The sequence below is a fragment of the Arvicanthis niloticus genome, chromosome 7 (genome assembly GCF_011762505.2).
Source record: "Arvicanthis niloticus isolate mArvNil1 chromosome 7, mArvNil1.pat.X, whole genome shotgun sequence".
NCBI lineage: Eukaryota > Metazoa > Chordata > Mammalia > Rodentia > Muridae > Arvicanthis > Arvicanthis niloticus.
In genome coordinates this window covers 39,976,584-40,047,934 of record NC_047664.1, presented here as the reverse complement: position 1 = coordinate 40,047,934, position 71,351 = coordinate 39,976,584, and the positions used below count along the sequence as shown (strand labels likewise).

At 50.3% G+C, this 71,351-nt stretch overlaps 1 protein-coding gene and 3 long non-coding RNA genes across 4 annotated transcripts; 2 read left to right on the top strand and 2 right to left on the bottom strand.

The window, feature by feature from the left end:
* Window positions 1-24,422: 24,422 nt before the first annotated feature.
* Window positions 24,423-26,999, bottom strand: Adra2c (adrenoceptor alpha 2C). Its single transcript, XM_034508879.2, has one exon. The coding sequence runs from the start codon at window positions 26,294-26,296 to the stop codon at window positions 24,923-24,925; it is 1,374 nt and encodes a 457-aa protein (XP_034364770.1). The 5' UTR covers window positions 26,297-26,999; the 3' UTR covers window positions 24,423-24,922.
* Window positions 27,000-27,118: 119 nt separating this feature from the next.
* LOC117712952 (uncharacterized) lies at window positions 27,119-43,735 on the top strand. Its single transcript, XR_013111805.1, has 5 exons — window positions 27,119-27,238; window positions 33,265-33,376; window positions 38,761-38,918; window positions 39,898-40,018; window positions 40,869-43,735. It is a non-coding gene; the product is annotated as an uncharacterized LOC117712952 (long non-coding RNA).
* LOC143443082 (uncharacterized) lies at window positions 38,196-49,396 on the bottom strand. The gene is made up of 2 exons (XR_013111806.1): window positions 48,883-49,396; window positions 38,196-40,104 (listed from the first exon to the last, which is right to left on the bottom strand). It is a non-coding gene; the product is annotated as an uncharacterized LOC143443082 (long non-coding RNA).
* On the top strand, window positions 44,415-48,924 carry LOC143443083 (uncharacterized). The gene is made up of 3 exons (XR_013111807.1): window positions 44,415-44,503; window positions 46,363-46,439; window positions 48,394-48,924. It is a non-coding gene; the product is annotated as an uncharacterized LOC143443083 (long non-coding RNA).
* Window positions 49,397-71,351: the final 21,955 nt, after the last annotated feature.

Sequence of the window (71,351 nt, the reverse complement as noted above, 5' to 3'; positions counted from 1 at the left end):
TCTGCCAACAGCCACACTGAGTTCACAGATCCAATTAGCTACTGCCTGAGTGACTTGCTGGGCACATGGAGCTGGCTGGACTTCCGACTTCAGCAGCCCCAGGCTGTGGCTCAGGGTTTAGACAGCCCTGCTGTACCCCAATGCTTCCACTCTGCCTTTAAGCCTCCAGGGCTAGCCTCCTGCCTCATCCACCTCCTTTATCTGTAAAAGGGCAGTTCCTCCAGCTGTCCAGCCTTCTACCACATCCAACCCTCATCCCTGCCCTCCCTTTCTACAGAATTAGAACAATTCACCCTGTGGTCTCTTCTCTTGTCTGGCACCTTGGCCTCTGGGGCTCAATCCATGTTCTTGGCTGCTAGACTCCAGCATCCACATCCTCACCCTGCGTGCACTGGTCAGGGCCACTTCCACTGCTGCCCTACAGCTGGCAGCAGAGCCACTCATAAGAACATCCTTGAAAGGCGTGGGGCTCTTGGCTCTTGCTGCTTCATCTCTGATGCTTCAGCCTTGCAGAACCCCATCTCAGGGCTTTAAGGATGCAGGACCCACTCTGCCCTAGCAATCTCTTGAGAACTCTGAAGTACATTAGCATATGAAAGCTCACCAAAGCCTGTCAATTAAATGCAAGCTATATAATTTGGTCTCATCTGGAATTTTTCAGATTATCAAATGCAGATGCATAGTTGGCCATCTTGAAGAGCATTGTGTGCAAGCCTAGACTGCATGTTATTTTGCAGTCTGAGCTGGGGTGACCCACAGAGTATACTGGGCATCCACCTTAACAGCAAGTGGCAAACACTCTCATAGTGTACACACACACACACACACACACACACACACACACACACATTTACTGCAAGGACTAATGACAGTGCTTTGTCATTAATGTTTTTCCCTGAGCCTGGTGAAGGCCTAGCAGAAATTAGAAAGTGTTGATCTTTACAGCCACTCTGTGGTAGCTGTCACTTTCCTTGTCCAGTTGAGAAAACAGAGGCACAGGCTGCTATGTAACACACAAAGCTGGGTGTATCTGTCAGCTGTGGCTAAGTCACAAACATCCCCCAAACAATCCAGTACAGCTTCTACCTGAGACACCTGTATGCGTCTCCACTCCAGCTCCTAGGCTGGCCAGGCAGCCACTGTGCAAGCTGTTGCCAGAGATGAGCAGTGCAGGGCACTTGCCAAGTGAGACTCATCGCACCACCTACTTTCACTGGTGAGTCAGCGAGTTCTGCTCCCAAGTTCAGTTGGACAGTTCTCTTTGACCAGTAACACAAGCAACCATGTGGAATGCTGGTCATGCAACGGCAGTGCCAGCTGCTGTCCTCATGTGCCCAGTGCTCATGAAATTGTTTGATCCTTCTCATTCAGGGAAACTTGAATGTCCATCCAGAATGGCCAACCTGGGCCACACCTTTGTGGGAGGTGTCCTGAGCCCCTCACAATTCCCTCAGAGCTCCGCATAGAGTCCCTTCACTTGCTACAGTTACAGGAGTCCCTATGTGACTGTGAGCACTGTAGCGGGCACAGAGTGCACCCAGCCCTCTCAGCAGAAGGGCCCTCTCTACCCTGCACTCCCATGCCTCTCATTTTATCCATCATCTTCTGACTTCTTCACAGATGAGGATGAGGGTCTGTCCAGCTTCCCTGACTTTCTGCTGTGTGTCCTGGACAAGGATTCTTTATGGTTATTAGAGCTTGCTGTGGAAAAACATTCACAAGGGGCCAGTTTTCCCAGGTCCAGTGGCCTGAGAACACAGTAAACACTTCCTGGGTACTCAGCACTACTCCACATAAGAAACACTGGCAAATAGTAGATCCCAAGGCATAGTCAGGAGCACAGTGCCATGATAACCTGTGGCAGTCGGTGTCATAAGGGCAGTGGCCATGCCTGGGGCTGAAAGGTGGCAGGAGAAGTCTTAGGATCAACAGTCATGGGGGAACTTCAACCTTGCCTTGTTCCCAGTGCTGGGGACAGAATCTGCCATTCTACCATGAAGCATGGCATGAGCCACAGGCATTTCCTAAGTATTTGTCACTGGGCTGAGGAAGTTGCTGGTTCCTGATTTGCTGAGAGGTTTTGTTTGTTTGTTTTCCCAGAAATGGAAAGTCCAGGGTTCTTTCTGCATCTTGAGAGGATTGTGTGGTTTTTGCAATGTTGTCTGACTATGTGGCGTCTGGCACTGGTTAATTTTGGAGGTTAAGCCGACCTTGCCTTGCTGATGATCTCTCATGCTTGAATTAATGGCGGGGTCTGGCCTCTGTTTGCCTTTTCTCACACTGCCTTCATCTTACATCTGGTGGAGTACGATTCCCAGGCTCTCCTTTTATGAGATACAAGTCTGGTAGGATAAGTGCTCATTTTTGTTTACCATCCAAACATGGCTAAATCCACCAGGGCCTGTGATTTTCTTTGTGGGAAGGTGTTTGACTGAAAGTCCAGCTTCTCTGACTTGGGACCCTTCTGGATCTCCACTTCCTCTTAAGTTTTTGAAGAACTTCCCCAGGCCATCTAAGAAGTAAATGCAATGCGAAGCTGTTTGTTTTCTAGTTTGTTGTTTCCTGTGTTTCCTTCTTCCTGATTCCTGTGACTTCAGCTTGTTCTATCCCACATTCTTAAGATAAAATCTCCTTTCCTGACCAGGTTCTTTCCCCTCTCCAGTCCAGATGCACGGTGCTGAATCTCCTTGCAATTTCTTCCCTAGCAATGGCTCTGAAATGTGTTACTCACTTGAAATCCTTTATGACATTCTTTTTGCTTCCTGCTCTCCCTGTGGTCATCTAGAAGCAGGTTATTTAGTTTCTAAACATTTTGAGAGTTTTTTTTTCTCCCAGATATAATTCTAGGAGAATTTCTGACTTGGTCATGCTGTTTTTGACTTGGTCGCGCTGTGATAAAGAAGTGCTCTCTACATGTTCTGTATTGCTTTGAAGTTAGTGTCTAGAGGTGTGACTCAGCAGCAGAACCAATAAGGGAATGGTGTTCAGCAGTAGAGAGCCAGCCTAGAACACACGGGGGAGGGGAAGGGGAAGCTGGGGCGTGGCTCAGCATTAGAGCATCTGCCTAGGACCCACCAATGGAGAGCTGGGGGCGTGGCCCGGCAGTAGAGCACCAGCCCAGAACTCACCAATGGAGAGCTGTGGGCGTGGCCCAGCAGTAGAGCACCAGCCTAGATTCCGCTAGTGAGTGTCTAGGGGCAGGGGCATGCCTCAGCAGTAGAGTACTTGACTAACAATGTGACACAAAGGTTTCTGTCCCCAGCACCACAAAGCAAATACAATCAATACATCTGTTCTACACTCAGAATATGCTGAATAGACACCGTTTGTTGCGCACTTAAAAAGAATATGTACTTCGCCATGCTGGTTGAAGCTCTGAGGGTGTCAATGAGGCCACGCAGATTGCTTCTGCCACTCAGATCCTGTCCCGACTCACCTCTGTCTACTGCCATTCCTTATCATGCAAGAGGTATTGAAACCTAGATGGCTCTTGTGTTTTCTAAACCTCCATTTGGTTCTGTCACTTTTTTTTTCAGTATTTATTTCCGAGCTCTGTTGTTCTGCCCATGCACATTTGAGATTGTTATGTCTTCTAGCTGAATTGATCCTTAGAGCGCTATGAAATGATTCACGGCCGTGATTCATCTTTTTCACCCCTAATAGCATCCTTTCCTCTGGAGCTTTAAAAATGGTTAAAATCACCCAAGGATTTGCACTGACTTGCTGAAGCTCTGGAGACTTCACAGTACAGAGTCAGCTGTCAGGAACCACCTCACGGCGCAGAACCAGCTACCAGGGACCACCTCATAGCGCAGAACCAGCTACCAGGGACCACCTCATAGCGCAGAACCAGCTACCAGGGACCACCTCATAGCGCAGAACCAGCTACCAGGGACCACCTCATAGCGCAGAACCAGCTACCAGGGACCACCTCATAGCGCAGAACCAGCTACCAGGGACCACCTCATAGCGCAGAACCAGCTACCAGGGACCACCTCATAGCGCAGAGCCAGATACCAGGGACAATTCAGTACAGAACCAGATGCCAGAAACACCTCACAGTGCATTGCAGAGCCAGATGCCAGGGACCACCTCACAGTCAAGGGCCAGCTCCTGGTGACTTCACAATGCAAATCCAACTGTCAGAGACTGCCTAACAGTGTAGAGTTGATGCTAGGAACCACCTCATAATTCATGTCCAGCTGCCAGAGACTACCTCACAGTGTAGGGTGGGATGCCAGGAACCACTTTATAGTGCAGGGCAAGCTCCCAGGGACCAACTCTCAGTGCAGGTCCAGCTCCAAGGGATTACCTCTCAGTGCAGGGCAAGCTCCCAGGAACCTCTCAGTGCAGAGCCAGTGGAAAATGAGAGAGTAGGCCCTTCATTCACGTTCCCAGAGAAGACAAGGACTTACTCATACCCCTTCACTCAGATGAGGGCAGAGAATGAATACCATCGAGCCCCACACAGCCTCGCTTATGTGCATCTGTGCCCTTCTGTGAGCTGGTGGGCAGTGGTCCAAATGAGAGGTCACATAGCCAATTGGTTATTTTTTTGACTAGCACTGCAGAGATTTGCCCTCTGATGTTGCACAAAATAGTGCATATAGCCTGGTAGCACAGGAGCATTGCCCAATAGGGATGAGGAGGGACTAGACTGGGGCAAAGGATGGTTCCAGGATGCCTGACATGCCTTTCCTGAGGCTTGGGGATAGAAGGTACTAGTGTGGAGATGAAACAGAAACCCAGAGGTGCCCTTCTATTTGCCAGGCCCCAACCTAGCCAGAGATACCTGGCTTTACCTGTGGGAGTAGGAGGGTCCAGGGAAACATATACCCTATAGGCCAGAGCCCCTGCTGGAGACAAACTCCTGGTACATTTGGTGAAATGCACCAAAGCTCTGTGCCTACCAGTCTGAATGGCAGGCCCACTGAAAGGGAGCCTAGCAGTGTCATGTGTCTGGAACAAGAAGGAACACAGAAGGAGTCACCCAGGCAGGACACTTGACTGAGTGGCAGTGAAAGGCAGGGCATTCCAAGCAGAGGGTGTTATGTGTGTGTGTCAAGGCCTGAAGGTGATGGCTGCTGGGAAGAATCTAAGAAGAGTGAAAGCTTTAAGATGCCATAGTTCTTTCCCTCCTAGCCATACCCACAATGCCCATATTAGCCCTGCCTGAGACGAGCATTTATGCCAATGCTTTCCTCTCTGTCCCTGGCAGACATTACTAGTTGACTATAGTTGTTGATCATGAACACAGCCCCTGTGTTTCTCAGAGTAGTACTGGGAACTAATTAAACATCCCTATCCTCTCTCACCACAACAGCCCAAGGAATTAATCTTCATCTGATTTTGCATCTGATTTTGCCTTTACGTAGACAGGAACCAAATTTTATCCAGGTCTGTTATCTGCTTTCTCCAGTTGACCAGGAGCAAAGGCAGATTGTGAGATCACTTGCTTGTAGCCATCTTCAATGTAACTCAGAAGAATGGCTGAGGAGGACAGAGTGGGGGCTGAAGGCAGAAAGAGGGGCACAGAACCACTGTGTCTATGCGCCCACTGCCCACACTCAGGAGGGCCCAGCTGCAGCTCACATCAGCTGGTAGAGACAAAATTAGTTTGGGTCCTTTGGAGAAATGGATCAGATCTCCCCCACTCTCAAGGCCCTATTTTTGCCACCACAATCACTCTGCAGCTGGCCAGAAGGGTCTTCTTGTGAGTCTCTCAAGAAACAGAGAAACTTAAAATGCTTCTTTATCTTGCTTAGATGTGTAACTCAAGAAGGCTCTTTACTGACTTTCTAAGCCCAGGCTTACTCATGCACTCACCAGCCTGCCCATGGCACACACAAATGCATAGTCCCCAGAATGCAGTGCTCACAGCAATGTAGATGGTATATAGGGCCCTGGTTTGGAAGACCCTAAGCATTTCCATTGTTGCTGGAATTGAGGGCTGTTTCCAATTCACCAGTTCATACCAACCTGGGATTTGCAGTAAAGTGAGTGTGTAGAAGTGTGGAGGATTTCAGAAATGTATACACTATGTCTATTGGCTGGGAAGAGAGGTCTTCCTAATGGGTCTGGATGCTTACTTGACTTGGGCAACTCCCTGAGGTTTAAACAAGGCCTACTGATTGCAGAGGTGGTGTTGTCCCCTGAAGATCAGCGGAAAATGAGCCTTCAGCACCACCAGTATGGACAGCTCCCATCATCTTTCCATCCTGTTTCCCACACTTGCAGGTGTCTCCCATTGAGCACCACCTCAATACCCACCCACCTCCATCTCCATAAAGACCCACTGTCCACACCTCTTGGTAATAAGGATGCCTTGGCTGAAATGGGGAGACAGAGTTAGCAGGTTATCTGGACTCTGGGCCCCTAGAAGAGGTGTCAGGAAGCTGGATGGAGGTGCAAGATCAGGGGTGTTCCCAGAGGTAGGGGGTTTTGTGTGGTGTGCATAGGGTCTTGGGCAGAGGACCACTGGCCGCTGGTCTGGAATCAAGTGGTAACAGAAATCAAACAGGGTTTGGGTGGAGTCTCAGGAATGAGGATCCAGAAAGGAGAAATGATGGTGGGGGCCAATAAGAAGGTGATCCATGTCCATCATAAGAGTGGCTGAACACATGGAGAAATGAGTGGAGTGGCCCCTGACTAGGGGAGATTATTTTTTCCCCTGAAAGAGCCAGGAGGACAGAGGAGAGATGGCAGCCAGCATACAGTGTGTCACACAGTAATATCTAGGATCAGGAAGGAAAGCTCTGAAAAATCAGAAGGACACAGACTGGGGAAGAGGAAGCAAGAACTAGGTTAGCAAGGGGGCTCAGCATATCTGGTAAAACCCTAGTGAGGGGCCCTGGGTCTGGACATCTGTGGCTGCTATGATCTAGGAAACCACAGCAGAAGCTTGTCTGTGTCATTATTGGGCTTTTCTAAAGGACTAGAGCCAGGTTTATATGTAAAGCGATACAGGTTGGAGAGTTAGGAATGATGGTCACAGTCAGAAAGTTGTGAGGCAGAGAGAGAGAGGAAGAGAGGGAGAGAGGGAGAGAGAGAGAGGAAGAAGAAGAAGAAGAAGAAGAAGAAGAAGAAGAGGAGGAGGAGGAGGAGGAGGAGGAGGAGGAGGAGGAGGAGGAGGAGGAGGAGGAGGAGGAGGAGGAGGAGTCAGACACGGAGAGAAAAGAGACAGAGAGACAGAGACAGACAGATAGACACAGGGAGAGAATATCACGGTGGGGTGTAGCCAGGAAGGAAGGGGAAAGTATAGGTTCTACTTCCTGTAGTTTCATTTTCCTGGGAAACAGGTAAAAAGTCAAGGCCTTCAGGGCTGAGATACAGAGAAACTGAGGTGAGAAAAAAGAGTGAGGTACTCTCTGTAGATGGGCAGAGTATCCTGTCAGAAATGTGTGTGTGTGTGTGTGTGTGTGTGTGTGTACATGCATGTGCTTATGTGCACGCAAGCATGCATGTATTTTCATAGGTGTTAAGTGGATCCAATTAGCAGGGATGTGCATATGGAGATAAAGAAAGAAGATGGAAGGACCCAGATCTAGTACTTGGTGTCACATAGCTACAACCCTGCAGTACCCATGGGGCAGTTAGGTTCCCAGGTACAGTGGTCCTTGGCCTACAGGTGGTGGCCATTGGGGCTGCAGTGGCTAGGATGAGGTAGTGAGAACCTGCCCCCACTAGGAAGATGCTATTCCTGAATAAGGTGCCAAGGAGCAGTAGCAGATGGTGGTCTTGCCTCTTCCCTGTACCGCTGTCTCCCTCTCTAGCCATGGGCTAACCCTGAGCAGCTCCACGAGGCTAAGCTGGTCTGGTCCAGTTAAAATGTGGTGCCCAGAATCATAAAAGCTGACTGAAGTCTGGAACCAGCCAGTGCAACTTCAGGACCAGCAAGTCTCCTGTCTGCTGGCAAGGAATGGGAAATATATCTATCTGCTATTTTCTTCCCAGGCAAGGTACCAGGTGCAGGGACCCAGTAGTGAGGTAAGATCCCGACTGCAGAAGGTCATCTTACAGGAGAGCTCTTGTGCCCATTTTCATTTCAATCTCCTTACCTGTCATTCAGAACCATTTGGACTTAAGTACAGATCTGGGAACTGCCACTCCCTACATGGTGATCAGAGTCAACATCCATCTTCCAGAGACTTTGCACTGCATCCAGCTGCTTGGATGCAAGTTAGGAAAAGGTTGAGGGTGCAGTGTGCCCAAGGCCAGGCATTTGCCAGGAGCCTGGGAGAGGCTACCAGGATTCCTGGGCACTTTCTACACTGGAGATGCTACTGGTGGTGTCATGGAGGTCCTGGGTCAGGTGACTGGAGCTGGATGGAAGGACAAGCCTCCATAATGCTCAGCCTGAGAACTGAGAGTAGAACATATGTAACCATGGCATAGACAGTTACTGGAAAGACTGAAGCTCTCAGGGGATACGACTATAAGGATGGAAGGTTAGGGAGGCAACAGTAGGAAGCAGTCTGTGCCCCCAAGGGGAAGCACAGGACCTGGAGCCACAGTGGGCATGAGAGCCTGATGAGGTCCAAGAGAGACAGCAGCCCTATGGGCAGGCTGGGACTAAGGGGTCCTTCTGGGCCCTACCCTGAAACATCTGTAAGTCTGGGGTACAAGAGGTAGGATGAAGCCAACAAGAACGCTTAGAGCATAGTGGGAGGAGCCTGCGCTCACAGGGAGCTGGGTCAGTGTTACAGGCCACTGTATTGCGTCACTACAGACTGGTTTCCTGCGCTCTCTCTGTTTCTCTGTCTCTCTCTGTCTCTCTCTCTCCACTTCATAGGAGTAGTCTGGAATCCAGGCAGGACAGGGTAGGCCTGCTTACTCAGAGCCTCCAGAGGGACCTCTTTCTCCTACCTCCTGCTCCCAGCTCCCTGCATCCTCATCTTACAGCCTCTGCTTCGGTCTCCACATGGCCATCTCTCTGCTGCTTGTGTCTGTCTACCCTGCCCCTTCCTCCTGAATACCAGTCTCTGGAGTTTGGGCAACCCTGATCTAGTGGATTGTCATGTACACACTACCTCTGCAGAGATGCTACTCTCAGATAGGGGCGCAAGGACAGAGGAGCTGCCATTCAGCTCACAACGGGGACAGAAGTAAACTGAAGTGGCCTAGCAGGCTGAGAGGACAGGACAGATGGAGACCAGGTTGCTCCTCCAGAACCCCTTCTCATCGATCAAACTGCCGGGATCTCCTCAGGGTCCTCATTGTTCCTCACCAGCCCTGGGAGCATGGCAGCCACATGGCAAGCTGGAGAGCCCAGGCCTGTCATGGATCTGACAATAAAGCCCCAGTGTGTTAAGGGCACATTGGAAACTCCCAGGTGCCCTGTTCTGTGAGACAGGACAAGTACAAGATGCATCTACTCTAGGTAAGGCCATAGTACCACCTACAAGGCTGTAAAGTACCTCCCCTGAGCCCCAGAAGGACAGTGTGGACCAGTGGGATCTGGACAAAGCCACCCATTTTTCCATTTCCACCCTCATCCCATGTGGCCTCTCTTGGGCACTGCAAAGCCCACATTTGACTATGTTTCTCTAGTTTAGAGGACTCCCCCTTCCTAGCCCTCCTGCTGCAGCTCTGGGTGCCGGGACTATGGCTGAGCCACCTCCATTGCTAATTTACCTGAACACTATAGTCTTCCCACACTATACCCATAGCCAGCATCTCCATGGTCTTCTTTCTCTGCCCTCCCTCTCCTCTCTCCAGTTCTACTAGCTCCTGCCACTTGGAAGTCTCCGTGAGCCCCATGCAGAGCTCAAGCTGCCTCTTTTTAGTGCTTCTCATCATCAGGCACACTGTGTCCATCTTGCTCCTAGCGTGACCTCAGGGCAGGACTCCTGGAGAGAGCCTGTGAGGTGAAACTGTGACGCTGACAGAATGTGTCCACACAAACTCTATGCACAGGTATTTCCAGCCCATAACCTCCAAAACTCAGTGACTCTGGCATCCTTTATTAGAGAAGCTGGTAAGTGGAGGGAGCACTGAGATGCAAAGATAAGAAGAGAACGCATCGCCAGTCTTACATAGAGGCTGATGGGAAAAGACAACAGAACATTCTGGAAATGGCAAGCTATAGAGACAGTAAAAAGGTGAGTGGATGAATAAATAAACAGGCAGCCCACAGAGGGCAATGACACTGTTCCGTATGACACTGGGAAAGGTAGTCTCATGTCACTTCATCTGTCCAACCCCACAGTGAGCTCAACATAAGAACAAGATCCTCATGGAAAAGATACCACGGACTTTCTAGGTAATTGTATGTCACTATGGCTCACAGCTCACATACCCTAGAGACCCAGTGGTCAACAGTCTTTCAGAGAACCCCTCAGGGACACCACATGCTATTCGCTTCTTTCTTTCTATAAACATAAACACACAAGTTTAAAAGAAATGCAGAGGCCAGCTGTTGAAGGCAGGAGGCTTCTGCTGCTTTGAGCATAATCCATTTGGGGATAGCCAGGCTGAAGGTGGCTGAGGTGACATTGTCAGAATGGGCTGGTGGCCCCAACTGCATCATCTCCACTGGTTCAGCCTTCCTGCTGGTGGGTCAGAAATCCAGGTGTCCTCTGAGTGTGGGAAGGCTGTGCCCTAGCATGGATGGCATACACTCTTGGAGACTGGCCAAGCCACTTGATCTGCATCCTCTATACATACTTTCGGGAGCCCCAGCCTGTCCCAGTGGTTCTTCTACCTACTATGTGTGGGTGAGGGAGCCTCTGCATGGCACTATGCTTCCCTCCTCTGTATTGGGCAGCAAAGCGATCCTAAGGTTGTTCCTGATCCTCTTTCTGGCCCTAACTGTCCCCCACCAACTCTTTCTCTGCTTAGACTTCAGAAATTCACTTTCCAGACAGGCAGCTGGCACACTGGAGTGCCTCAGTGGAAAGGAACCAGGCATGGATGACGAATGCCACAACTGGACGTTCACCCTGAACGCAGACTGACTGGAAATTCCACGCCAGCCTGTCTGGGTGGACATGCTCCAGGACACATGAGCAGAGGGGTCCAGGACACCTGGGTGGAGGGGATCCAATTCCCCTGGGGGAAGATGGGGTAGAGTTACTCTAGGACATCTATGTGGATTCTGTCTAGGACATCTGGGTGAAGATGACTCTAGGCTATCTTCAGTTACCCTGAACACTAGTCCTCAATTCTGCAAGCCTCTTTGAGACTGGGGTGCTCGGCCTGGGTTCCAGGACCTCTATTCTTCCTCTAGAAAGAAACTGGGCACCCCTGAGACAGTATCAACCAGGTGGCCCACAGGACTCCATGATCCTTGTCACCTTCCTGCCAGTTCTGTGCTCCCCTCAGCTGTTCACCTAAGGCTGCATGGAATATGGCTCTTTTTCCCTTCCTCCTCCCAGAATCCTGTCACTAGAGCACAGACAGAGGTGCCTGCAGATGCAGTCCATCTGTAGCACCTAGCACAATTCACGGCATCATAGGAGATGACTAAGAATGAAATCAGCTCCATTCAAGGGTCAGCACCATTAGGGTCCGTGAGGATGTTCATTCTAGCTGGGGCCTGAGACAGACATCAGAGCAAGGCCCAGAAGGTAAGGCTGACCCAGTCAGGCCCAAGTAGCTGGGCATCAAACCCTAGTCTTCCTCTTTCTCTGGGACTGGCTTTTCCATTTCTGCAGTAGGGTTTGCCTATCCTTGACTGTGATACTTACTGCCTTCTGTAGCGGCTACAGACCTTTCTAGAACAGCTCAAAATGCTAGGACAGCAACAAGACAGTCATAGAGACAGCATCTCAGTCTCCAGAACCTTCTGGGTCTGCATGCCCTCAAGAGTAGCTCCATGGAAGGGCTCACAGGACCTGGGTCTCATCCCTGAATGAATGCAGATCCCAAGGCTGGCTGGAGCTCCTCAGCACCTCGGACCATCCCCTACAGCACCCTTTGCCAGGCTTTGCTAGAAATCTCAAAGGTCAGCTGTTCTTGTATTTCCAGAGCCTATTGATTTTGTCTGGGCTGGCAAAGCATCAGCAATGCTCTTACCGTTCACTTCTGTGGCTGCAACGGGAGCCGAGAGGAGACAGTTTCTGTCCCCATCCATGGGGTCTGTAAGCAAACCTTAGGGCCAGTGCAGCCATGGGGGCTTGCCACATACATCTGCCCTCGACTCCACCCCTCTCAAGTTTGCCTCCTATACCCAGTGATAGTGCTATCTCCCTTGCTTTGCAGGGCCTGAGCATGGTAGCACCTGCCCTGTGCCTGCTCCATCTATCCCCTTTCCACTCCCAGGGCCCTGAGCACAACTCAGCCTCCTGCAATAAGAGATGGTTTGTGGTAACCCGGGGGCTGCCCAGCTGTAGAGCTGGGCTACGGAGGTAGAACTGGAGAAGAGAAGATCAAAGGCTGGTTGGTACTCCTACAACCCCAAAGAGTACCATGGGTTCGCTTACTTATTCCCACACATGACATAGTAGGCCAAGCAGCCAGTTCTCCACAACTCTGGGATCATTTCTATGTCAGAGGAGAGTCAAGCCTGTACCTCCAGGGCCCAGGTTAGGGATCATGGCCCTTCACTGTGAGGTGGTCTCTTGGGCCCTCTGGGTGATTCTGGGTGGGTCCTCACCTACCCCAGTCCAGGCCATGCATGCAGCACTGATCTATTGGTTCTCACAGTCCTACTGGCTCAGGCTGAGGCTTGGTGGCCTAGGAGAACATGGGAGAGTCAGGTGGGTGGGGAAGGTTCTAGTTTCACTGCCCAATTGGACAAATCTCTTAGTCCACAAACTGTCCCTGGCTTCCAAACCCCATCCTTCTGTAAAGTGTGGAGGTTGTTTGCCTCCCATAAATGACCCAGAGCTGATCTAGGCGACTTCCAAGCCCTCCAAGCCCTGAGACTCTGCTCACTTTGATCTGTCATTGTTCTGACCACCATCTGAGTCACCCCGGGGCAGGTGGCTTCCTGTGTGTGTGTGGGGGGGGGGTAAGGCACACATCATGACATCCCTGGCTCTGGAGCTTCATCCTCAGGCCCAATTTGCCCTCCATTCCAGATGTGGTCTGAGGCCCCTCCTCCCCCATCCTGCCCTCCTTGATGGAGGTCACACTTGCATCTTAGACTTGTCACAACTACTCCAAAGTAGGGAGTTGCTTGACTGCTACAGCAGGCAGAAGGGTCTGTTCTCCAAGAGGCAGCCTCTGTCACCAGCATGGGACCTAGCATAGCAAACCAGACCTAACTGAGCAAATGGAAACAGTTCTAGTCATTCTCCTCTTCAGTCTTTGAAGCAAGCCCTGCAAAGGAGTGGGGATGTGCAGAGAAGTGCTGAGCACTCCCTCCCCAGGGCCATGCGAGAGAGCCTGGGTGCCCATTAATGAGAGCCCTGAAGGAAGAAGATGGGACAGAGACCAGCACAGATGTCAGCTTCTTTAAAACCCCCACTTAGGGGCCTGGACAGGTGGCTCAGTGGTTAAAGGGGCAAACTGTTCTGCAGAGGACTCAAGTCAGGGTCCCAGAACCCACACTGGGTGGCTTACAACTGCCTGTAACTCCAGTTCCAGGAATATCTGATGCCCCCTTCTGGCCCCTGTGGTCAGTACATGCTCAGGCACAAACCCATACACATGTGCACACACCTAGACATAATTTTTTTTAAATCTTTTTTTTTTTTTTTAAATCTCTTTTTAGCTCAATGCAACAAAAAAGCCTGTGTCTGGCACCTCAGTCCCATCAGATCTGAGAGCTAGTGAGATTTAACTTTGCAAATCAACAAACCACCACCCGCCTCCCGGTGCGCACCTTCTCACACCGAGTTCAAAATGAAAGCTGTTCATTAGAGTGACAGGTTTACTGGTGTGTGGTGGGGACTGAGTGGGGCTGTTTCCCCCTGAGGAGGAGAAATCATGGATCTGAGGAGCAAGAACTCTTGCAGGGGACGACATTTTAGTGGCAACAGCTATGGGACAAGTTTTATTTGGGGATTTTTCCTCCCTGTGTCAGGAGCACAGGAGACACAGCTCCAGTGAGCGTGGCTGCTATGCTTTAATGGCTCCATCAGGACACAGCATTTGAAATTACTCCCATTGCTTAGAGCTTAGGATTGTTGCAGGGAGCCAGGTGTCTCTGGGAGCTGGGTGTTTGCAGCCTAGCTTGAGGGCTGTGCATGTGGCCAAGAGGGTTAGATTGTGGACAGTGAGGGGTCTCTGACAGGCCATGTGGTCAGGAGACCTGTCCAGAGCCAAGCAGAGCCCCAGTCTAACAGAGAACAGAAATGAGCAGAGGGTCCATCCTTGAAGAAAAGCCAGTTGAGAAGGAACAGGACTGGGTGTGGGGCCTCAGTGGCCTGGACAGAGGACAGACAGCACTGCTTAGAAGCCACCCAGCATGGGCTGAGGAGTAACCTTCTGAGCCCTTTGAAGCCATTGAGCAGATCTGGTTGCTATATATCTCTACTCAAAATCAAACCTACAGATCAGCTTGACGGCTTTGTCTCTCCATATGACGGAATGAAACAGGGTTGCAGAGGGACAGATGTGCTCTGGCCTGAACAGTGCTGAGTGCAGGCAGCAGGAAGAGAGTTCCCTGGAGAGCAGTGATACCAGAGGCCACAAGAAACATGGACCCTGGCAGAAACGAACCTACGGCTTCCTGCAAGTCAGGGCTCCAGAAAAGAGTCCCAGTGGGACTGTAGATTGCTCATGCTCTGGACCCCAGGACCTGATTTTCTGATGCAGAGCTACCTCCTTCCCATCTTGGGTCCCAGGTGGGAAAAGTATCTTCCTGCTTCCTAGCCTACCAGCTCTGGTGTGATCAGACCTGGCTTTCCTTTCCTTGAATGCTGGGCTGTACTATCAAGCTACAGCTGGTCAACTGCCAGAAGTAGGCAGTAGGGGGCACAGGCATGCCTGACACGGTACCTCTCCCACCCCAGCTTTCCTATCTTGGGCTGTGGCATGTTGGGACCTGACATGATAGTTGAGAATCTTGGGTTGGTGACATTATTCAGTGATGCATATAATTTCTCCACCCTCACAAAGACATCCAACAAGCAGCAAATTCCCAGGAGCCAACAATCAGGTTCAGAAGCACGAGAGAAAACTGAAAAGGCTGTCACTCAGCCACACACACTGGCGGCTTACAAGTTCAGCTTGCAGAGTCCTCACCAGAGAACACTGGACTCAGAAAAGAGACAGGACAGAAGGAAATATCTGTTGGCTTCCAGAGTGACACCTGCTGGGTCATTCCTTCAGGCTGAAACTGGGCTGATAAGTGTTCTTTTCTGAGAGAATTTATTGATGTTTTTAGAAAGGGGACAGAGAGGGATAGAGGGAGAGAGAGAGAGAGAGAGAGAGAGAGAGAGAGAGAGAGAGAGAGAGAACTTCCTGCCTTTGCTGGTTTCATAACTGCCTTCAGCTCAGAAATGTTCATGTCAAACAACACATTTGGGGTGACATATTGGGGTTTCCTTCCACTCTCTCCTCCCCCAACCCCAAATACACATACAAGGTCTCTAATGAGCACTGCTGCCTGTGGCTGACACTGATGCCTTCAGTCCAGCCTGAAAATAAGCCACTGGTTCACTGCATGGCCAGATCCTGGTAGAGGAAACCCAGCATACTGCCCAGAGGACAGGCAGACACCCTCTTTCTCGGTCCTCCAGACTCAGGACACTCTCTTGTCTAGAAAGGCCACAGAGGCCCCAGTTACTGTGAATTGACTGAGACCTTCATGCAGAATTCCGTATTCCTCAGTCATGTGCAGATTGGCAGGAGAGACAGGGTGGTTCTACTCAGGAGCAGCTACATCAGCCTGCCCCATGTGGCTGAGTCCAGGGTCCTTTTACCCATAGAGCTGGGTCCTGGGGACCAAATTCTCATTTCAACCTTCACGGCTGGTAAGGAAAGGAGATGTCAGAGGAGTGCCTGCTCTGTCCCTGCTACTCAAGACAGCACTGCTGGAAGGACCTGTTCGGATGGGGGCAGGGAGGGGGTGGGAATCTGCTGAGGTTGCAGAGTGGTGGAGCAGGACTAGATGCCCCCACTCTCAATCCTCTGTTCCTTTGCCCCAGGATCGGGTTGTATTATTCTAGGTTTCATGGTGGGTGTGGACCCTTAGAGATTGCAGAGCTCCTGGGACCATGGGACAGCATTCTCAGGAGGCAGAAAGGAAGCTCGTGGTGTTGCAGCTCTCCCAGCCCTGAGCGCTCTCCTCTCTAGCACGCTGATGGCAGATAACAGAGCCCCTGGACTGGCTAGTAGTTTTCCATCATTACACAGCAGATGACAGACCTCTGAGGAGACCAGGTCAGGTTGAGAGGATCCCTCCTCAGTTCTAAGCAAGGAGACTGAGGCACTTTTCCAGAACCTTCTGAGTTGGATACTGTCCAGATTCTCCCACCATCCATAAGACCAGTGGGCAGGCCAACCATCCACTGTCTCTGAGAGCTTATTGAGACTCTGATAAGGAGCCTTAGCCAAGGCACACTTTATAGCTGATAAAACTTCCCCCCACTCCTAGGACACGCCCACTCTCCCTGTTAGATCTCCAGAGTACCCTCATTTACAGATGGAGACATTCAGTAATGCTGAGGGGCATATGGCGGCTGTACTTTCTGCTTGTTTGCTGTGAACCCCAAACTGCTGTAAAGACTAAGATCTCCTAAGCAAAATGCCATGTAACAAAGTCGGAGATGATGCAGCCCTCAGGCCAGGCTCTTGCTTTTTCTTCATGTGTGTATCTCAAGCCTACTACTCTCAGCACTGAACCATAGCCCCTCATCTGGACGCACCAGTGTTTGTTGACTTATCAATCTACAAATGTGGGGCTCTTTCCAGGTTTTTTTCTATTATTAATGAGGCTCTTATAAACATCAAACAAGCAAAAAGCACACCAGAAAGCCCCAAGGGTCACACATGTGGGGAGCCATAAAGTGCCTCCCACATGGCTGAGCAGGCACAAAAGCCAAATGGTTCTTCAGGGCCTCCTCATTGTTTCCCTCACTTAGGAACTGTCTCTGGGACACAGTACCCAAGCCTGGCCCTGCTATCACAGAACATAGGACATAAGATAGGCACATGTAAGGAGTGGCCTCTGAAAAAGCCAGGAGATAGATCTCAGTCTTAGTCTTGTGGACTCATCCACAGTATCAGGACTTGTGCTATTTCATGGAGTCATGAGATGGAGCCATCTTATGTCCCAGCTCCCTCCCCAACTACGGCCAGGGTTAAGGATTTTAGCTATAGGCTGTCTATCAAAGGATTACTCCCAGGGTGTCAGCCTGCCTCACATTTATGTTTGGTAAAGCATTGCCCCCCCCCCCCAAATTCTGATGCAGCATAGTAGAGAGGTGTGATGTTCATTGCCCTAATTTTCAAGTCATACAAAATCCTGTCATTCAACAGCTGGGTGACCTGAGCAAGCCATATATCCACCCTGGTTGAGCCTCCTCTTGGGAGGAGGAATTAGTTCATGCTGGATGACCCCAGTGAGTGGCCAGTACCCTGGGCTCATCCCCTGTCACAGCAACACAACAAGCCCTGCCTGCCAACCTTGAGATGTCTGTCCCCTGTCCATGTCTAGAGCCCATCCCTGCTCTGGACTGGCGACTTGGACTTGTTTCCTGGCTGTGACGGGGATATACTGGGACAGATGAACAAACATTGGAAGAGTTAAAGAAGGGTGCATGACAGTATCTTTGGACAAATGCTTCTAACTGCAGAGGTGTCATTGGGCAAAGGCAATACCAGGCCCCAGCTGGGTTCTGTGGGCTGAAAGTGTAACCAAAAGACTACAGCAAGGGCCAATGGGTGATCCAGAGAGCTACACATTAACTTTCTGAAGAGTCCAGTGAGCCACTTCTATTTTGCCTCAGGAGGCTATGTCACCATGGCCCAAGGTGTCTCATCTCCCATGCCCAGATGTCTCCAATAGTGGACAGGAACCCCTCCCACTGTTCATCTTCAGGGGCCTGGGCTGGCTGGTCCTGGTCTCTTTGTTGGCTGTGGGCTCCCAGGTGATGTGACAGAAACAGTTCCATGGAAGACCAGCAAAAGGGATAATAATGACATACAGGCAATTCAGACAGACTTCCTATTGTCCTAAAACACACCAGCTTCTTTGGAAAACCCAAGGGTGAGATATGGGATGCATTGCCCCTCCCTCTTGGAATAGATCCCTTACCCAGGGCGCACTCCTGTGAAGTTGGCTGTTTCAACAGGTGACAAACTCCCATGATGGGAGAGACTCAGGCTAGGAGCAACCTTGGCATGGAGACATCCAAGGAACCTCAGACAAGCTTCTCTAAGCATCAGTTCCCCCACGTGATGGGATGCTCCAAGATGTATTGATCCACATATACAGGTACCTGGGGACATCCCAAGGTGCTGGAGGCTGCCTGAGGGTGGAGCAGACGCTTGAGAGAGTGTTCCCTCTATGGGTAATAGCTCTCCCAGGCCCGAAGTCTGCCCTCCACAGCTCCTCTGAGTGAGTCGGAAGATGATTCTGTTATGAGCCCCAAGTCTGATGGCAGGTCTGGGGCTGACTTAGAACCCCCCCCCCCCAGCCAGTGATTCCAACATTTATAAAGTACCTAATTAGACATCACCCATATGGGGTGAAGTGGGGTAGGCACCCAAAAACCTGGGAAGCCAATATCTTAAGCCTGGGTCTGACTCAAATCTAGGGCCAGAGCTGCCAGGGACTTGGGTCCAGTTGAGCTCAGGGTCTGACACTCACAAGCTCCAGATTGCTGGTGACTCTAGGTCCTTACTCAAGCCTGAGGCAGGAGAATTTGTTTTCCTATTTAGGCCCATTGCTTAGAGCTGAAAACCAAGGCTCGCTACAAGACATAATTGAACCATGTTCCATTCTTGCATTCATGCCTCCAGGAATCTGAAGCTACACTGTATGGTCAGATATAGCAAATTCAACTTACCTCCTACTGAGCGATAAAGGTGATACCCTGTCTATTCCTTAGCCCTGATGTAAACACCTCTGAACATGCTCAAGCAAGATGAGTGACAGCCACTCTTCTGCTCTCTCCAGGCAAGCCTGGAGCCCACGCGGACTGGCCCTCTCTAGTTCCCCTCCGCCAAGAGGGCAATCCCACCCTTGGCTACCCAGCTGGGGCTATGTAGACAGGGCTCTTATTCAGGAAACTAAAAGTAAGATGATCGCTCCATTGTCTTTGTCTCCTATTGAATCCTTATGGAGGCAAAAACAACAATCAATTTTAAATAACGGCTTCATTTGAACCAATTCAAAGAGGGCTGATTTTGCTTCCAATTCGATTTGCGATGGCAGCACCCAGTAGGAAACCGGTAACTGAATTATTTTTCACCACAAACATTTTGGCATTTTATCTCCTGGGTGGGGTGATCTTAAAAGCTGCCTCATTGTTCGGAGTCGTTTCTAAGACGACGTGCCAAACACAAAGCAGGCTGTACTCATATTGCTATGGGTGCCAACCTGCTACAGCTCCCACAGAAGGGCTGAGGGTCAGACTGTGGATTACGTCACGGATAATGAAGCAACTGGAGTGGCATGTAGGTCTTGGGCACTGACTGGACCTGTTGGCCTAACCTTTAATCTAAGTGTTGTTTGAAATGGGAGTGGAGGAGAGGGCCAGACTAGGCAGCATAGGTTCTGTCCACCAAACACATCAGTTTAAAGTCATCCACTGTTCCAAATCTGTTTCCTCACCTCAAAACTGAACCTGACAATGGTGGTCAGGATAATGTGTTGGGGGTGCAGTGGTGGGGCATGGCCAGCATCTGGTTTCCATCCTTAGAGCTCAGTTTTCATGTCTGTTAAATGGGCATTCCTGATGAGGTGTAAGGAGCAGACACAGAGGCACAATGGGCATGCTACATACTAGATCCCTGATGCTTGTTCTTTGTCATTGTTGTCCTTTAGTTCCTCATTATGCTCATGGTGAAACATGGTCTGCAACAGGAAGCCAAAGTGGGCATCCCTGTCCTCACACTCGGCATGCAGGCTAGCCCGTGTTGCAGGCCCAGTGAGATGTTCCTTCATGAGAGTTGCAGTCAGTAGGAGCTGATCAAACCGGGGAGAAACCCGCCCACCAATATCTGAACAGCCGGAGGCAGCAGCCGGGCCTGCACTTGAAGCAGAAAATCCCCTGCAGCATCAGAGTGGAGTAGAGCAGAGCCTGAGTCTCTTGATGCTGCAAGCTTCCCAACCTTTGCTGTGACCACCTCAGCGGTCAGCACAGACCTGATGCCTACACTTGGAAACAGGGGCAGTGACCAGCTCATCCTCAGAGAGCCTCTCTGGAGGTGAAATGTCTGGGCTGGGCAGACACAGGTGTGAGGATGGGTGTGGCTCAGGCTGAGCACTAGTTATCAGAGGCAGGGGCCGGGTGCAGTCAGAGGTACTCTTCTGAGGCAGGTTTGTCCTGAGCCGTGGGAGCCAGCTGGGAAGAGCCTGAGAGTGCCTTTTGCCGCAGCCTTTCAGTTGTGGGAGTGTGGAGACCACACAGCTACATGCTACAGTTTCAAATATGGCTGTGACCCTTACTGTCCCCGATCCTGACATTTAGGGCCTGTGGCTGCTGATGGGGACTAGGCCTGGAGACTGCAGTGAGCTGAGCACTTGGGAGCTCTCTGAGGTATCCAAAAACCCTTCCTGGGAGCAGGTTCTTCCCAGCTGAAGAGGTCATACACTGCAGACTTCCTGGTCTCTAGCTTTTTCTGTCAACCCCACATCAATAACTGTGTGCATATCCTGTTTCTTTTTTCTTTTCTTTTCTTTTCTTTTCTTTTCTTTTCTTTTCTTTTCTTTTCTTTTCTTTTCTTTTCTTCTCTTCCCTCCGCCCCACCTCTTTGGCTACCAGGCAGCTTTGGGCCTGGTTTGTGTTCAGACTTAAGGGCAGGCAGGATGCCTTTCACCCGGCTCACTACCCAGCATTCTCTCTGCCCTGAGTGGACTGATTCCTTATCTTGACCATAATGATCCCATTGTCCCAGGGCTTTTACTGTGAGCAGCCACAAATCCTCTTGGCAGGAAAGAAATACATTTTTGGTCCCCAGGGCTTGCTTTTGGCCCAGAGTCTGGAGCTGACCCTGCTTCCCAGGCTGACTTCAGAGGACTGCGCTGCACCCTGCTGGAGGCACCCTGGCCCTTTTGCCCCTGTGCTGCCTTGGTGGGAAGTGCAAGAGGTGGGTAGAGGGAATGGGTCTTCCCACCCAATGTAATAAGAGGCATTACATTATTATTACATTGGGTGGGAAGTAAGAGAAGGCCTAGTGGGAGCCACAGGGCTTTCCTAGACCATCTTTGGGCTGTGGTGACAGGCCCCCACCACTTCCTCTGTTCCTCAGTTCCAAGGACCTACCTACCATCCCTGAAATCCTCACCCTACACCCAATAGACTACCCCTAAGATACACCCAGGAGTAGGTTTCCGGTGTCACTAGCTAAGGGGAATGCATGGGCGGACGCTGGAACAGGTACTGTAGTGTTGGCCACAGGGCCCTGAGGGTGCCATCTCCTCTACTCTCTCCTTATATATGGGATAGCACAGGTTCATGAAGCTGAGGGTCTACTTGAACAAAAAGCTGCATCCGCCCAACCAGACTTTGGGCCTGCAGGCACCGTGTGTTTTGAACCAGCATCGGGCTGAACTATTTGAGCCCAGCCCACAGATTTGATATAAAAATACAACCGCTGCCAGCTCTTCAGGAAGGGCAGCCCTTTTGCCATCAGGTGCCACAGCAACGTGCCTCCCATCCTCCGCCCTCACCCTGGGGGGGTGGAGGGGCTCCAGAGATCCGAACTTCTTCTGTTAAGCAGTAGCAATCCCGAGTTCTTTTGGATTCTTTCCTGAGCTGTAAGGGGATATCCAGGTTACCGTTTCCCACTCCACTAATTGCATCTGGGTTAAGTATACTCACATGTGTCCGTGTGTGCTGCAGGCTGGGACAGGCAGGGGCAGCTGAACACACTATACTCAGGACAGCACCTTGTGTTCAGGGCCTGCTTTCCTCCACCTTGCCGGGGTGACTTCAGGTCATCCTGCCCGAACTCGTCTGGAGGCTGTACAGCATCTATTGCAAGGGCCAGGGTCACGTCTGATGTCATTCGTGGTGCTGGATTGAGGGCTCAGAAGGTGGGCTCTCTACATCTGGGCTTTCCAGCATTTGTAGTTTCTGTCCCTCTCTCCAGCTGCCTCGGGGACCTGGGCCATGGTCACCTCTAGGCCTCAGTTTCCTCAACCATAGACAGTCTGACAACTGTGGCTTTGCAAAAGAGACCTGGAAATAGAGGAGGCCTTTAATGCCAGGACCATAGAGACCAAGTCTACCAGAGGAAAAGAAAGCTGTTGGCCCACAGCTCACAATGTGGGAACACAGCTCACAGCATCCCAGGGAGAGGTGAGCACCCCACCTCATCCTCAAATGATGTAAGACACAGAGTAAGGCAGCATGTCTCTGAGGCTGGCTTGTCTGTTTAGCTAGCTCCCTCTCCAGGCACCAGAGCACAAGCAGCTGCCCCACTGTGTGGGCCTCAAACCAGAGCCTAGAGAGTCATTTCTAGGATTAGGAAAGGAAACTGACTAGAGTTTGTTGACAGCCCCAGTGGAGATGCAGCTATATTCACAGAGCTAATCCCCAGGAGACCTGGCTCTGGGCCAAAGCTGCTCTTACTGTGCCCGCGCCCCCCCTCCCCCCCTCCCCCGGCCAGGACCCTTGGAGCTCACAAGTGATCAGTTCTAGGTCACCCTTGTCTGTATAACAGGACAGCTCTGGCCAACACATTTCTGCAGAACTCACAGCCTCCCAGGGACTCGAAGCTCCAACCACCCCCCCCCCCCCAGGGTGAGAAGATCCTGGTACCCAGACTTTCTTTGCAGTCTCCTGTTAACCTCTCATCCTCTACCCACAACTCCAGGATTCAGTCTCCTAAAACACAATTGTACTTTTCTACAGCTGGTCCATGCCTGGATCCCTACCTCCTCTGTGAGAATCCATTCCCCCACAACCTGAAGGTTGGTGAGGACATGTCTATAAATTCTTATTTTACAACTGAATTTTGAGCCAGTGAACCCAAACCCTGCCTGGATCTTATGGCTGTTTGATCCCAGAAGGTTTATTCACCTCTCTGAGCTTCATGAAATGTGCCTGTAGCAAAACTCACAGAATCCAAAAATGCTACTCTGATTAAGGCAAAGGTGTCTTGGATCGGATTTGGGGTTACTGGTTACAGAAGGAGGAGGACTGCCTCCCTATCTCATTGGTTATCTGGGCTCTATTCTAGGTACCATGAGGTGCAGATTCCAGCAGTGGCAATTCTGAGGCCCTAGGCCCAGAAGACCTTTCTATAAGAATATAGGAGAATCCCACCATCTTTTCCCCAGTGGGATCAACTGTGCCTTTCCTATGGGGCCTAAGGCCAACACAAAGTAAGCATGTTACCACCTGAAGTGATGGTGGAGCCTGGCACTGTTGGGACACTGTAAAGATCCACAGTGGGTGAAGAGGTCTCTCTCTCTATCCCCACCCTCTCCCCGAAAAAGACAGCTTTGGCACTTCAGGCTAGGAAGGGACTGCTCTGGTGTCTGACTCACGGACAGGGGCTTGGGGAAGACAGGACTGATGGGGGTCGGGACACAGGAGAACAAACTAGACAGTCACAGCAGGTATCCTGGCGAGATCCTTACAACCCACCCAACTGCAGTGAGCTGGGTCACAGGTGTTGAGGCAACTCTCCCACCCCAGGTCCAACTAATGGCCACAGGGGGCTACTAGAGCTCATGGAGTCTTGGGTTGGAGATAAGAAGGCCCTCAAAAGTGTCTTATGCTGGGGACTGAGGGCTGAAAAAAGGTCTGAGTGTGTGGCACTGAGGAGAAGTCCTTGGGGGTCTCTGGACCCTCTCCTGCTCTTCAACAGGTTCTCTGTGATCTGGGCCACAGTGACCTTGGCTTCATTTCAGAAGCAACGCCTGGGAACTGTCCAGCTTATCTGACCACCTAGCAACTAAGCAAAGCTATCTGGCCACAAGTCCACCCCATCTGTGGGGGGAGACTTCTTGGGACAGTTCTCACCCCACCTTGCTCACTTCAAGAGGCAACCAGAAGAGCATGCTGGATGCCAGGACTACACGGAGCTCTGAGTGCAGATGCCTGGGGCCGCGCAGGGATGGAATGTGGGGAGAACAACCCCCCAGAATCTAAATTTGGAATAGGCTTGAAGCCCTCTAATTTTTTTTTCTTTATAGCCACTTGAAGAAAAGAATTTTGAGTATATACTTTGCATACACTCAAGGCCTTTAACCGTTTTTAAGGAGACCCCTCTCTCCCTCATGAAAGAAAGGTAGTTAGAGCTCCAACCTTCAGAGCACTCTATACCCTCGTGTGTGCCTGTGTGGGGCACTCAGGAGAAGATCTGGAGTTCTCTCACACCCTGGCTTAAGGACTGACCAATGCACCTGACACTTAGATTACAAAGGTTTATTTAAAAAAAAAAATGGTTTGGTTGTTTTGGCTGTCATTGTATTTGGCAAACACTCTCAGTAACCAGAGATTGCCTGTGCTATCTCTCCTCCCCCAGAGAGATGCCTTTTTCAGGTCATAGGAAGTCAGCCCTTGCTCACAGGGAAGACCGAGGTGGGGAGGGCTTGCTCCTTTCTTGGTGCAGTATTCTGAGCTCTAAAACCCTAACTTCACAGCCACACTCCACAGAAGCCTTCTCAGGAACTGGAGCCTCAACCTAGCCACAGGCCCTTGCTGAGATGGGAAGGCAAAGGGTCTCCCTTTCTCCTCCCCACTCCCCGAGGCCCAATTGTCTCTCGTCCAGCTCCTGCTGGCCACCTAACACACTGTGCCCTGAAGTCCTCCCTGGCACTCTGGAGAGGCCACATTGGTTGGTCCCTCTGTCTACCCGAGTTCGGAGCTGTCCAGGAGGTCAGTGGGTCCAGGTCCAGGAGGCCAGAGGTTCATTGCCTGAAGCCCCTTCTCCTCCTTCTGAAGAGGATGTGCTTGAAAGAGCGCCTGAAGTCCTGATTGAAGACAGTGTAGATGACCGGGTTGAGCGAACTGTTACAGTAGCCAATCCAGAAGAAAAACTTAAAGAGCGGTTCTGGCAGCTGGCAGGCCTCGCGGCAGATGCCATACAGGCTGTAGCTGAAGAAGAAGGGGAACCAGCACAGTACGAACACGCCCATGACCACCGCCAACACGAAGGTGAAGCGCTTCTCGCGCGCCTGGGCCACCTTGCGGCGGCACACACTGCTGCGTGCCCGGCGCCGACGCGACAGAAAGAACTCGACGGAGCGCGAGCTGGCTCGCGACAGGCGCCCTCCAGGGCCTGGGGATCGAGACGCCGTCCGGGCACCCTGCTCGGCCGCCAGTCCCGGTCCCGGTCCGTCCGCACTGCCCGTGTCCCCCTCGGCACCCTCTCGCCGCCGTCCTCTGCGCAGCGCGCCCCGGCGCCTCCGCCTCTCCGCCGCGCTGCTCTCATCCGGCTCCACTTCAGTGCGCGGGGGCGCGCAATGCCCATTCTCCCCCGCCGCCTTGCCCAGCCCATTCTCTGTGGTCGGGGACGCGCCGTCGGGGCCGGCGGGGCCGCGTTTCTCGCTGAGCGTACGCGTGCGCAGCTTGGCCACGCGGTAGATGCGCGCATAGACCAGGCCCATGATGAGGCAGGGCGCGAAGAAGGAGCCTATGCAGGAGGACAAGATGTACCAGGTCTCATCGTTGAGGCCGCACTGCGGGTAGGCGGCGCCGTCGGGCCGGCGGTAGAACGAGACAAGAGGCGGGAAGGAGATGACAGCGGAGATGAGCCACACGGCCACGATGGTGGCCTTGACACGACGCGGGGTGCGCTTCAGGTTGTACTCCACCGCTTGCGTCACTGACCAGTAGCGGTCCAGACTAATGGCACACAGGTGCACGATGGACGAGGTGCAGAAGAGCACGTCCAGTGCCAGGTACACACCACACCACACTTGCCCGAAGTACCAGTAGGCCATGAGCTCATTGGCCAGCGAAAAGGGCATGACCAGTGTGGCCACCAGGATGTCAGCTGAGGCCAGAGACACCAGGAAGAGGTTCTGCGGGGCGCGCAGGGCTCGGCTGGTCAACACAGCGATCACCACGAGCACGTTGCCCACCACGGTGAAAACGATGAGGAAACCCACCACGGCTGCCAGCCCCGCCACAGCACCTGCGGAGTACTGGCCCGGCGGTGGCCCCCAGTCGGTCCCCGAGGCGTTGGCACCCCCGCCGCTACCCCATTCGCCCGCGTCGCTCCCGTTGGGGCCCTCAGCCGCCGCCGCCGCCAGCGCCGCGGCCAGCGCTGGGGACGCCATGGTCCTCCCGAGAGCTACGCGGTCCTGCCAGGAGCCCGGGCGCAGCCTCGGCAGCTCGGGCGCCCCACAGCCAGGGTCGGCGTCCGCATCTCCGCCTGCTCCTCCGGCGCGCCGGCTGGGGGCCACGAAGCCCCGCAGCCGGCCCTCGGCCGTGGTGGCCCGGCGGGCGGGCGGCGCGCCGGAGAGCGTGGCTGCCGGGCTCCCCGCAGCTGCCGCGCGCGTAAGTGCAGAGCTGGAGGTGCCCAGAGAGCGCGGCGACGCGACGGTGGGGGGGAAGGAGGGTAGGTCCCGGGTCCTCGCGCGGCCCCGCCCTCGGCCTGGGTTCAGTGGGAGCGTCCCGGCCGCCAGCCCACGGAGATGCGGTGTCCAAGCTGGTGCACGCAAGCGGCTCCACGGTCCGGGTGCCCGACTGGGCTGCAGGCTGCAGGCGGCGGCCCGGACGCTCTGCTTCCAAACGGGCTGGCTGGGGCTAAGCGAGCCGGGGCGCAGGTTGCTGTTCTTCCGGGTCCCTGCAACTTTACTTTGCGGGGCTGGGCGCCGACACCTGCGGTCCTCCTGCAGCTCCCGAGTACGGGCGCCCCCCGAGGTCCGCGTTTGGCCGTGCGGGCGCCGCCTCGCCCTCCCCGCTCGCCGGTGCAGCGTCTCCGCCGCCGCCGCGGAGCGCTTGGCGCAAGTGCCGCCGCCCGGGCTCGGCTTCCAACTTGAGTCCAGTAGCGCAGCGGGGAGGGCTCAGCGGGGCGGGGCGGGGCGCCCCGCAGGCCCAAGCCGCGGGCCCGGGGGGAGCGGGCCGGGAGCCGGAGCCCGCGGCCGCCTGGGCGAACCTGCCGGCGGCGCCGGGGAGGAGCCCTAGGCGGCGGCGCAGGGCGCGCACTCGGCGAGGGCGCCCCCTCCAGGGCCGACTGCAGCCTGCCGGGCTGGGCTGAGCGCGGGGTGGCCTGAGCGGTGAGTTCTAGAAGCCTGCTCTTTCTAAGACCGTATTCTCCACCTCACTCGGTTACAGGCGACGGAGCGCGCGCGGGCGCGTACTCTGGCTCGCAAGGGGCTGGCTCGGGGTCCGCGGCCTGATTGGAGGGTGAGCCTGTAGCAGCACGGCAGACAAAGCGACACTGCTAGTGCGCATCATTCCTTTGGAGCTTAGGGTCCCTGCTCCCCTGCAGAGCCACCTCCTCAGTTGGCCTCAGTTCCCTCCTCTGTGTACCTCCCAGCGCTGCGGGATCGTGAATCATAACCACGGTGTCAGTGGAGGCCCAGATCAAGCTCCCAAGCTCTATACCCGTGTTGGCAATTGTTGAAGTTTAATCGTAATGCTTTGTGATCCTGCTTTTCACAGCTGGAGGGGACGCTCCAGACCTGTGCTTTTGACAAACTGAAAACTGACCTGCTCCATGCAGGGCGATTTTGTGGGAGTGGGTTTAAGAGAGAGCAAGCAAATGTTGGAGAGACCTCATGTGTCTATTTCGGAGAGGTTCTGTCACCCGTGGCCTGAGTTGAGTGCTAGGCACTAGTCTCTGCTCCAAGCAGCCCCAGGTCTACAGGAAGGATGCGACCAAGAGAATAAACTGGACTTCCCAGACCTAACATTTCTGTGCTAGGACTGAGTACCATTCTCTCCATCAAGACTGGCCAGGACCTCTCTACACTGGTCAGATAGATAGACAAGAAAGGGAGGGGAACTGCCAACCCACTGACAGAGGGCCTCTGATGCCCAGAAAGTCATCCCGAGGACCTTGGAGCCATGACCTATTATAGTGTCTGGACTTGTCCCTGCTCTGGTGGGAGCTTCTCCCTGAAGTCCTTGAGAACCCACAGGGCCCACTCTCAGGGCAGGAGTGTCCAACTAGTATCAGGCAGACCTCAAACATTTCAGACCATGGACCTGTCTTGAGTACTGTGCGTGTGCAGGAAATAGTTCCTGATGCCCATCCTGGGTACATTCTATCTCAGGTAGCAAAGTGCCATGTGCTGTCACCTGAGAATGTGGCCTATGAGGAAGAACCACCGTGGCTTTTTAAAGGTCCTTCTTACCCTGAGGCCCTAACAGGGGCCACTGATCAGAACTTCAGCTGGTTTGTGTAGAAGCTCCTACATGACTCCAGCATCAGTACGCTAGAGTGAGAGGAGGCCTGGCCTTATGGTGTTCATGTCTGGCTATTTACCCCACACTGAGCCCCATCAAAACCCTGGAGCTTCCCCCAACAACCCCCAGCCTAGAAGCAAATTTTCTGAGAGGAGGTGACAGCGTGTATCCCCGTTGGAGTACTGGAAGGATTATTAGGGAAAGGCTTTGTGGGCCATGCTCCCTAGAGACTGAGGTAGTCCCTAGTATGTGGCTTCTCCCTAGGACAGGGTGCTCTTTTAGGAATGTGGGTGCTCCTTCAGATGGGATGCTTCCTAGGTGAGAATGCTCCCTGAAGTAGCTGGCTTAGTTCTGGAGATGTGGAGAGCATGAGGAAGATGAGGGGAATGGCAAGTGGGCACTGGTCAGGTACAAGTGTTGGAGAGATGGCTTCTCCCCTTGCAGGCAGCACTGTGGACCTGCCTGGGTCAGAGAGTTGCTGTCTTATGAGAAGCAGAGGGGACAACATATAGTCTAGCTCAATCCCTGACTGCACACAGCCTCATGTTTCCAAGTGATGCCTGTCTAGGCAAAGGGATCTGCCCTGAGAACCATGTGCAAGGGAAGCCTGCAAGGGCATCTGGAGGGCTCTCCCTTGGGGATGGTGGCCACACCTCACGGCATAACTGAGAGAAAGCCATTCTGGGGTCAACAGCCAGAAGCGGAAAATTGAGGAGTCTGCTCATTTGGGGCAGGTGTTGAGATCCTCTGAAATGACAGGAACTTACAAAGAGGCTGGACTAACCCCTTTGCCCAGAGATAGCCAGTTAACCCCAAACAGTCTGCTTTTGATGGTTCTGTGGCAGGCAAACAATGTGTGTGTTTGTACCCCCAAAGACTGTGTGTTCAAGAGTAGTTGGTGGCAGGCCACACTGGGTGTGTTTGTACCTACTGTGTAGGGGTATGCTGGGGAGGTCCTAGTGCATTTCAGAAGGAAAGCCATGTGAAGTGAAACATCCTGGGTATTCAGAAACATACTGAGTGATGCCTAGAAGTGTGGGGTTGGTCCAGCCAGGGCTGCATAGTACCTGGATGTTGGGTCCTAGGCTCTCAATTCCATGCCAGGCCTCTGCTGCAGGATCTGGCTGCATGTCTCTGCATGAACTCTGGAGCAGTGTACATGCTGCAAAGCATCCCTGGCATGGGCTGATAGGAGCTGGGCTCCATGAATTACCCTGGTGCACTCATAGGTATGCATGAACACGTATGCACCTTACTCCCCGATGGGCTCATGCACATGACTGTGCTTATTCAAGTGTGCACACATATGCTCATTGCCTGAAAACATGAATGTTCATGAAGATGCACTTACATTCACATGTGTGTAAGCATGTGCACCTGTTCACAATACACATATGCTTATATACTACTTACATACCACTTGAATATGCATGCCATGTATGTATATTCACACCTTCACATACTCTACAGTGTACCTATGTATTTACCCAGACAAACATATGCGTATATGCACCTCTAAGTTTCCAGGTATGCATGTATGCACATGTGTGCATGTACATCCACCTGAGTACGCACATAGTTACACACAATACAAGCATATATTCACATACAAGCATGCATGTCCATGCACATATGTTGTGTGTGCAATCATTCACAACTTGATTCTGATGAGAACAGCACCATCAAATGTGAATTTAAGCTTCGATCATGCCCTTCTTTGCTTCTTGGCAGCTGAGTGACCCTCCTCGTTCTCAGGCCTCAGTTTTCCTGTCTGTCAAATGAACACATTGTACCACTGCCTCTAATATCTGTGCTAGCTCTGCGATTCTCCCTCTCCCTGACAGAGTGTTGCATCTGCCCTGCCCATCGTTGCATTTGACTGGTGCCTGTAGGTGCTGAGGAGAGCCAGACTCAGGAAGATCCCCCATTCCACTTAGCTCCAGCTGTGACAGGGTCAGGGAAACAGGGCTGAGTTCCTTGTCTGAAGTCTGAGAAGGATGTCTTTTTCTCTGGAGTGGAGCTGAGGATTTTTCCCCTATGTTTATGTGCAATCTCATTTTTAAAGATGAGCCAGGGAAAACCAAGACTTGCTTCCCTCTCTGTCCCTCCCTGAAGAATTCCAAAGACTGATCTGTCTTGTCAGAATGTGGCAAGGATCCGGCAGCCTGGCTGGCTCTTGGCGCCCCAGCCTGCAGACTGAATCCATTGCATATTGATCATCAATTTGGCAACACAGCGTTCCAACAGAGCTGGCGAAGCCCTCTTGCAGGAGAAGTGCTCCTGGGACTGGCTGGGATTGGCATGGGGTGTAATAGACAACAGAGGGTCAGCGTCTCTTACTGGGTACCCACTGTGTGCCTTGGCATTGCTTGGCTGGGGGTCGAGCTCCTATCTGCCACTGCATCCGCAGCTGTTTGCAGCCTCAATGCCTCCAGCCTGCCATTCTGCCAGCCTGTCCCCCAGAAGCCCATATCATCGTTGAAAGTCCCAGATGTTCCCACTGATGCTCCAGTTGTCTGAGCCTGGTGTTTGAGGGCCTCAGCCCTGAGTCCCCACACTGTCAAGTGCCTCATTAGATCTGCAGACATGACCTGGCATTGTCTATATGCAGCCCTGCAGGTACACAAAGGACCAGATCAAAGGTTCTTGTTTCCATATCCTGCCCCTCCAGCCTTTAGAGACTGCTGGTGTGGGGCCTGGGCCCTGGGTTTAGAACATGACCTCAGGAAATCTCTTTTCTTTTTTCTTTTCTCTTTTCTTTCATTGGCTGTTTTTCAGGCTGTCCACGAGGTCTGTTAATTCTCAGGCCAAGGCCTGCTCACTGCAGAAGCTACAGGTAGGAGGCTGTGGGGTCCAAGCCAGCCAGTGAGTGCTCCTTCATGACAAGTGAAAATGTAGATGAAGGCCCACTGCTGCCCTTCCTGTTTGGTCATGCGTGTATGAGGATATGATGCTGAGAGCTGTAGCAGCTGTCTGGTGACCAAGAGGAGATGAGGACAAGGATGGAAGTCATGAAAGAAAGAAAGAGTATATGCCCACAATGCTTTATTTTGTAGCCACCATGAATGGCCCTGGAGCCACCCTTGAGCCAGGCTTCTTGGTGTTGAACCACAAACTAAATATACTCTTCCCTCTATGCACCCAAACCTGCCCATAGTCAAGTCCCTAGAACTGTGAATATGTGACATAACACATGTGCCTAAAGGTACTTCACCTGTCTGTGTGAGTCAAGGGTCTCCCACCACAATGTCCTGGAATATGCCAGTGGGCCCACTGTGAACACAGGTGTCTGCGAGTGAAGGAGAGAGACATGCAAGTCATGGGAGATTGGATGATGGGAACACACCATGACTTATAGAGAAGGGAGGACTGAAAGGCATGGACCATGGCAGCTACTGGAAATCGAGAGACCAGGAAATGTTATCTAGCAACAGCCTCCAGGAGGAGAACTGTGTGCAGACACAGTTCAGGCTCCTGACATCTAAAACTGTAGGGAAAACATTTGTATGTGTGTATATATGTACATGCATGCATATGTGTACATATGTGCACATGCATGTTTAGTTGTATGTGGATACATTGTGTACAGGTGTAAATGCATCAGCATGTGCATGTACATATCTATGTGTGCATGCATGTGCTCATGTATGTGTGTACATGTGTGGTTAGAATTGGTTAGGTGGGATACTTGATACAGCGGCAACGGGAAATAAAGAGACACAGTAGGTAGGATAGAGATTCAGCTGCTGTCCTTTCAAGTCACAGAAACTGTAACTCCGATGGTTATACCTTGACTGCTAGGTCATCTGCCCTCATGACCCTCAGGTTTCAACCTGTAAATTGAGGTCTTTCTTTGTATTGTGTTGCCTGTTTAAGAGCTTGACTTTGGTAAACAAAAATTAATAGAAAGAACCAATATTTACAATTCCTGACACTTGGGAAGCTCTTAATAAACTGTAGTCACCATCACTCCCACTACTGCGTTACCACATCATTACCAGCATTGCCATCATCACTATCATCGCTATTGTCCTGCATCTGGTCCTGGATGATGGGTCTCCTTTGCTGTGTCTCCAGGGCTCCTTGCCCTCTACCTGTATGCAGGTCATAGAGAGCTCAACACTCTGGAAACCGTGCCCACTTGGGAGTGTCAGGATAGCCCTGCTCATTTTCAACACTGATCACAGTTCTTGGGCTTAAAGTCACAGATAGATCAACTTTACACATGGCTACAGGAACCCAAGAGGTATCTCAGCTGGCTTGACCAGAGGAGCTTTCTATAGAGGGGGCTTCTCTAGCTGAACAAGATAGCAGCCCTCCCAAATATTCTGTAAGTTGTCCCTCACCACAGCCAGGATGTCAGAGGCTTGGCTCTACAGGGTGCATCCATGAGGTGAGGCCCCTTGATGCCTCCTCCCACCTGTCAGGTCTGACTCCTTGAGACTGCACAGACACCTGACAGGCTAGGGGAACCTCTAGTTCTCACTTATCTTCTTGTTACCAAAGAGTTAGATGCTGTTCGTGTCCCCACTTTGCAGATATAAGGATAGTTAGTTTTAACAAATACAACTCAGAATCACCTGGAAAGAATGTCTTAGTAGGGAGTTATCTAGATCTGTTTGGCCCATGGGCATGTCTTTGGAGGATTATCTTGATTGTTAGTCGATGTGGGAAGACCCAGTCCATTGTGGGTGGCACCATTCACTAGGCAGTAGGTCTTGAACATAATGAGAGGAGAAAGCTAGCTGAAAGCAAGCAAACAAGGATGCACTTATTCTCTTCCTGCTGCCGGGGTGATGTGACCAGCAGCTTGAGCTCCTGCCTTGACCTTCCCACAACGACGGGCTGTAAGCTAATAAAATGTTCCCCTTCTATGTTGCTTTTTGCCCAGGTGTTTTATCACAGCAACAGAAATGAAAGCAGGACAAGGTATTTGAAGTCAGATGTACTGCCTGGTTGCAGAGAAGAACTCAGCTGGCAAGGGCTCAGGCTGCTGGCCCCAGGTGAGCACTGTTAGAAACTTCCATGGTGCCTTCTCATTTCCACAAAAATACTGTGGGACCCTCACTTGGTGCCAAGGGCTTCTCTCTTCAGAACGGCTTCACCACTTCTCTCATTGTCTGGAGCTGCTGTTTTCCTGGGCTCTCTTTGGGTTGGATGCCCCATTGCTACATTGCCCTTTACTGAGCACTAATGAAGCAAGGGACTGTAGGAATCCCACACCGAGAATGAGGGTTTATTCACAGCCAAGACACCCAAGACCCAGAGAGCACCAAACCCAGCCTCACCCACACCTCTTCCCATTTGCTGTCACCAACTAGGTGCAAAGTTCTAGAGGGACTGTGGAGTGGTGTAGATTCCCAGTCCAACAGTAGTGCCACAGGTAACTGAAGACAAGGAGGTTGCCTACTTTTGCATCTGTTTGGTATATGAGCTGGACACGAGAGTGTTGAGTGTTGTGTGTACAACAGTGTGGAATCTGAAGTTCTCAGCCCACTCTCATCCTGCTGAACTTGGAAGCCTTGTGTCTCAGCTGCCCCTCTGGGAAGCCTGGCCCCAGCAGGCATGTTCATTAGGCTGAAGTGATTTCATGCCACAGTTTAGGGGACTAACTGTATCTGTGGCAGACAAGAGCTACAGAGGCGCTTACGCTCTCCTCTGAGCGCAGAGCGCCTCTTGTTTGGTTTGGCTGTGGGTTTTTAAAAGTGGAAAATGCCTGAGTTCTTAACATGTTCAGAAAAACAAGCTGAGAAGACTCATGTTCACCCCGACCTTGGAAGCTGCCTCTGGCTTATTTACTGGTGTGCGGGGCTTCCAGCCACTGCCCCACCTGGCCTGGCCATCCACAAGGGAACATCTCACTGGCCTGGCCATCTTACAGAGACCACCCAGGGGACTCTGGCCCTAAACACCAGCTCAGCAAAATTGGTAGCAAAATTGGCTTTTTTTCCTTCCTTCCATCCTTTCTCCCTCCCTCCCTCCCTTCCTCCCTTTCTTCTTCCCTCCCTTCTTTCTTCCTTTCTTTCTTTTTTCCTCCCTCCCTCCTTTTTTCCTTTCTTTCATCCTTTCTTTTCCAAGATAGGGTTTCTCGGTGTAGGTGTAGCTCTGGCTGTTCTGGAACTTACTATGTAGATCAAGCTGGGTTCAAACTCACAGAGATCTGCCTACCTCTGTCTCCTAAGTGCTGGTATTAAAGGCATGTACCACCACTGCCTGGCAAACTGGCTGCTCCTCTCAGGTTTTCCCTTCCCCAAATCCTTAAGAAGAAAGCATAGCCCGTTTGTGTTCCAACTTCTACTGGAGATCTGTCCTGGGCAGGAATGAGACTGGGCTTCTGTTCAGAACTAAGCATTAGATAGAGCTGATTTACTTGAACAAGAACCCCCAAACTTTTCAACAAGATTCTTCTGTGCACTAAAGTCTGCACAGGGCTGGCACAAGGACCCTGACCCTGATGACAGCAGCCTTATGTGGAAGCCTCAGGGACCCACCCCAGCTCTGATGATGGCCTAGTGTCCACATTCCCAAAGTAAGACAGGAAACCACAGTCGTCCATCCACAGAGCAGCTTCACCCAGAAGTTGCCCATTGCCTTGATGCTGACACCTTACTGGTGAGAACTTTGTCATGTGGCCACACCTACTGGAAGGAAAACTAGGAAATAGGATCTTTTTGTGAAAGCTATATTCCAAGATGAATAGTCACTTTAAGGCAAAGCACAGCAGTGCCCTTGGCACATGGGGCTGCCTGGCCTGGCCTTTAGGGCATTAAACGGTTCCTTGACTAAAACATTGGTGTGTCCCATGAAAAGAGGACAGCTTCTTCTGAGCAAATCTTGCCACTTCAGCTTGGACAGATAGAGGGAGGGAGGGAGGGAGGGAGGGAGGGAGAGAGAGAGAGAGAGAGAGAGAGAGAGAGAGAGAGAGAGAGAGACAGAAAGATCCTCATATCCTTGAATGTGTTTTGGAAAGTAGGGTCTTCACGAACGTGATCAAGTTTAAGGAAGTCAGATTGGATCAGAGTGACCCTCATTCCGTGTGACTAGAGTCCTTACTAGGTAGGAAGAGGGTGACACAGGAGGGAGACCACATGGAAAACAGGTTGCGGAATTACTGACCCCAGCAAAGGTATACCCAGCCACTGAAAGCTGGGGGAGGCTGAAGGGGTTCCTAGCACCTATACGGAGTGTGACCCTGCCTACACCTTGACTTCAGACTTCCTGCTCCCAGGACTGTGCTCAAGTGCAGGTGAGCGCCACCCAGCCATCTCTGGTGGATGCAGCTGTTCCCTTGATGAACCCAACCAGTGTAGCAGGAGTGTCACACTGCACTGTGTGGCAGTCATGGAGGACCCAGACATAGCATGCATAGAGCATTCCCCGCAAAGCCTGCAGAAGTGTAGAGGTGACAGCAAGCACCTGCAGACCCCAGAGCTTCTGCTCAGAAAGGGGCTGGAGCTGAAGTAAAGCCTACAGTGAGTGGGGTCAGTGTTGGGTGCTGATGGTAGAAGGTGCCACCAGGTTTGGACCCAGGCTGATCAGTGGACGCTTCCATTGTCTCCACCACTGTTCTCTTCCACACAAGCCTAGAATCCCAGTTCTTACCTGACTGGAGAGCCTGTGACCTTTGCCATATCCCAAAACTCTGTTTATTCAGTTGACAAATGAGTAAGCTGGTTTTAAGGTCTCCTAAGGCCCTCTGGGCTTGGGAAGCGCTAACCAGCAAGTCTTTCGATGAGCCTGAATTATAAGGTATTGTTATGCAGGAACACAGGCTCACAAAGATACCTCGGGGAGGGAACAAAGGCTTAAACAGATGTGTCAGGTGCTGGGATTATACTTAGAGAAGCTATTTAAAACCCGAAGCCCCTCTCACCACCATGCCCTGGGAGCAGGGTTTGACTTGAACAAAGAGTGTGTATCAACAGGACATGTTATAGTTCAATTTCTAGGAAAGAATGTAGTTAGATGCCTCATTCTAGATACTGTTTCAATTACAGAAGGGAAAAAAAAATGCATACCTCACACCAGTGCCTCATTCTTGGTACCCAGGAGGCTCCATGTCAGGCCAGCCCATACTCATAAGAAAGTCTGTGTAGCCATGGAGTTTGGTCAGGCTTGCCCTCCTAGGAAGTGAGCAGTCAGAACTTGACCTGCCCACTGATGGAGAGTGAACCTCTAGACTTCGGTGTAGGATAGTCCTGGAAGTCTAAAAATGTGGGTGCAAGGACAGTTGGTGTTCAGAAAGGGACAACATTTCCAGAGTTCCATCTGGAAATAGGGGACAGAGGACTCCACTGTGTTCTTAGGAGACCTAGGTGTCATCTCTCCCTGGCCTGCAGGAGAGGTCTGGCCACAGACATTGTGCTGAGTTCAGTTCAGACTTCTCCCAGAGGGCTTTGCACCCTGCCATCCCTTCAGATGAACATCCATGAGGTGCCCAGCACTCCCCTGCAGCAGGCCTTGATGCACAGGCTGCCCCAGCCTTCATGGTCTTGCTCTGTGCCCTAATAGATGCCTAACTGTACTGCCCTGCCCTCATCCCCCTGTGACTTGCACCTCCACACCTCTGAGCCCACCACCATCATTTCCACAGCCTACTTCCTCCCACTCTCAGACTAGAAATTCCTTCTCTACCTCCTGGTAGGTCTGGCTACCTCCTTGCTCCTCAGGATGCCTGAGAGTTGACAAGGCCCTGCTGGGGGTGGGGCAGGGGCTTTAGCCTCATACGCTGATGCCTCTGTGTACAAGAAAATGGCAAAGCCTGGCTCAGAATCCAGCTCATCCATAACTCAGTTGTAGCCTCAGTTCAGTATTAGATGCTCTTAGACTGTCCCAGCCATAAAATTCCTATGGATGACTGGCTTGTGCATAGACAACAGCAGTAACACTATGAGTATCTGGGGCACACACATGAAGACAGGTCCTCTAGGGGTCTCCAGGGAGATCACTTTATCTGCACACCTCAGTGTGGCCTTCCCATTTGCAGCCCAGCCATGACTAACTGTCCCATGCAGTCAGCTGCCCACAGTGTCTACCCAGCTGTGTTGAACTCTGGGTCAAGCACAGGCTATATCTAATCCTGAAAGAGCCACAGACTCATCAGAAATCCAGGGATGCTCCTGGTAGGTCACTGTCAAGTGGTACCCCCGGGCCATGTGATCACATGACAGTCAGTAGGCAACCTGGCACACCTCCCCCCTTGCCCTCCATCACCTCTGATCATGAGGAACCCAAAGGTAAGGCTTGGGAGGTGTCAGGCAGTCATGTCACTGCTTCCTGGCCAAGATGGTTGGCCTCTATGTTAGGTCCAATGGCGGGGACCGCTGAGAACCACTCACCCAGAGGCCTCCTGACTTCCAGCTATGATGGCTCCCTGCAGCTGTCCCTGAGTATCACAGCCCCTAGGCACTTGGGTTTGGCAGGGGCTGGGCAGAGGCAGAAGGCATCTAGGCCGAGAGCAGAGACCCATCAAGGAGAAAGGTAACATAAAGGGGTCATGGCACTTTAAGTCCTGCTAGCAGGTAATGCATATAGAGGGCATGTGACTCTGGAGGGCACTGTGAATGGAAGGGAGGCAGGGCAGACGTGCCTGAGACAATGCAGGCAGCAGGTCCAGAAGAAGAGTGGCCTTGGGGATGGGTTTCTTACAGCAGCCTCATGGGGAAAGAGCTGCTGACTGTCCACTCAGCATCCATCTGAGGATTCAGGTGCTCTGCCTCTGATGCTTGCCATTGGCCCTAGCACTGCTCCAGCTTTGGAGAGCCTGCGCCCTTGTCTCGTTAAGCCATTAGAAGGGGTATCCATGGAAACCACATACTCGGGCACTCTACACAGATGAATATTTATTCAATTAACAAGCCCAGGGTGCCAAGAGGCCTTGGCTCCTGCATGCCTGACATGGGGATTTTCAGGGAGGGGGGGAGGTTGTGTTGTTGCTTGTAAGGCCCATTCTAGCCTAGATCTTCATCTCCATGGTCTGGTGAGTATCCAAGACATCTCTGAGATAGGCCCCACTGTTTTTTTTTTTTTGGAGTGGCAGAGCTGAGAGCTGGCTGCAGCTAGAGTGGACTATGAATCCAGAGGGTCTACTGTGTGCTGGGGCAGTTCCTTCTGTGTGCTGGACTGCTGTGGCCTACAGCAGGCTACTTGAGACATCTCCCTGAGGCTTCTTCAGGCCTGATCCAGAATTGGTATACAGTAGGTATTCAGGCAATTCTAGATCTAGTTGGAAAGACCAAGGAATGTTTGGCATTTTTGGGCAGCCCTTTCCAGCCACACAGGGCCAGAGTCATATGAGCAACCCTCCATATCTGTTATCTGCTTCCAGGAGCTGTGTGTGCTCACATTTACAGACCACATGTGCTCTGGTGTGTGTTGTTATATATAGTGGTACCTTCTAAGAGTTCCTGATCAGTATCTTGGAGAACTGGGATCATAGACCTCACCATCAGTAACTGGAACACTTATGAGAAACCATGAAACAGCCGGGCAGCTCTGTAGCTGGGCGACTGCCACTCCCCTGGAACTCTTCAGATGCTAGAACAGGTAAATCTACCAACTGGGATACATTTGATTGTGTGTGCTTGCATGTGGACACATGTGCATGTGTGTGCATGCATTTGTGTGACTTTATATGTACGTGCATGCATGCATGCATGTGTATACATGTGTGGAAGTGCATGTATATGTGTGCATACATGTGTATGGATATGTGTGTGCATGTGTGCATGTGTGCATGTATACACATATGGATATGTGTGTGCATGTGTGCATGTATGTGTAATGTGTGTGTGTAGAGGGCTGACTTTTAACAGGCTGCAGCAAGGTAGTAGCTGTGCTCTGAAGACCTGAGTAGGTCTTCTATGCAAGGTCCCACACCAGGTCAGCATGCTTTTCCTGATGATCAAGCAATGGCCACCTTTCCCACTGTATCCCATTTTTAGGGATGAGAGACTCTCCACATAGGACCGAGCACTGGTCACAGTTTTAGAAGAACATGGTTATTTTGACCCCTTGCATCTCCTAAGGTGGTGTACCTGGAAGATTTTTAAGAGCAAAGTCTTGGGTAGGAAGCAGTTTTTGAGAAGGAACATATTCTCTCCACTGTGAAGGCAGACTTGGGGTGCTCTACAATAGGATTTGGGGTCCTATGGGCCCCTGACTTTGCTTTCTTCACTTGTTAGTGGATGTGATGATATCCAGGGACACATTTTTTGTTTAAACGTAAAGTTCACAGAGTAGATGTGGCACACAGGCAGGAGATGCAGGGTCGCCATATTTCTTGAGGCGCGTTGATTAACAGTCAGAGTCTTGGGAGACTTTCTAATTCATCTCGAGATGGCTGGGGTCTTGTGAATGGCTGCTTTGAGCTTTCCCCCAGCCTCGCTCCCCACTGGAAAGGCAGCTGAACCTACCTTGTCTCCAGACTCAGGCAGCTCTTCCTCATTTGTTTGTCATAGTGTTATTAGTTGGGACAAAAGGCTTCTTACAGAGATGGCAGACCTTCCTTTCTGTGCACTGTCAGGATGAAACAGCAAAGCAGCATGGGCCTTCTCCCTCCCCCGAGGGGCCAAGAGAGTGCTGAGCTCTGCAGGGTGGTTCAAAGCCTTCTCTGAGACCACGGATACTCTCTGGAGACAAATCAGGTCAGTGAGAAGGATGGGATGACAGAGGAAGCAGGAGATGAGGGAGGCCGCATGCCTCTTAGTCTGTGTTGGTTTCATTTCGGTTGCTGTGATAGAACAGGGGTAAAGAATTTATTTTGATTCACAATCAGAGGCATATGGTCTGCCATGGCAGGGAGGGTGTATCAGCAGGAGAACAAGCAGGCCTGTCACATCGTACTGTCAGTCAGAGGCAGAGAGCAAACCGGAGGTACAGAGAGGCTTTCAAACCTCAAGATCTGCCCCCCAGTGACGTACTTCCTCTATTAAGGCTCTGGCTCCTAAAGGTTCCATAGCCTTCTCAAACAGCACCCCTACCTGGGACCCCATGAACTATGAAGAACATGTCACATCCAAGCCACAGTGCCATCCTTTCACTCAATCCTGAACAGGGGCTGGCAGGTGCCCAGTCTTTGCTGCCAGACTCTACACCCAGCAATGGTGAGTGAGGGGTTCAGTTCAGCTCTTATTATGGTAACTGATTCCCCTACTTTCTTATCTGTAACACAAAATAAAAACTCTGATCCCTAAGAGTGAGCATTCCCTCTTTTGGGCACCTTAAGGCCTCTGTACCCCAGCCTCCCCTAGACCAGACCCTAAGACCATGGAAAAGTTGGAAAAGCTGTACTAACTGACTCAGTCAGTGCCAAGCTCAATAGCTCTGGGGAATAAAGGTGACAGCTGGTTAAAGAGGTATGGCCTTGTCACACACCTGGGTGCTTACCCATAGAGGGCAGTGCTGTGACCATGAGAGGAGCTCATGACACCAGGACATGACTGGAGACTTAGGAGTGAACAGGCTTGCTGACTCTCCTCTCTCCTGCCTGCTAAGGTTGGCTTCCAAGTAGATAAAATGAAAAGCGGAGCCAAAGAGAAGCAACAATCGGAGCCAGCTGAGTGTTCTCAGCCCACCGCCCTGCTCTCCAGAAACCCAAGATGAGCAGACCTGGTTGCAGATCCAGTCTTGAAAACAGACCCAGAGACCAGAACCTCATCCCCAAGCATCAGACCTTTGATTTGAGATAGATGTGACCTGTCTTCCAAGGAAGCCAGTATCCCAGATCAAACTGCATCCGGTCCCCAAAGGAAAAACCCACACCCAAGAAGCTGCCCTATTTAGGGTCTCTATAGCTGTGGTAAAAACACCATAACCAAAGAAAGCAACTTTGGAGGCAAAGTGTTTATTTCAGCTTGCGACTCTCAGTCATGTTCTACCACTGAGAGATGTCAGAGCAGGAACCTGAAGGCAAGAGCTGCTGCAGAAGCTATGGAGGAGTGCAGCTTATTGCCTTGCTTGCTGAGCATGATTTCTTATACAATCTAGGACTGCCAGCCCAGAGATGATCCCACTTACAGTGAGATGGGCCTCTCCCATCAATCATCAATCAAGAAATTGCCCCACAAGCTTATCTATGGAGCAATCTATCAGAGACGTTTTTCGGTTGAGGTTTCCTCTTCCTAAATGATTCTGGCCGTTGTCAAAGAATATCCCCTCTCTTCTTCCTGAGAATCCCCGAGGCTGCCTTTGAGGACCTGCTGTGGAGCCTGAAGATGCTCTCAGAGTAAGCATAGCCTTCTGTCTACACCCATAGAGCCAGAAGGGGTAGAATACAAACGGGTGACCCAAAGTGAGAGTTCTACATGTCACCCACACTTAAACAGGAGGTGGCTCGGCACCCCTTACTGCAGAGGTTCTGGGGGCCTGGACACTGCTCAACTGAGGAACCCTCAGCTAGGTCCCCTTCTCTGCTCTCCCAGATCTTTATAGTCTTGGCCTCCCTGTCAGATGCTGTTTGCCTCCGGCCCAGGATAGTGACCAGCACACTCTTGGTCCTCATAGATAGATGGCTCAATCAATGCCCTAGAACAGGAGACAGCAAACGACGCGGACCAAGCCAGAGCCTGTCGGTTGCTTTTGTAAATACAATTTTATCAGAACACAGACGTACTTGTTGGCTGCTTGCTGTATTGTCCCTGGCTGCTCCTCAGAGACAAGCATGAAGCTGAGAGGCTGCAGCAGAGACACACTACAGCCAGACTGATTGATTTGTTGCTATCCCCAGTGCTTGCCAGCATAGGGGAGGCAGGGGCTTGCTGCTCACCAGTTCTCTAGCTCTTAAATCTTAAATCGCAGCGACATCTAAGTTTTCTCCGTGTTCACAGAGGGGCTTAGACCAAGTCTCTAAGTTTCCTCCTGGATTTAAACCCGTAGTAGCTGTGTGTTCAGGACTGAAGTCTACCTCTGTCATGATGCCCTTTCTCACAGCCATAAGGCTTTAGCTGAGACTCAGAAAGCAAATGCTGGAAAAGCCACGAGAGGCCTGGAATCCACTACACACCACTGGTTGGAAAACCAGAGGGGGCAGGCCTGTGGGAAACCCCACAGAGTCTCCCAGAACATTAAAAGCGGGATTCAGACATCTTAGCCAGCAGGGAGATGAAAACTAAAACTGGCTTCTGATTCTATCCCACCCCAGTCATCCATGGTCTCATCAAAGGAACATTTGATATCTAACCCTGGTGAGGTTATGAAGAAAGAGGAGCCTCGTTCACTGCCACGGGAGTGTGAACTGGTGTGATCACTGTGGGGACTGTGGGGAGATTTCTCATACACTGAAAAATGGAGCTTTCTTGTGACCGCGTTCTCCACTTCTTGGGCATCTGCACAAAGCCCTCTGAGTCCACACATCATGGAGATGCACATGCACCCACAGCTGTTGCTGCTCTGGTCACCACAGCTGGGAGCCAGAAGCAGCCTCGATGTCTACAAGCAGAGGATGAACAATAAAAATATGGTGCATGTGCATGGTGACAAGTTTGCATCCGTGGAGAAAATGAAACCACAACATTCTCAGGAGAGTGGATTACATGGAAGATGATTATGTTAAATAAAACAAACCTGACTCTGAAAGACAAATAACACGTTCTTTCTCACAGCAATTCTAGATTTGAGTGTGCATGCATGCATGCGTGCATGTGTGCATGTGTGCATAGGTTGGAAAAGTAGAATGGCATGAAAGCAGAAGGGAATCTACTTTCCGGATGACAGTAACAAAGGAGGGATCGGGAGGGTAGTGGATGAGCCAAGGAGAACAAAGTGTAACAATGTAAATGAAGCCCTTTACTTTGTGGCGGTCTTTAAAGAGATCAATAAGCCAGATGTGGTGGTGCACATCTTTTAATACTTTTAGTACTTTAATACTTTGGAGGCAGAGGCAAGGATGTAGCTGTGAATTTGAGGTCAGCCTGGTCTACATGGTAAATTCTGGGTTAGCCAGGGCTGCATAGTAAGACTGTCTAAAAATAAATGAATACATAAATAAATATATAAATAAAGGAAAAGAAGAAGGGTTAGGGTGTGCCTTAGCAATAGAGCAATTACCTACCCATGTACAAGGCACTGTGTTCCATCCCCAACACTTCAATAAACAAACTAGCAAGCAAGCAGAGTCGCTTCATCACCCAGCGATTTGACCACTGAGCACATGCCCAGGAATGGGAGCAGGTACTTTACATGTGAGTTCTTGGCTACACTGTTCACAGTGAGTGGTGCGGATAGTACAAGTGCCCATTGAAGAATGGATTGACAAACAAAACATGCTCTGGTCACAGTATGTGACAGTGTTTGGTGTTCAGCTTTATGTTACAATGCTGAGCCCAAGGGCTGGGTGAGAGACTGCTGCGGGCAATAGAGGTTTTCACATGTCCAGAGCTCAGACATGTAAAACAGAACGCTGTTGTGGACAGCAGGTATTTTCTGTGTTAAAGCACTTTGTGTGAGAATGGTTTAAAACTATACAGAAATAACAACAACAACAACAACAACGCCCTGGGACTCACCATCTTGCCTCCTTTGCTCTGGCTCTCCTGCTCAGTGTTCACCATTCACGTGCCCAGGATGGTTTTGTGAACCATACAGATTGTTGCAGTTGCCACAGTCCTTGCCTCTTCTACAAGGCTTGTGTCCTGCACCCACAGTGGCAATATCAGCATCAGTGGTATAATCTGCCTGTCACATCTTGGGTTGGCCAGCATCCCTGCACCACCCTTTCTAACATGTCTCCCCAGATGTCACCTCCAGGACAGACCAGGCATTGCATCTTCTGTCTTTCCCTGAGGACATTCCTGCAGTCTGCCTTTTTGTGTTTTATCTTCCTGAGCCATCTCCCTGAGCACGCTGGGTTTCCCGGGGAGGACACTGAGAGTACCCATCTTTGCTGCCATGCTGAGCTGTGGTTCTTTTCCTGGTGCAGGACATGCTGATTTCACAGGCCACATCTATCTAATTCTTCTGTTGATGTTACTCTGATGAACTGGTCGAGGGTTGTCTAATTTACCTGCTCTCATCTCCTGGAGACTTGCAAACGCCCCTGGCAGACACACTCGGACAGAGAAGATTGCTCCCTCTCTCTGCTTGCCCTCTAGTTATTGTCCTTCACGCTGCTTTAATCTACTCTGCTGCAAAAGGTAGGCTTTCAAGCCAACACTTCCCAGGATCCAGTCACCACCCAGCACACTTTAGAAACAGCAGTCTTCTGTCTCACTATCACTCTACCCCTTACCCATCATGCACTTCCACCCATCCTTCATCTGTTCATCTACCTGCCATCATCCATCCAAACACTATATAATCTATCTACCCACCTATCATTTATTAATTTATCTATTATGAGATATTAATCACTTCTGAATCTATCATCCATCAATGTCTATATCAATTACTTATTTATCTCTATCATTTATCAATCATCTATCATCTATATGTATATCTATCATCTATCAATCATCTTTCACCTATCTATATGTATATCTATCAACTACCTACTCTCTGTCAATCATCTATGCATGGATCTATCATACATTCAGTCACTTATCCAGTCATCTATCTATCATTTATCTATCTATCTATCTATCTATCATCTATCCATCCATCCTTTATCTAACTGCATAGCATCTATCTCCCATCCATCACCTCTCTTATCTATTACTTGCATGTACTGGTGGATCCACATCTCTCCAGTTTAAAACTCAATGCCACATATTACTATTTTGGTGCCATTTGGTCCAGATTTGACTGAAGCGGCCACCTCAAGCTGCACCCATATCTCTGTGAATCGCGACTTCTTTACTTTCTGGCATAACAAGATGTTCCTGTCTAATTTTGTACATTTCTTGCCCCAGCCCTAAACCTTGCCATTTCTCCCAGGAATCTTGGCTCCTTTTAGGATTCCATTTTTGTAAGAAATTCTTCAGAAATTAAGGCCTAGGTGCCAGGATCAGTCAGGGTTTTAAATGGCCTTTAAACAAACAAGAGATTTACCCATGCAGTATACAGAGAGTCACAAATATCATATGAACCCGTGTGTACATAGAGACATACACATCAGCACTTGCACACACACACACACACACACACAGAGAGAGAGAGAGAGAGAGACACACAGAGACAGACAGACACACACACACACACACACAGAGACAGACACACACATACACACACACACATACCTGCACATACACATATTTTCTGTCAATTCAAAAACACAGTTCTCACCTCAAAGGGGATAAGTAAGAGACAGTCTATTCTAAAGTCAAATATGAGTGACCACAGCCTGGAAACACAGATTTAGGTCATCCCAAATTCCATGCCCCAACTTGGAAGTGATTTCGTGAGGTTTTTATAGTAACAGAACAAAGAAACTCATAACTCAAGGCACCTTTCAATACATCCGGTGGAAACATTGAAGTGAGCGGATTGAAGCAAAGTGAGACATCTCAGCCAGAGGCCTCAGATGCTATCTGATGGCATCCGTAGCCTTTTGGTTGGTGGAAACTAGGGTTCTGTTTGTACATTCCAAAAGGTTCATTTGCTAGTCACGGGATGTTGGATCAAACACAGAAGTAGGCAAGGAATGACTTCTAAGAGAACTTAAGATAGTCCAAGATAAATTATAATTAGGCTCTGGCCCTGCAGCATTCCAGCATTCCCACTGTCACTAAAGTTTTAAGTTACTCAGCCTTGAAGAAGGGTCAGTGGGAGCTGTGATTCTTTTCAGGAATTCTCATGCACAGTGCACACAGGCACACACAGTGCGCACAGGCACACAGAACACACAGGCACACACAGTTCACACAGCCACACAGACACACACAGTACACACAGGCACACACAGTGCACACACAGTATAAATGCGGACACACAGTGCACACAGGCACACACAGTGCACATGGACAGATATATGCGTGTTCAGTTGTAAATCTTGTGTTCACACCAATTCCACATCCTCCCTGAAGGTTCTCTGATTTCAGAATCTCTCTCCTTCCAGCTGTAGGAACACAATTGTATATCTACAAGCCTAGAGGCATCTGCTGCCAAGGAGGCTATGGAACCCCTGGAATAAGAGTAAGTTCTGCACTGTGGAGACAAAGCACTTGCTTGTATACAAACACAAGGTTCTGAGTTTGATCCCTATGAAAAAGCTACGTAGAGTGTCTTTAATTCTAGTACCTGTGGGGAGTAGACAGGTGGATCCCTGGACCTCAGTGGCCAGTCAGCCTAGCCAATCAGTGAGCTCCAGGTTCAGTGGGGACACTATCTCAAAATGTATGTTGAAGGTGTTGAGGAAGTGGCTCAGTGGTCAAAAGCATTTGCTCTTATGCAGAAAACCTGGCTTCAGTTCCCAGAGCCAACATGGCAGTTCACAACCATCTGTAACTCCAGTTCAAGTGATCCAATATCCTCTCTGGCCTCTTCAGGCACCAGGAATACATGTGGTGAACAGAAATACATGAAGGCAAAAATCCATACACGTGGAATAAAATTAACTAAATAAATCCTTATAAATATAAAGTTGAGAAAAATAGACCTAACATTAATCCCTGGCCTCCATGGGTATGTGAACACAAGTGCACATGTAAACACCATAACACACACTCACATGCACACACACACAAATGCACATACACACACATGCACACACACACATACATACACACACAGGCACATACACACGCAAGCACAAGTGCACATGCAAATACCACACATACACATGCACACACATGCACACACGTGCACACACACACACAAAGCTCTGAGTGTGTCTGTCTCTTCCATTACCCCACCATCTGCACTCGCTCTTCTCTTTCTGTCCCCAGCCCTGGGATCCAGCTCACCTCCTCATTTCTACCAGGGCAGTGTTCGCAAAACATTTTTGTCCTAGGTTTTCCATGTTATTTCCCTCTTTCTCATACTCATTATTGTAATTGAATTTACCATGTAGAACATTAATGAGCTTCCAAAGGTCAAAGTGTAAAGCCTGCCCCTGGGAAGGAGGCAGCGAAATGGCTCTCACTTCTGTGGAAAAGGTCCCTCGCCTCTCTCATTTGAGATATGGGCACATGGGAACCACACAAAGTGCCAGCTCCACTCAGGATGGCAGAAGCTACATGCCACCCTGCTGACCAGGCTGTGGGGTGTCGTGCTTATCTCTGCATATCTGCGTTGTACAAGCTAAAGCTCTTTGTATATTTGGTGATTAGCCCCTGCCCACAGTGATCCCCGTGGGATAAGATATTTCCAGCCAAAGCTGCACTTTTAGAACCATTCATCAAATGTTTTTTGTGAAGACTCTAGCTTTTCAGCCACAGGAAGCTGATGCTTATGGCTTGTCCTTACACAGGGATTCCTTACACAGGGATCCGAGACTCTGTCCTGTGTTCCTTAGCTGAGACTCTGTCCTGTGTTCCTTAGCTGGGGATGGTAAGATCTCAGACCCCCTTGGAATTTATCCATGTGCGGGATGCATCTAACTCTTCTTTCACGGGGCCATCTGCCCACCCATCCCACACCACATTATGTGACAAACTGGTATGGCTACGGTGATTTGGGGGCCACCTTACCCCAGCTCATGTCTCCAGAGCGTCTGGTTCTTGGCTGCTTGGATGTCACTAAGTATCCATGTAGAGTCTGTATCACCCTGTCTGCCAGGTTGCTCGGCCTCCACCCTGGACACTTCCCTTTCCTTTCACTTCATGAGCCTACGGCATCCTCACTCTTGTATTTGGGCCTTGTGTGTCTTGGAGTGGTTTATGACCTCTCTGTGCAGCTGAGAACACATCTGGTTCAGTATATCCTCACCAGCAGGGGGTGGGTATGGCCAGGTGCTGCTGACTCTCTTTGTCCTTTGATGTCCACTCATTCCATGTCTTCTGTTATCTGGCTGATGCATGGCTCACAGGAATCAGCAGGATAGAGGGGAGATGGTCTAACTTCAGTCCCTGCTTACTAGGCCTGCTGTGGACTGGCTTTTTTGGGGAAGGTTATGGCCTCTGAGTCTGAAGATATCTTCTCTCCCCAGGCATCCTGGCTAGCTTCTCACCCTGTTGCTGGCTCCTTTCATGGGACCCACACCACACCAGGAAGACAACTGTTCCCTAATCCTGCTACCCTGTGCCCTCTGTCACTTAGCAGGATTCTAAGATTCCACCTTTTTGGAGAGAGCAGACTACTTTTCTCCTGAGACCTGCACCCCTCAGGGGAACCCTAAGATTCCACCTTTTTGGAGAGAGCAGACTACTTTTCTCCTGAGACCTGCACCCCTCAGGGGAACCATGGAACCAGGAAGAGCCAGTCTGGAGCAACCCCAGAAATCTCATCAGCAGTAGGAAATGGGGCCACTCCCTCCCCTACCTCTGCCTACATGCCCTGAATCCCCCACCTTTACCCATACCAGAGGACATCACATAGTCACAGCTAGGGTAAACTTGCTCTCTCCTTACAAAGTCATCTCCAGAAAACACCCAACCCTGACCAATGCTATACACCCATCCCAGTAGCCCCTACTTACCTGCAAAGGTTTGAAAAGCCTTTGTCTGACTTCCCCCAATTAAATGAGCTGCTTCCTGAAGCCTGTCTCCTGTCTTGCTGAAGTCTGTTTCTTGTTCTCACTCCTGAGGTCTCTCTCCATCACCCTGGGTTGTTCTCACCTCCCTTCCTCTGGATCTACTGGTTGTGGTCTCAGGCAGTCACACCCTTAAGGGAGGGGAAGCAGAGTGGGAAGGACACACTGCTTCCTCAATGGGGTAGACCCTGCTCTCAGTTCTGAAAGTGACCGGAGACACCACTGCCATCCTGAACAGCCATTCCTACAGGCAGGAGAGGTTCAGGATGGTCTAAGCTCCAGGCAGACACGGAGCTTCCATCCTGGTTCTCAGAACATTGAGGCATTTACCCTTCAGCAGAAAGGGACACAGCTGGACTCTTCTTGTCAATGGGAACACAGGTCTTCATCAGAGGAAGTAGAAAGACAGGCCTGGGGACATGGCTGAGCCAAGGAGGCAGCCATGCCTGAAGAAGCCCTGTGTCAGCCTCCATATTTTCTGCTCTAAGAGTGTTTAAGCCATGTTTTTGCTTGGGTCAGCTTGGTTGTGTTCCTGACATTATGGCAGAGGCTCCTGCCTTTCAACTAGACCAGGGGAAGGGGGGTGTCTGTGCTCTAAGAGCTGAGCCAAACTCCTTGCAAAGTCACTGCCTTGGTGTCTAGGTAGCATAGTCCCGAGGGGTCCTATCTCCAGTGTGGCCCCCAGAGGAAGTGATGGGACCCTGCACAGCACAGGGGCAGGAGCCCCAGCCCCAGTATTTCAGGGCCAAGCTGTTTCTGCTGCCCACTAGTCTGTCTGTGTGTCTGGCATGGTTCTGCCACCATTGTGAGCTGGCTAGAGGAACAGGCTGCATTGTCTGCCACAGCAGGTTCTTGTCCCTCTGGACAAGCCATTATCACTCTTCTCTTTCATCCTCCCATCTCACAGTCTTTGTGCAAGCCCATCAGCACCTCTGCTTTGCACTTGGTAATGAACAAAGTTCAGAGAGGTTGGCCAAGTTGTGCATGGTCACACAGAGAGAACCTGAGGCCTCCTCACAAGATAGATCACAAGTAGGGAGGGAGGGAGGCCCTTTGTTCCAAGCCAGAGAACTGGCCTGATAACCCAGCACTGCCTCCACCTGGGAAATGTTAAGAGGGGAAGGAGAAAGTGGCACTGGAGTGGGGCTGGACTTGAGAGCTTTGCCTGACAAGTAGCAGAGACTAATGTGTGACCATTGCTCCAGTTTTAAGAGTTTCCAAGGGAAATGTCTCCTTGGCTACCAAATTGCTGGGCCTGGACAGCAAATGCAAACATGGCTTTGCCCTTCACTCTTGAAGGAGCTCAATCAACAGTCACTATTACAAACTCCTCAGCTGGGGACCATTTGTCATGCAGCGGTAGCTAACTGAGACAGGGTGACTAAGTGGGTGAAAGAAATCAACATAGCATCTGCAGGTCCAGCCCAGAATCTGCAGGGCAGCTGTGACTGGGGAGCCAGGGAAGTGTGGGCATTGCAGCTCAGCCCAGGGCACGCGCGCTGCAAAAGCTCTGCTTCCCATGGAGACACCAGCGTCTCTCTCAAGGCCTTCAACAGACTGGATGAGATCTGCTAGGTTTTCTGCCATGTAGCAAAATACCTAAAATAAACAACTCGAGGATTTATTATGATTCGCAGTTTCCCAGGGCTCAGCCTCTCTCAGTCGGAGTCTTTGTTGTGACTACATAATACACAGTATAACAAGTTAGAAGGAGGAAAGTCTGGGGTCAGAGCATCTGCTCAAAGGCTAAGTGCCTTTGCTGCGCAAACCCTACGACCCAATACCCAAGCCAGGTCCTGAACATGCCTGCAAAACCAGTATCCATGAGAGTGGAGACAAGAGGAAGGCTGGGGCTGGCTACCTGCCCAGCTCCAGGTCTAGGGAGAGTCCCTACCTCACAAGAATAAGGTGATAGATGATAGAGGGAGACACTCAGTGACTCCCTCTGACCTTTGCACACGTGCACAAGTGCACTGCCACACCAACACAGACACAAATCCCACACACATGCATATGATGTACCCAGACCCACAGCCACAAAGTTACATACTCCATACACACGCATACTATGCACACACACACACACACATACACACAGAGGCACGTACCCCATACACGTGTGTACTGAGACACTTGCATTCATAGAAGCACACATATACATGTATACTACATATACTCATCCCCACACAGGCACATACATGTACTTACACACACACACACTCACACACATGCACTGGCACAAACCCCATAGACATGTGTACTATGTGCACTCATACAAACACTGAACCTGTTGTCTAAGTTAAGGTTTCTATTGCAACAACGAAACGCCCATGATGAAGAAGTAAGGTTGGGAGGAAGGGGCTTCTTTGGCTCACGCTTCCACATCACAGTTCATCATCAAAGGAATTCAGGACAGGACTCAGTCCTACTCAAGCAGCAGACACCTTTACCCACTGAGCCATCTTGCAGACTTTTAAACTTTTCTTCCCAGCTTTGGCCAATAATTCTCACTATGGATTTAACTAAAGCAGTCACCAAAGACCATACCGCAGCCTGAACTTTGTGCTGCCAAATTCATTTGTCCCCTTTAAACTCAGCTTGCCTCGGTGTCTTTGGACATGAGCAAAGTGCAGAGAAAGTCATTGAAGGTGAGTTCAGCTCTTGATGGAATCCACTGGCAGCTTCTCTCCTGGGTTCCCACAGAACCACTCACCAAGCTCTGCTTAAACACCCAGAACTACCTTCCTGCAACATTTGTCTTCTGGTCACTGTCACAAAACACCTGACAGAAACAACTGAAGGGGAAACGGGCTTGTGTTGGCTCGGGATTTCTGAGCTTTTGATCCACAGTCCTAGGATCTGTTGGTCTCTGTCTGGTTCGTAGTGAGGTAGGACTATGTCACAGTGGGAACATGTTGGGAAGGTGCTCACCTTGGGGACAGGTAGCAAAGAAAGGGATCCCATATTAGTTGTCTTTCTCTTTTAATTCTGTCTGAGCCCCAATCTCTGGGAAGGTATCACAGACAGGCCAGGTCTCCCCCGGTTCCCAGACAATGATTTCTGGAAGTATCTTCACAGAGAGAAAGCTAAGTCTTGTTCATTTTCTAGGTACTTCCAACCCAGTCAGGTTGATGCTCAAGATCATGCACAGGTGCTATGGCCTGTAGCCTGAAGGCCCAAGAGAATACATCTGGGGCTGCCCTTTCCTCAGGTCCCCTCTTTCTCTCCTCACATATGAGGGCCCCCTGGATCTGTCTGGGATTATCCAGAGGCTCCAGAAGCCTTCAGCGCCCAACAGAGCCCCACTCCACAGGGTTCGTTGACATGAAAGCCCGGCTGTGCTTCCAACGTGGAGAATGGATCTCTAGGTAGGAAAGTAGCAAGGGCCGTGGCCACCTTCACTTGGGACTTTAAGAAGCACAGTTCTTCACTCCACCTCTCCTCACAGGCTGGGAAACACATCACGGGGCTGCAGAGCCCACACTGGAATCAAAAGGGCCAGTCATCTGTCAGCCTCCCCCCATGGCAGGGTCTCTAGTGGTCTCTAAGATATCAGGCCTGTAAGGTTCAAATCCAAGGGTTTTCTCTTACATCTCCAGTTTCACGGCATCTGGAGCATCTTCAAAGACTCCTTTTTGGTTCTGCTGAGCTTGGCTAGCCAGAGCTCCTCTCAGAGTCACATGTCTGCCTCAAAAACCACTTGTGACTGAGCAGACTGGGGACCCAAGCACCTGGCAGCTCTGTCTGTCTTATCTCCACCATGCTTCACATGACAACCTGCAGCCCTCGGTCAGCAGTGCCTCCTGACAGCTGTGCCTTCTGCCTATCATTCATCATAAAGAGGCCCCTACAGAAGTTTGAACGCTCTGCTGCCAAATTCCTCCCCGAAACAATACTTTTGGAGGTTTTAGAAAAAACAAACATCTTACTTTCAAAATGTTTCCTTTGGCAGAAGCAAGGGCTGCAGAGGAGTGGCGGGGAGCCCGTCTGCCCTCTCCTCACTGGATCCAGGCCCCTCTGGACTTGTGCTCAGGAGCCTGTGTCACCTGTTCACACTCTGTCTGCAGCCCAGATCCTGGGATGACAGCTCTTGCCTCCTCCCTGAGGCCTTGGGACAAGCGCTGCCCTGACTGGGGAGCAGCAGCTAAGCTCTTATGGCTCTCATCCTGCATGGAGCTGGTCCTGATCACCTCTGAGCAGACACCCAGAGCCCATCCTTCCACAGTGCTCATGCATCTAGGCCCCCACTTGAGCTGCCCTTCCCAGCGCTCTCCCCTCAAGCTCCATTCCAGCCTGTTCAGGATGCCAACCTCACCTCTGCAGAGTTCATCCACCACCTCAGCCCAGAGGCCCTGCTGAGGAAGAAGGTAGCCCCTCTCACATGCAACTTAACAGTTGATAGCCCTCAGGAAGGCAGGGATCCCTGGCTGAGTAGGCATTTCCTCTAGAAAGACATGGGTCCTCTTCCTCAGAACTTGCTGCTTGCCACACACCTGGTAAGTCACTGTGAGCTCGACACTTTGACGTTTTCCGCTGATGACAAGCACCTCATAGGACACTAGCAGATATTTATTGAGCATTTACGTGAGGCCTGGGTTATGGATTCCATTAATTAAGTACTGAGTTCACCTTCAAACCAAGCCTCCCATGTAGGTGTTATGGTCGACCCAACCCCACAACAAGACCCTGCTTCTTGCTTGTAGACACAGTGCTGAAGTATCCATGTTCCTATTGATAAAGGTTATCTAAGGTACTTCCTGTCTCTGCCTGTCTCCTCCACCCTCTGCTGTGCTTAAGTGGAGAAACAGCTGTTTTTATTATAATGGAGAGGGTGAGTGTGTTGGGGGTGGGGAACATGACATCAGCATTTCCATAAACAGGAAAGAGAGCTGTCCTCCCTTATAGATGTCCTCCCTATAGAAGTCCTCCCTTATAGAAGTAAGTCCTCCCTTATAGAAGTAAGTCCTCCCTTATAGAAAGGCTCCCTTACAGTAAAGCAAGTTGGAATCAGAGATTTAGCCTGTTCTGTCGTGCTTTGATGAGGATGAAGCTCTGGCTGCACACTCAGTCAGCCATGGCCACATCCACATAGCAGACAGCACCGGAAACCTTGTGCCTCTCCTGGCCAAAAGGAATGGCTCACTGTGTCTAAGGCAGCCCCTCCTCAGTGGAGAGTCCCCCATCTGTGGCCAAGGGCCATCCCAGCCTCCAAACTCATGCCCTCCCCCACTTTGTGATAACCCTGTTGCCATCAGAATGGAAACATGTTTTTTCCTGGGATTCAGAGAGGATGAGAAACAGCCCACCCAGGGCTGGAGTTTGGAGAATCTTGGGTGAAGTTTCCTTGGAAACAATAGCTGTGGTTCTCTGCCTGGAGACTCACAGCACAGCCTAGCGTGGCACAAACAGGTTCCTCTCGCTGTCCCCGCTGCAGCCCAGTTCTTTGCAGTGACTCAGAGCGTAGGTCAGACAAAGCACTCAAACAGGAGCCACATGCAGCAGCACACACCTGCAGATGTCAGAAGTCACTGTGCTCCAGGAGGAACTCTGGGGGCATCTGGCTCAATCCCTGTCCCCAAGAGGCCTGGCACCTAGTCCAGCACTGATCCTGGATTGTATGTCCTTGGGATTTAAATCCAGAGCACTAGAGTGGATGCTCTCAAGTGGAAAGTTACAGACCAGAGAGAGTGCTGCACAGACCCTGGAGTTGGGGCCCTTGGGGGTCAGCAGCCTCTCTCACTGACAGCTCCATGGTTTCTAGAGAGAGGTGGACCTGGATCAAGAGCAGGCAGGAATACGGGGCAGGAGAGGGGCTGGGTACACATGCTTCTTAGCCAGGTAGCCTCTGCCTTGTTTGATGGTCCCTTGGGCCCTGAGGAACTCTGTCACATGGCAGCCCAAGCCACTCAGCAATGTTGCAAAGGACAATGTCAGAGAGGCAGAGCCACCTGGGAATCTGACTTCTGGATAGTTTGCCCCTTTCGCCTCTATGTGAGAGGCGGGAACACTTGGCTAAAAAATTTGCTCTGAACCCTAGAAGGGGACTTGGGATGGCAGGGCAGGACCTTGTGGGCTGTTGATTGCCAGTGCAGGGCAGGAGGAAGAGCCACCTGGAAGGAGCTGGGCTGATATCTCCTGTGTAGCCTGGCCTGGTTCCTCCCCTATGGTCTGATTTGTTTATTTTGTTGTTTGTTTGGGTTATTTGTTATTTTAGTTTTTGTGGGTAAAGGGACCTTGGATCTCTGAGAACTATTCAGCCAAGATAGGGCCTGATGCCAGGAACAGTCCTCAAGTCTCTTCAGTACCCTTTTCTACCCTATCGGTGGCTTTAATGGGGTATTATTTCCTTCTCGGAGATCAATTTCATCAACACCAAAGCTTTAGTTAGGTTCAACAGCACTAGAAATGTAGGCACCAACTACCAAACTACCATGAGTTTTCTCTGCAACAGAAGAGGGAGACATGTGTCAAAGAACTAGGGAGCCATGGATGGTTGTTTGGTCTCAGGAGAGACCAGGGCCCAGGATTTATTTGCTAGTCTCCACCACAGAAGGTGGCTGGTACATTCAGGTGAGTAACTGAGTACATGAATGTGCACAACTAGAGAGCTTGCTTCATCTATGTCAAGGCCCTGGGTGCAAAGCTCTACAAAATAGGTGTATAAACCAACTACTTACTGATAACTCAACAAATGTATCTGAAACTATTCTTTGGCCTATATGTTATTTTCCCACTTTTTAATGATGAAGGCAAATTTGCATACTGATGTAATGAATGCACTTGTCTATTTGCATAAAGAACTGAATGTTGGCCGGGTGTTGGATGCTGCAGGATGCAGAGCATCTTCAAGCTTCACTGAGCTAGTTGATATCTTGATTTTTGTAACCTCAGTGCTGCAACTGCAGCTTCACATAAACACGCACAACACAGAACAGCAGCAGAAGGTTGGCATCAAAACTCCTGTGACCATATTTTATGAAATGCAAGCCAGTAGCTCAGATAATCGATTTTAAAAACAAGCAATCCAACACAATGCAAACCCATGACACAATCAATACCCACATGCTGAGGAATGACATTTAAAAGTATTATAAGTCTTCATTTTCTGATTTTAGGCTATTATGTTTCCATATGAGCAGAAAACTTTGCACATATAGTAAAATCACAGCAATTTACAATACCCCAAACTCTCGCATTTGAGCCAAGGTGCTTTGGGCAGCTTTCATTGGTGCTGTGTGGCTGGACCACACTCGAAGTACAAAACATGTGTTTTACATCTTCAGAATCAAGGTCACAGTGAAGTTGTATGAAGCAGTGTGGGTGAGCACCACCAGAGCATCTCGGTCTTTGTTTGACTTTGAATTGATGTTTGGTCACTGCATGTCCGAAAAACTTTTATTGGTGTCAGATTTATCATAACCTCCCCCATTCAGTTACGCAGCCCTGTTCGAGGTGGTGACCCATGGGTGAAAAGCTGTACTCCAGCCCACAAGAAAGTGCTGTGTGCCTGCCTCGGAAGCCCCAGAGACTAAAGGTTTCCCACTCAGCATCGTGATCCAATGGATTCTCGCTGGGGCTTCTGAATCTGACTATTTCCCTCACTGGCCCAGAGTGGCTGATGAGGATGGAGATGGTCCATCACCAATGTGAGTGCCAGACGCAGCTGAGAGGGCACCAGCTCAGTCTAAGCAGATCAGCACAGCAGCCCTTGACCAGGCTGGCTGTAGTGAAGCTACCCAAGGGATGCCCGCTGAGGTTTCTAAGAAGTCAGAGGGGAGCACTTTCAGCTAAGGAGGACTATTGCTATCACTGTCATCATCGTCATTATCACCTTATCTTGTGCTAGCATAAGGCCCCACATTGTGCCTAGTGTCAGGACCTCAGGCAAGGCTAGACACAAAGTTGGGCAGAGGCACTGCACGGTGAAGAGCCTGTTACTAAAGGAAGATCTACCTCCTAGTTCTGTCATCCTGGGCTCCCTGAAAAGTCAGTCCCCAAAATGTCAGCACTATCATCAGAACTAAGAGGAATAAATCCCAACCCACAGACTCAGGGAGGCGTCTACTGTAGACACCTAGGGTCTGGCCCAGCCCTCAATGGGGCCTACAGACTGACTCTCCACTCACTGGGGGAGGGCTCAGTGAGTGGGCATAGAAGGGTGGAGGAGGTGCCTGGGTGTTGGTTGACTCATCCCTGTGCTTGGTGGAGGGAAGAGCTGGGATGCCCCTCCCAGGTCATCCTGTTTCCCCATGGAGAAGACAGTGCTGGTCCACCCACACAGCACCATGGGGCTCACTGTGCAGAAGCAGGACCAGCTCCCTCAGACTTGCTAGAGGCACGGCCCCACACACAGAATGAAGCTGAATAGTACCTGGGTCTCTGAGTGGCTCTGCCACTGACTGTGACAGAACTTCACAGACCCTGATCACCGGAACAGGGTGGGGGATGGGCTATGGACAAAACTATCTTTCATTACAAAAATTATTTCCACACTGAAAAAGGCAAGGATAACAAAAATTGCTTGCTTCTTGATTACACCGAGCAACTTCAGGGGCATGGCAGACGTAGGAGCCTCTCAGGCCAGAGTCACAGGAACAGCAGTGTCTTCATCTGAGACTGCCTCTAGGAAGCCACACAGCTCTGCAGACTCCAGGTAGAGTTAGACTATATTGAAAACTGTCCAGAACCCCATCTCAGACTGATGTCTGAGCCTGGGCCCCCTTGTTACCCACAGCAGACAGCATTTGGGGTGGTCAGCCCCAGCTTTGGAGAGTAGGTATGTGATAAGCATATGTGGCCAGCTGTAGAGACCTTCTGTGCTGCCCTAGGCATCCAATTCCTGGGTAAGTCAAGGCATGAAGAGGAGTCACGCTGCAGTTGACGACCTACAGCATGTGGCTCTTGCCAAGGAGTGGAGCTGCAGAGAAAAGGCATGTGCCTTCTGCCCAAGTCTACCTGCTCAGTTGATGGGGAAGGCAGGATCAGCTTGGAAGAAAGGTGAGTTGTGCCTGCTGCTCTTGGTCATGAGCTAGCTGAAATGTCCCCAGGAGCTGCTGTGTCCCCAGGAGCTGTTCTCTGTCTCCGGGCTCTGCACAGCACAATGACCTCTGCCAGCTCTGCCTTGAGCCATGCCTGGAGCTGTTACTGGAAGAGGAGCAGGTGGGGCTTTTGATGGCCAAGCATGACTTTCACTCCTTGGAGAAGACAAAGGTGGTCCAGCAGGTGAGACCTTCTCACTCCTTGTGTCTTGGGAACAAGTTAGTAAGGAAAGGGACATGTTTATTCCTCTGTGACCTGTAAGGAGCAGGCCTCTGAAAGGGACTATATTGGGCCCGCTGTGATGTATAGAAGGGAACATCTCTGAGACCCAATTGCTCCCCCCAAATTTCTTGTACAGCCATGGAGAGTCCTGGGGCTGAGTCAGCCAGCTTAATTCACTCAGAGGGAATGTTCTGGGCCTTGGGGTGGGGACAAAAGGCAGACCACACTGACCTCCCATAAATTCAAGATAATGTCATGGATTAGAACTATGGATTCTTGAACTTGGTTCCATAAGTATGAGCCTGCCTTTTTCTAGTGGGAAGTTGTGCAAGTAGTCTGTGCCTCAGTTTCCCTTTGGTAGAGCAAGAATGAAGGTACTGCTTGTCCCTTAGGGAGAAGCTCAAGGAGCTGGGTTCTGGTGTTGAACCTAACATTTGTTCTTCCTCTCTCTTGACCCCTTCACTTCTGCTGCGCGTACCAACGTCTTTCTCCTCATTTAAACACTGGGTACAAGATGGGGTTTCCTTCTGGGATGAAGCAAGAGTTTGGAGAGATAGTAGAAGCTGGACTAAGCCTACCAAAGTATCTCTGTCTCACTTTCAGAGCCAGCCCTGGGGTATACTTCAGTGGGTCACCTCAAGGGACATCTGCCACCACTATCATGGCCCCACTGGGCATATTAGCCCATCACCAACTTTCCAGGAGCAGCCCAGAGCCAAGAGGGTTCAAAGCATTCTGTCCTTCCCTGCGGCATGGAGAGATGCTGTTCTGAGCTAGGGTGTGTGGGGTTTTGCAGATGCCTTCAGTTCTCTGTGTCTGTTTCCTTTCCTAAAAAGAATCCATCCCAGGGCAGCATCTCTTCAAGGTCTCTTCCCTCTGACCCTTCTCAGCCTGGTCCAGGGTGATTGTCTTTCTACAACTGCTAAACAGAAGCTAAACTCCAGCATGCCAGCATGTGTGAAGATGCTGTGATTCTGACACCTTTAAAATAACGTTTCTAATTGGGCTCATCGCTCACTTTTCCCTACTGTTTTCATAAATTGCATTTAATTGTTTTCAGGTTGATTCTTTAAAAATAAATTGTTACCTAGAATCTCTGGGGCGCCTGCCCACACAATGTCGGGCAAGACGTCCCAGGGGCCTGGGACGTTTATTTCTGTTGTGTGTGTGTCTTGCCGTGGGCGGTCTGTTCACACCTCTGAGGGGGCTGGGAATTTCTTCTGAAGTCCAGAGCCTTCAGTGATTCATGAGTGGTACCCAGCCTGTGGGGACCATGTGGGTAACAATAGTGAAGGGGGTGCCAGCAGCAGACAGTGATGAAAGCCGAGCATGGCTCTTGTTCTGTGCATTTCACCTGGTGTCTCCTCATTGTTCCTGAAGGAGTGACTATACACCCTTCATCAAGAAGGAAATCAAGAAAACCACTCTCTCCTCCTCCCCCACCGGCCCCTTCCTCAGCACCTCAGCAGAGCCCTACCAGGTGCCTGGCTCCCCTGCAGGCAGTCAAGGAGGCGGTATCCATAGCAACAGGGCCACCCGCCTCCTGGGCAGGGCCATCTTCTTGCAGAAGCCTTCCTGGCACAGGTCCAGGGCACAGTGCGCCCTGTCCACTGCTCAGATCCTGGATGCAGCCTCAGGCACCCATGGGAGCCCCCACCCTTGGGGGCCGTGGGAGGAATTTTAAACTCCTCAAGTATTCTTCAAAAGCACCCATGTGGTTAGTTAAGCCTCCTAAGATAATTACAGTGAAGCAATTACTTCTTTAAAGACATTTGGGGGTGTTAAGATCCTGGCTCCTATTTTTCATAACAGTGAGTCCTTTTGTGCCTGGAACCTGGTGGGTCTGTTCCCAACAGGTGCTCCTGGGATAGGGTGCATCATATTCTCTTCATGCAGGCATGAGCAGCTCCCTCCCCCATCACCCCCACCCCCACCCTAGCCTAGACCTCCAGTAAAGCAACAGAAGAGAGAGTCAGCAGTTTCAGAATCCCAGCAGAGGACAGAACAAAACAGCAAGGTAAAGTATTTTCATCCAGTGTCGACAGCTTCCCCTAGCCAAGACTGGCTGGCAGGAACAACTGTACCCTGGTCCATCTCCTGGCCACTCTCCCGGCCATATTCTCTCTGACATGGAGCAGAAGGCTAAGGTGCAGGTCCCCAAGGGCTTGCCACCAAGTGTTTCTATAACCCTTTTCTCTCTCTGAGTCACACCTCTCTCTCCCTCTCTCTCTCTCTCTCTCTCTCTCTCTCTCTCTCTCTCTCTCTCACACACACACACACACACACACACACACACACATGTCTCCTAAGGTGTCTGCCAGAGCACATACTCTAGAGGCAGCAATGGGTCTGAGCAGCCCTGAGCCCCGTTTCAGGATGCCTGTGAGGGTATATACTACACAGTGAGGCGTAGTGACTACGGCTGTTTACAGGACACAGTGAAGCTTTATGAAGGAGATGGCAGAGTCTCAGACCACTTCTAAGCAACAGTGGTGTTCCCCCTGATGGGCACCGCATTGGTGCTGGGTGGATGGAGGTAGAAATCACAGAATAGGGACTCTGAGCTCAAGCACCCACCTAGTCAGCCTAGGAGCTCTTGATGCACCCCCACCCCCATAAGCTGCCTGATTTGCTGAGGTGGTCTACAGCACCTGTGAGGTGGGAGATGCTGTGTGGAGCTGAAGTGACCACTCAACCTAAACCAGCCCCATCCTCTACCTGACTAACCATGCAAGTCCATTCAGTTCCACAGCCATCTTTCCTGCCCAGCCCCCACCCAACTCCCTACCAATCTTCCATCCATTCTCCACTTGACTGAATTCCTCACTGCTTCCCTGCCCAGACTCCACCTCTAGCCATGTCCCCCTTCCTCTGCCTGGAAAGTAATCTGCCTCTTTACTGCTCTTCCTCTCCACTTTGTTTTTCTCAGCATCACCTCTGCCCCCTGGTGGGCAGCACCCCACTTCTATCTGATCTGATGGCCTGAATGTTTTTTTTTCTCAGAACCCCCAGAGGCCCTAGCAGACCATTTGCCTGACTTATCCAGCCCCATTCCTGTCCCCACTGGGATACTGCACTTACTACAGGAGGTGAGACCTATCCCTGTCCCTGCTGGCTGCTGCTGAATGGCTACCCAGAGACTACAGGTCCCTCCACTCTAGCCTGGCCTCATAGGGACATCTACAAGCTCACTAATAATCCCCAAGCCTGAGCCTCCTTCTCACTCCTGCCCTATGAGAGCCTTCCACTAAATGTGCTTTCTTCCCTTTCACAGCAAGGCCCATGTCATTGGATGTCACAGTTGCCATCTTGGGCTGGAGCATTGTGCATCAGGAGAGTCAGCAGTCCCACACAGGTCCCCACCGAGGATGGAGGCAGGGTCCCAGCCTTCAGCTTCACCATGTCCATGTCTCCCCTCTCCCCAGGTCTGGGGACTCACATATACAAAGAGGCTCAAAGTTAACTCAGAAAGTACACATGGAAACAGTAGTTCCCGTGAACTTTTGCCCAAAATGCCTTTTTTTTTTTTTTTTCCTTTGGTTTTTCGAGACAGAGTTTCTCTGTGTAGCCCTGGGCTGTCCTGGAACTCACTCTGTAGACCAGGCTGGCCTGGAACTCACAAATCTGCCTGCCTCTGCCTCCCAAGTGCTGGGATTAAAGGCGTGCACCACCACCGCCTGGCGCCCAAAATGCTTCTTACCCTGTCAGTTTCCCACTGACAAAATACTAGTGGAAAAGTCCAAAAATAGCTCACAACTTCTACATCACAAAGCATTCTGAATATCTTACACTGTCCTACTTTATCCCTCTAGGGTATGACTCATCTCCATGTGCAGCGTATTCACACAGTATATGCTACCTTCCTAGAGCATAGCCTTCCAGGTTATCAGGATATATATAGGATTTGTTGCAATCTGTACTTTCAGGTGCCCATGAGTTGGAACACTATACCCACTTGGAAAAGGGGATGACTATGATGAACTTAGGGATAAACTTGGCACCCTAATAGCCTTAGTTATCCAACAGTCACATAGCTGTCAGCACTTAGTGGAAATTTTATGCCTTGGATGCAAAACAGTCCACTCACAAACCCAAACAGAAAAGGAATACATTATTGAAAAAAAAAAAGACTCCTGATTAGTCAGCATATTTCAAAATGAGAGGGTGGTGGTAGAACAGAGACAGTAAATGGGAAAAAGAAGAACAGAGGAGGAAAGAAAAAAAAGTATATTATTTGTCTTGTTGTTGTGACCAAGTACCCATTAAGATGCACCTTAAAAACAAAATGGCAACTTAAGGTAAAAAAAGGTTTATTTTAGTTCTAAGATGTTATAGTCTATCTTGGTAGGAAGTCAAGGTTTTAGGAGCTTAAGTAGCTGGTTACATTGTATCCACAGTCAGAAGAATTAATGATGGTTATCAGCCGGATTTCTTCACTCTCTGAGGATTCAGTGCCTAGGGAATGCTACCACCCACAATGTGAGAGTTTTCTCACCTCAATTAACATAATCAAGAGACTCTTTCACAAACACAACCAGAGGGTCATTTCCTAGATGATTCTAAATTCTGACAAGTTGACAAAGAACACCAACCATCACACACAAGTATTTGCATTTTTGCAAGTTGGAGTCTGATGAGTGGGTTCTTGCCTTTGAAGTCTCTTTCTTATTGTTCTAGTGCAAAGTACAAGGCTTCTCATTCATTGTGGGAATCTCTTGAAGTGCATGCATATTTTATCCATGCCTTCCTTGTCTGCAACTTTAACTCCCTTTCTCTTCCTCACCAAACTGCACATTTTTTTTTTCTTGTCTTACTGCTCAGTCTCCTGGGTTCTCTCCATGTAGACCTCAGTAAAAGCAGTAACCCAGTAACCTTGCTACTGTCTGAGTGCCCTTTTTCTCTTAAGATCTCTTCCACCAAACAAATCAGTCCATTACTTGAAAGAATTCAGTCAGATTATTTACCAGCATGTACCATGAATGGCTTAAGACCAATTTCTGAAAGAGTCCTCATTCTCCCCTGAAAGACTGTGAGCCAGAACTTCACTGTCCACATTTCTAGCAGAATTCTGGACGTCCACACCCTTATCAGACTGGTCCATTAAGCTCATAGCATTTTCTTTCTTCTTTAGTCCACAGCTCCAAATACTTGTTTTGTTTTCTGGTTTTTTTTTTTTTTTTTTTCAAGACAGGGTTTCTCTGTATAGCCCTGGCTGTCCTGGAACTCACTCTGTAGACCAGGCTGGCCTCGAACTCAGAAATCTGCCTGCCTCTGCTTCCCAAGTGCTGGGATTAAAGATGTGCACCACTACTGCCTGGCAACACAGCTCCAAATTCTTATGCATTCATTTCACAAACCAACTGGAAAGGTCTATAAATTATATGATTATGTTCACCACAGCAACAACCCCACTTCTGGTACTAATTCTCCGTATCAATTACTTTTTTCATTGTCATGATCAAATCCTGACAACAGCAACCTAAGAAAGGAAAGGTTATTTTGGCTCATAGTTAAAGGGACACAATCCACAATAATGAGAAAGACACTGTAACAAAACCACCATTATTTCTGCAGTCAGAAAACAAGGAAAGGTAAATGCTGGTGTTCATGTAATTTTCTTATTTTTTTTATTAGTACAGGACCTAAGCCCATGGGTGTGGTGCCACCCATATTTAACATTGGTCTTAATGCCTTCATTAAATCTCTATGTAAATGCTCTTCCAGCCATACCTAAAGGTGGGCCTTGTTGCCCCACTAATTAAGATCAAAGTATCATTTCAGTGTATCATTGACTGGATAGCTTTCTGGGGCTCGGTGAAATATGAAGGACTCTCTTCATTAGCAGGTCTTCCCCTTCTCTGACCTTGTTTGGAAAGTTCAAAAATCCCCATATGCCTCTACCTGCAGAATGTCACATAGCCTTGGTTAAGATTACAGGTTCAACTTCCTTTCCCTGCCCCTCCCAGCACTCCCCTTACCCCCACCCCACAGAAGAATCCATTCAGCTAGCACCTGAGATTTCTGAAATGCTTCCCCATGCTAATGAGGCATTTCAGTACCTTTGGCCTTCAGCCAGTGACCTTTGCCCATCCTGGATGTTCCTACCCCAGTCCATAACTATATAAACCTTGAATCACCCCAGTAAAATTGATCTATCACCCCATAGCTGGTCCCAGTGTGTCTTCATTACTGTATGTACTCACAAGGTTTCTGAACCACTAATCCATCACCTCTGTTCCCTCTGCCCCTGTGGACCATCCCTGGGAACAGGGAGGGTCACAGGCCTCATTAACTTCATATATATATATGCACAGACATTCTCACCTACACTAGACAACTGCCATCTATCTCAACAATTTGTTCCTCTTTCCAAACTACCATTTAGTGGCTTGTAAAGGAAGGCTCCAACTTCTCAGATAAACAAGCTGCTTTTAACTGAGCTGTAGACTGATGGTTGTGTTTACTAAGTGGACGTGTGACTATTCCAGTACTTGCTTTTTTTATTCCTGACACAGAAAAACAAACGCTTGCTAGCAGATCAGATTTTCTTCCCTTGTTCTGCCCTTGAACTTCCCCATGCCCTCTGTCTGTTCTTATCCCCAAGCATCTGGGACAAGCTTCCACAAGTAGGGCTTGAGATGTTTCTCAGGCCACAAGAGAACTGCTCAAGGGAATGAAAGTCTGTTATCAGTGATGGAAAGAACTCTAAAACTGCAAAACACACACACACAGGAATGTAATTTTAAAACAAAAGTATATACAAGTTGTAGTGAAAAATTAAAACAATAAAAATGGGAAAAGGGAAGTAAAGATATCCCCAACTCCTCTACCACCCAAAAGTACTAGTCACTATAAAATATTGACAAACCTCTGGCTCTGACTTTTGCTACCAAGGGTGTGCATTTCACGGTAATGAACATAGAGCTTCTTCGTCAGTTTTTGTATGTGTGTGTAGTATGAGTTTGTATATACACATGTACACACAGATGCACATGCACAGGTATGAACACATGGGACACCAGAGACTGACTCTGGATGTCTTTCACACTTGCTTCCTGCATTATTTTTGAAGTAGGTCTTTAAATCTGGAGCTCACCAGTCCACTTGGCTGGCCAGTGACACCCAGGGAACTATCTATCTCTGCTTGCCCAGCACTGGGATTACAGATGCATCCAGTCACACCCGGCTAGTTATTTATTTGTCTTTGTATGTGTAGACACACACACACACACACACACACATACAACACCTCCACTGACACACCATGATGTACATGTAGAAGTCAGACAACATTTGGAAATTGGTTTCCCTTCAACCTTATTAAGGCAGGATCTCTTGTTAGGCAGCATTCTCTAGGCCCACAAAGCTCTGTATAATCTTCCTGTTCCACCTCCTATCTTGCAACAGGACTTCAGGTGTTGCAGGTGTGTGCCATTACACCCAGCTTTTTTATGTGATTCCAGGAATTGGATCCAGGCCACCAGGCTGGCATGGCAAGTACTTTGACTCACTGAGCCATCCTCCTGGCTAACACTATGCTTCTTACACGTGTGCTGGTGCTCAGAGTCAGGTCTTCATGCCTGCACAGTAGGCTCTTTACTAACTGAGCCAGTCACTGCAACCCCACTACTAACTTGAATGAAATGCCTGTTAGGATCTGAACTAGAGGTGATCCCAGGGACCATAGACCAAGAGAGCCTGTCCAAGGGGAGGCTGTGAAGGAGGAGAGGGGAATGGTGACAGAGATAGAACTCTCAGAATGAGTCAAGGGAGCCTCAGGTGCAAGGCGTGAAGACAGCCACAGAGTACATGGCCATGAGGTTCCCACATGGCACAGCAAATAACACTTTCAGAATGGACCCAGCCTCTCACAGCTCCCTTGCTTGGAGGGATAAGTGCCAAGAAAGGTATGTGCCCTCTTGAGGCTCACCCTAGCCCAGCTGCCTAGTCCTGAGGTACACAGGGATTTTTGTCTACTCACAACAGTTACAGAACTTTGGTTGGGAGTACCTGAGGACCCAGTCCCCATGAAAACCAGTAGAATTCTCCACAGAGAAGGGGTGGCGTCTTCCTAGGGTGAGGGAGTGAGCAGCAGCGAGCAGGAATGAGAGGTGATCGCCAAAGCAGTGTCTCCACGAGAAGATGGCTGGGACAAGCAGTCCATGGTGACCATCTCTGCACATGATACAAAGAAGAGGAAATTCTCAGGGTCTCCAAGGATGATTGGGAGCAAAAGGGGGGTACGAATATGGAGGCACACGAAGGTGACTGACTGACTGGAGTGAGACACAGTGGAGACTCAACCAAGAGACTGAACCTACCTCAAAAGCCTCTGCCTGCATATTGGTGCTTTTGACTAACATTGAACAGTGATTAGTGAGGCTTCCCTGGTGGGGAGGTGGGAGGAGTTGGTGGTGGGCCAAGGTCTGGGATCTTAAAGACTGAAGCCCAAACATGGCTGCTTAGATACATGAAGGAAGATCTAAACAAATAACCCCAAACCAAAACAAGACTGGGGGAGGTGGCTTCAGTGAGTACTGATTAAATCAGGGAGGGCAGGGGAAACTGTGGCTGCTGGGAGGGCTTATGCACTGAGCATATTGCTTCAATAAAGCAGAAACTCAGAGTGTATGAGGGAGTCTGCTGAGATGGCATGGCCGGAACACTTCCCTTTAGTAACATGGTTTCCACATCTATGTGGACCTAGCATGATCTGAAAGGGCAAGTCCAGCCAAGCCTCTGCTGGAGGCCAGTGCTCTCCACCCCACGTCAGCCAATCAGTCCCCAGTAAGAACTGACAACCTGTGACTTGTAAATTATGACCCAGGTGCCTCCTCAGTCCCTGCCAGCCATATGGGGGCCTACTGAGAGAATCAGGGAATCATGGTGGGTGAACAGATGGAGCCAAGACCCTGTCTGGACAGAGGATGGACCCGGCCAGGGCTGCAATTAGGAGCCAGCCAAGCTAGGCTGGTGAGCATCTGAGGCCTCCTGGCCAGGAGGAAGGGATCCAGGTCTTGGAGCATTTGTTAATTGACTCCAGCATCCAGACTCTGAAGTCCTTTTGTCCTTCCTGTGATCATTCTGGAATTGGAGATAGGAAAGCTATTGTATAAATTGCTTTTCAGAACCACCTATTGGTCTCTCCCTCAGGGAAAGAGAACCTCTGATTCAGGGACCTGTGGAGCCTCTGCTATCACAGGGCAGAGGCTGCCTCCCTGGGGATGGTGCAGGCCGGAATAGGCTTCCCAACCCTCTGGTTAGCATCCACTCAGTGCGCTTGGCCCTTGTGCTGCTCACTCTGCTGTGTGAGTGCAGGGTCAATGGGAGAGTGAAGGCTGGAGCAGAAGGGGGTTCGGGGTTCAGGGATGAGAGATTGACCACAAGGGCACAGACACTGTGATGGAGCTTGTGACATCCTATTCTGTCCTGTGAGCTGGGGAACCAGGAAAATGGTAGAGCGTCAGAGTACAGACAGAAGAACAAATGTTCCAGAGGACAGGCCTGTGGAGAGAAGATTCCTTCTCTGTCTCTTTGTCCTATCCAGGTTCTTGGACATTCAATGGGATGACGCCCTGTCTGACTTACTGAGTCCAAAGATTGAGACTGCTTTCCCTAGGAATGCCTTCATTGACATGCTAGAGATAATGGCTAACCAGCTGCCGAGTCTGAGCAAAAGTCAACCATTACATTGCTGGTGTGGTCCTTGCACGGACCCTGGAGCCTCTAAGCTGCAGCACATGCTGCTCCTTTGCCTGCATCCTTGCTTCACCTGGGAAACTTACTCCACTTTTGAGATTGCTTTGGCTGGAAGCCAGTTATAACTGCTGCAACTTGGCCAGATGCTCTGATGCTTTCCATCTCTGGTCCCCTAATTCAGAGCAGCAGCAGGGTGAAGCAGTCAGTAGGACACATGTCTGAGAAATGAACTCAGCCCTGGAGTGTGAACCTCTGACCATTTTTTACCATCAGAGCCCAGGCCTGCTAAGCCTGAGTCATAGGTCCTGACCCATCACAGGTGGGTGAGCCTGACTGAAGGAAGAAGAGTGGGAGGCCCAGTTCTTCCCCAGTGCCTGCCCTAGAAAGACCTACCAGGAAATTCGAGCTTAGAGCTTAGCGGGGAGCCTGGAGCAACCTCACTAGCCACCAGGCCCTCACCCTACAGACCTAGCTTGTCAGGTTTCTTCCACTACATAGTGTTTGTGTGTGTGTGTGTGTGTGTGTGTGTGTGTGTGTGTGTGTGTGTGTGCATGTTGTATCCATGTGTTTTTGTTATGCAGGTGAGCATGTAAGGTGTGCACTGATATGTATGTGTGGGAACTTGAATTGAATTGGCATGCAAGTGCTCATTTATTGCATGTGTGAATGTTGTGTGTGTGTGTGTGTGTGTGTGATAGCATCACATCATCCACTGCTACAGACAGTAACCATCAAAGCTGGGCCAGTGAGGCTGGTCCAAGAGGAGAGAGCATCCTACCAAGGATACATGATCTGATCCCAATTGCTCATTCACTTAGTTATTGATCATGGGCCGAGAGCAGAGGCCACAAAGGTGACAAATGTAGAGCATTTTGCAGCAGCTTACTCAGTACTCTGCCCAGCGAGAGAGGAACAGGGTGAGCTGGGATAGAGCTGTGACCCGGATGTACATGTGAGGCCACTTCCCAGAGCTAACTCAGCGGTGCAGAACCTGGTTCTAGAGAGTATTCCCACCACAGGTTAATGGTAGAGCAGCTGAGTTAGAAATATTAAGCAGAAATTAACCTGCAGAAGCTACCCCTGTCTGCTGGACCCTGGGCCATTCTGCCCCACCCTGGTTTGGACACTGCCAGCCAACAGGCTGTGACAATATGGCCTGGGGATGATGACAGTGTGCAGTATGGACACAGTATGCAGGACAACTCAAGCCTCTAGAATGGTGGCCTGCGCCTGCTGTCCAGGGAGACATGGGTGCCCATGGGTGCAGGACAAGGACAAGAAAGCTTTTCTATCTCAGTCTGGCAGAGCTTGCCTGACCAGAGCAGTTCACAAGGACAGCGGTGACACAGTGAGACCTCTGTTACACTGCTCTAGTCTTTTCTGGATCCCTCCCTCTAACTGCCTTGAGATTACACCCAAATGTTTCATTACTACTTAATCTTTGTTTTGGGTTCTGATTTCCGGAGAGTTCATCTTAGGTGAGTATTGAGGGTAAGGCCAGTTCAACGGAAGAAGTCACACAGAGCTCCACACAGAAGCCACAGGACATTCAGCAGGCCTGAGCCGCCCAGGACACAGGAGTGGCACTGGCACTGCACCGGCCATCTATGATCAAATCCCAGTTCACTGTGGAGGTGCCAGAACTTACTGGGCATGTCAAATTCTGAAGTGACACAGGGTCCACCACTGCTCAGTGTAGCTGGGTGTCAGGAGACAGTCCCCAGCAGTACAGCCCATGGGACTGTCCTGGCCCCAGCTGGCTTCTGCTTCACACCTCGTAGAACAAGAACTGCTGTGAAGAGAAGCCACCCAGGACCAAGGACAAGAAGTCCAAGGGTCAAAACGGATATTCATGTCACCTCTCACAGACATACCCCCGACTTCCTGTGAGTCTCTGTGCAGTTTAGACGTGCGACCATTTGTTTCTGATTTGCTGCATAGTGTGCACTGGCCAGACTGCCCCGGGCCCTCCTTACCTCTTCCTTGCTCCAAGTCAGGAAACCATGTTTTTATTTCTTTTTAAACAAGGTCAGTGAACTGGAAAGCATGGAGTTCAAGTTTGGGTCAAAACAACCAACACATCCAGCTGTGAGTGCAAGGTGGGCTCACAGCTCCAGTAGAGTTTTTCTAACCTCCCAATCAGGGACATGCCCATCCTCTCACATAGACATGTGTATGTACACACTGCACAAGCACATGTGTACATGTACACACACTATAAACATTTGCACATACACACTTGAGGATGCACATGTATACACTGCACACATCCACAGACTTGTTTATGTGCATACACACATGAGTACAGACACTACCCATGCTCACCTACACAGACTTATGTGTGCACACACCATATACATCCACATATATTACACATATATGAGTGTATACACACATATACACGCAGACATGTACACACACACATGCACACTCAGAGGAAGGAATACTGAACAGTTCCAGTTGCTTGTTCCCTATTGCATAGAAGGAAGAAGCAGGTGGTGGTTTGAGAGGAAGTGTGGCTGATCCTGGGGTCTACTGTGGCTCAGGGTCTCTCTGCACCAAGGAAGCAGAAGCTGCTTCTATTTGCAGAGAGTCCAGGCATGCCTGGGTCTGCATGGATCCCCAATATGTGCAGCCGAAGAAACTGAGGCACAGTGGACAAGTAAGGAAAGGCAAGACCACAACAGTGTAGTGGCTCTCTGTTCATGAGATAGTCTACTTCATGTATCAGCTTAGCAGGGTCACAGGGTGTCCATATATCAAGTCAAACATCATTCTAGGGGTGTCAGGATGATATCCTCACTGGAAGGGGTAGACATTTAGCTATTAGGGTTAAAGAGTTACAGTCTATACCATGAGTGAGCTCACACATTAGAAAGTAGAGATCCCGAGCCCCAGGAGGATGTGAAGTTTGGGGATGCAGCAGTGCTAAATGATCATAGATTGTAACTCTGCAGAGTACTGGCTATGGGGCAGAAGGGGCAGGGATTCAGTTAGGAATGTAGTCACAGTTCTGTGCTAGATCGGCTCCCCAGACACTTACTTTCTGCTTAGGCTGGCATCTGGGTTTGGAGAAACCAGAATTTAAAAACAAACAAACAAACAAACCCTGACTTGCTCTTGAATTCACTGTTACTGGGTAAATCTCATTCCTCACACAGAGCATCCAGGAAGGTCTCCCTGTGGGCTAGCAGTGACCAAAAGCTAGCAGGGGTCACATAAAGCAGATGGCAGAGGTGAGCAGAAACTATACGCGGTTGGAGATCAGGGATTCGGTCCCAGCTATCGTCTTTTGTAGACTATTGCTCTTTGTCTGGCCTATCTCCTGGTCACCACAGAGCATCTTTCCCACAGCCAATTATGTGAGGGTCTTTCCTATGCTGAGGGAGTCAAGCAGAAAAACTCTAGTCTCTATCCTGGGTTATGAAGACCTTCTGGGTTCTGAAGACCTTCTG

Excerpts from the sequence above, each read along its gene's own strand:
- Adra2c (XM_034508879.2), bottom strand. The coding sequence starts at position 26,296 with ATGGCGTCCCCAGCGCTGGCCGCGGCGCTGGCGGCGGCGGCGGCTGAG.